Below are 72,089 nucleotides of genomic sequence, written 5' to 3' on the forward strand. Positions count from 1 at the left end.
TTTGAATTATTTTTGAAACCTTTTTAAAACTTTGAATAAATTTAATTCAAGTCCAAAAAAATTTTGCCTTAAATTTTTTATATCGAAACATAATTCAATATTATGAGCAAAGAATCAAATTTTAATCTTAAATTTTTTTGAGTATCAAGTAAATTAAATATTCTTTTAATTTTTCAAAAATTATAGATCTTTGGCAAGTGGTAAAATTAGACCTCTCATATTCCATACAATTACTTGATCTATTCTTGGTCCTTATCAAAACCAAATCCTGACATTACATTTATTTGAGCTGAAGTAATGTCTCTACCTGTTTTTGAGACACCAAATCCATATGTTTATTGTCTCAGGTAAAGCTGATTGGTTTCAAAAGTACCAAACCTGCATTTATATGTTAACCTTCTTGCAAGAAGAAATGAGATGAGGCATCATGAATAAACTTGTCAAAGAGAATCTCGAAGTAATTGGGGCATTTTCGAAACAAGAAGAAGAAGAAGTAGAGGGATTAATTTAGATAAATATATCATGCATTAATTACATTGTTTTCATGTAAATAAAAGTTAATCTTGAATATTTATCGCCTGAGATATCTATTTTCACAAAGATTTCTATGTATGAAATGATGAACGACATTATTTCATTTATCCCTTCGCAAAAGAAGAAATTATATCTTTTGTTATTCCCATTTTCAGCCTGAATGATTTTTCTTCTGATTCAATCCTAACGAAAGATCACCCTCCACATTGGGGGAAAGGTGAAGGATATTTGCTCACATGAATAAATATCGTCAATCCAGTTTTATTACGAAGACAAATCTCCAAGAAGTAAAGAGAGTTTTGAACTACAAGGTAGGTCAAATACAAAGTGCTTGAAGATTAAATCCAATCAAGAAAGAATTTCTGAAATGAAAGAGGAAAATGAGGTATAAGAAAATGGAGTCTTATATTCATCCATCAGAGAAAAAAAGAAAAAGAGAAAAAAGAGAAAAAAAGAAAAAAAAGAAAAAAAAGAAAAAAAAAGAAAAGAAAAGAAAAGAAATTGAATCAAGATGGGTGACTCATTGAGCCTCAAGTTACAAGGTTGATCAAGTGCAATTAGTTCAAAGATCCATATTCAACAATAAGCACAAGAAATGCTGGAGATATAAGAAAATGGAAACGAACCCAAAAATTGGCAGTCTAGAGGGATCCAGAAAAAAATGAGAGACAAGTAACAAAGCAGATCCAAGTCAAGCAAGGCAAGATTGAAGGTATCAGAATGAATTTCTTAGTAAAAGAGACTATCTTCAGACTTCGTTCCGCCTCTTAGGATTGATTTTTTATTTGTATTTTTTTTAAATCTTTATGCATGATATGAAAAATGATAAAAAAGGGGTTCAAGATATAAATTTTGAATAACATTTTGAAATCAAAGGAGGATTCAAGTTGAAAACCTGAAAAGGCAGCTCGAATATTGAATGGTGCAACAATGACATAAGAGACGATCTTAAGCTCTTGATGAAGCACCGCACATCCCAAAGATTGAGAGTCTGGAATCAAGAAGTATCTCTATGAGATGAGCATAACAACCATTTCTTCAAGTTAGTGGATACTCAAAGATACATATATGCTAGACCAACCTGAAAGAACTTAGCTTTCCAAAATTAACCTACACCTTAAATCAGTCAATAGTTTTGAAATTTGCCATAGGACTATGATTTTTGAATGATTTAAAAGAGTAGTTGATTTATTTGATATTCTTTGAACTCACGCTTATAATTTGATTCAATTGTGAACCTGTAAGGGGCGATATTTTTACAAAATTCTTCAATTCTTTGATAAAGAAAAGAGAAAAAACATTTTCAAACAGGATAACCTTAAAGGAGAAAAGTCTTTGCAGCAAGTTGTGCCTATTCTACCTCTATTGGAGAAAAAGAATAAGCAATGTCAGAATGATGAAACATTTCATAATTTTGAAAGTAAGTGGTCTGAGAGTCCTTAAACACTAAAGAGTTGAACTTGTAATACTCTCTAGTGACATTATCAACAACTCATCAAGAAGATGATCACCTTATTCGAAAAAAGGGGAACATATCTCAGTGGCTAGCAAAAAGGCAAAAATGCAACCAGTCAAACAGAAGATGACCACCTTATTCAAAAGAGGCACATATCTCACATTTCTGTCAGAAGGATTGATCACTTCTTAAGTTTATAATAACATGAAGATAATCCCTCAAGTTACTTGACAACATGGTTATTTATTGATACCCAAATGAGAACATTCAAGATTTAAGCACAAATAGAGCCACAAGTACCCACAATGGGGCATTATCAAAGTTGTACCTCATGGGAATCATGAGATTCAAATTCAGTGGACATTGAGAATGAACCTTTTGACTTGAAGGTTGGATATATTTTTGAAGGTCCATATTATCCATGTGGGTATCTTGAAGACTCACATCAGCATGAAAAGATAGAAGTTATCCATGTGGATATCTTGAAGGCTCACATCAGCATGAAAAGATATAAGTAATCTATGTAGTTATCTTGAAGGCTCACATCAACATGAAAAAGACAGAAGTAATCCACGTAGGTCATTTTAAAGACTCACATCATCATGAAAAAGACAGAAGTAATCTATGTGGGGCATCTTGAAGGCTCACACCAACATGAAAAGGTTGGGATATTTTGAAAGTCCATTTCAACCAGAAATAAAATGTTGGGATATTTTGAAGGCCCATTTTAGACAAAAATGATCCACATGGGGCATTTTGAAAGCTCATATCAACAAGAAACAAATGTTGGGGCATGTTAAAAACCCATTTCAATTAGAAATATGAATGTTGACCCATTTTGAATGTTCGTATCAGTAAATGTTGGGGCATGCTGAAGGTCCATATCATCCTGTGTCAAGATCATTGAATTGAGCAAATATTTCCAATGAGAAAAAAAGGTATGAAGAATGAAAATGGTGAAACAGTGACAGTGGAGCTGACTATACATAATTGCTTTCTTTATCAGGCATTTGCATTATTCTAGTGATTTGATGCTGGCAGTTAAAGTATTCCACTTGTAGTCTCACTGAGCTTTGTTCTTAAATGACATCATACAAAAGCTCTGAATATTATGCAAAGATCTTCACTGACAAGAAATCTGGGCAGAAGCCACATGAAAGGATGAATGTGTTGTCAAATGTTTTACGAACATCTGAGCAAAAGTCACAGAAAAAGATAAATGTGTTGACAAATGTTCTATGAACCAGTAATTATGGTGAACCAATGTTAAGATCATACGTTGTTTCCATTTATTGATCCGAGATGAAGTTTGACTTCTTACACCCCAAGGTTAGAAGTGAGATATGATGAAGATTTCTTTCCATGAGAAAGTACTCTGAAATTTTAACAACAAGAAACTAGTGGAGCCAACTAAGGTTGAACAATAGGTTGTTGTTAAGCATATCGACATGATATGGTCAGAATAGCTTTGTTCAAGATCCGATTAGATGTGGAGACATGAAAGGAATTAGGATAAATCCTCCTTGTGATGTGTTTCAAGAGTCAAATTAGAACATACATCGCTCTCCTAATTAATCTCTGTTGAGTTTGGCATAGTTATATCTACATTCTTCAAGATGATAAATTTTCTTTTCAAAGATGAAAATCTTTATTGGATTTCTACACATGTTCAGGCAAAGAAAGCCAGTTTTATCACAGACAAAAAGAAACAACAAGGAAGAAACAAGGAAGAAATATTTCTTCTGAGACTTTAATGCAAATTGAGACAAGGAAGAAACAAAGATACAAGTTGATTAGTTTTTCTTCATAAATGTAAGCCTGATAGCATTAGTTGCTACACTGATATTTGGAGGAAACCCTGAAAAAGGAATTATTAAGTGGAAGAAGATTTAATTCATCACTCTGAAGTCAAACGAAGATTGAATCGACATTTTGTTTTCATAAGAACATTATTTGCATAAAAGATCATGCATTACATTTGATTGCATTTGCATAAATACATTTTTCACATGAAGATGCAAGGACAAAATACCTTACAAATGTAAGGTATAATTCAAATCCCAAATACAAGAACATGTTAGGAGAGACAAACATCTGAAAAATATATGAACGCAATCCACAAATGAAGCATTATGTTGAATTAGGGCATGGTACCCAACCAACAAGTTTCTCATTTAATTTTTTTAGAAAATGAAATTCTTGAAAAGTAAGAAGTTTCTTACCCAGTAAAGTATTTCCCACAAATTTGTAAATCCTTCGGGTCATCTGTTAGTCTTTCGAGCATGATGCTTAAATCCTTCGGGTCATCTGTCAGTCTTTTGAGCAAGATGATAAGTCCTTAGGGCCATCCGTAAAGACTTTGGGTAGGATGTTCACATATGATTTTCGCAAGAAAATGAGATAGCGATTTTCAAAATTTCTCATTTAATGTTCTAGAAAATCAAAATTTTGAAAAGTAAGAAGTTTCTTACCTAGTAAAGTATTTCTCACAAATTTATAAATCATTCGGGTCATCTATTAGTCTTTCGAGCATGATGTTTAAAATCTTCGGGTCATCTGTCAGCCTTTCGAGCAAGATGATAAGTCCTTAAGGCCATCCGTAAAGCCTTTGGGTAGGATGATCACATATGATTTTCACATGAAAATGAGATAATGATTTTCAAAGTTTCTCATTTAATGTTCTAGAAAATCAAAATTTTGAAAAGTAAGAAGTTTCTTACCTAGTAAAGTATTTCCCACAAATTTGTGAAACCTCCGGTTCATCTGTAAGACCTCAAGGTAGGATGTTTTCGCATTAAAATGAGAAAGCAATTACCAAAGTTTCTCATTTAATGTTCTAGAAAATTAAAACCTCCGGGTCGTCTGTAAAACCTCCGAGTATGATGTTTTTACTTTTTCCTAAATATAAGTCAGTAGGATGAAAATTTCTAGTTTTTTTATCTTTCCTCTATTCTTGTTAACACAAAAATAAGCAAAGAGGGGCAGCTGTCGACAGTTATTTTCGTCCTAGTTTGCATATATTATTATTATTACTATATTATTATATTATTACTATTATTATTATATATATTTTATTATTACAAATAATACAACCCGAAGGCCCATTTTACAAAATCAACTCGATTCAGGCCCAGACCCGGTTCAGGCCCAAGAAGCCCAAGAAGCCCAGATCTAATCTAGCAGAAACTCTAGGGTTCACCAACCTTAGAGCTATTCCGGCCGTTGCCTCCGGGTTCTCCAACCAGATGCTGCCACGACGCCGCCGCCTCCAACAGAAGGATCCAGAAGAAGCGAGGATAGTCGTACACTTCATCAGCTATATGGTTAGTCACCATCGTAGATCCGGTGACTCACCGAACGAATAGTTATTTTGAGGGCTATAAAAAGCCTTGATTTCCCTGCAAAAAATATAACACAACGAAAAGAACGGGAAGAGAGCAAGCAACACCAACGAGTAACAAACAAATCGTAAGGAGAAGAAAGGAGAGGAGATCTTCGTCGGAAAAGTTGTTTTACCGAAGGTAAAATCTTAGATCTAGGTCGTTTTGAAGTTTTTTAGGAAAAAATGAGGGTGGTTTCGGCTTTAGGGTGTTTCGATCTACATTTAGAGCTATTTTTATTTTTTTCCGGCCATAAATAGTGATTGGAATAGTAACCGACATTGGTGAATAGTGACCGGCGATGGCCGAAATTGGCCATTTTTAGCCAAATTTAGGGTATTTATACACTCCTCAAAACTACTTCATTTTGGGGAGTGTGTGTGTGTGTGCAATTTTAGGATTGATAAATCATGTCCATGGTCCCTGTATTCTATAATCTTCTATTTTAGTCACCGAAATCATGTTTCTATATCTTTTAATTTTGTCTTCACATTTTATTTATTTTTATTTTAGTCACTACCCGTATATTTACATATATTTAAATAATATTTTAGGGTTATTTACACTTTTAATATATATATTTTATAATATTTCGAATATTGACCAATAATTTATATATATTTTTAATTTAATCCTATATTATTATTTTGGTTATTACTTAATTGCAACTTTATTTTATTTTTATTATTGCCTTTTATGTTTAAATATTTTAAATCTAATATTTATCTATTACTTTTTATTTTAGTCACATATGTATCCTAATAATATATATTAGTGTTTTAAATAAAATAAAATATTGAATAATTAAAATAATAACAAAGTAATACCATTATTAAAAGTAATAATAAAAAATTAGAAAGGTGAAGCATTATAATTATGGATGTTTCATTTTAAAATGTATTTACATGTCCACTAAGTTTTGTCCACAAAATTTTCCATATTTAAATAATCCTACGTTTTTTTATTTTAATTAATTATAATGCTTCATTTTTTTGTTTTACTTGAAATATGTATTTTATTCTCTTAATTTTAATATTTTTAATATTTTCATATTATTAGAGGATTATTTACAACTATAGTACTTTGCATATTAAGTTGTTATAATAGTAACCTTAATTTTTATATTTTCTTGATTAAATCATTAAAATTATTATATGTAATTGGGTTATATTATTTTATACAATAAGTCATAAAATATTTTTCTTAACTGATTAGGAAAGTATTTTAAATGATTTGTTGGTATAAAATAATATCCTTACTATTTTTATGGGATCATAAATTGAAATTAAATATAAATTTATTAATTTATTGCAAAGACATTAATTAATAAACAAATGTACCAATTTTGGGCGTTGTGTGGGTGTTAATCCTTTCCCACACGTAACCGACTCCTGAACTCATTTTCTGGTAAGCAGACCCTTTTTGTGTTATTTTAATATTATTTTTATAAATTTTATTAAAATAACATAGCATTTTTGGTGACCAATATTGGTGGCGACTCCACAAATTGTATTTATCTTATATCAGAAGAAAAACACTTACCTTTTCGAGATGAGATTTAGAAAGCAACGACACTAGTTTTCGCCGGGCGAAATACCATCTTGACATCGGTATCGGTCTTTCCTCGCCCTGGCAAAAAACGGTGTCGACATGTATCATAGATTACTTTTTTAATAAATATTACCTTGTAATCACACTAGACTATTAAAAAAGCTATAATAATATGTGTCACTCACACGAATGACTTAATGTAATTTATAGCACGAACTAACTTACCTCAATGGTTAAATAAATCATTGTTGTTCCTAGATGTTACAGGTTCGAGCACCAACGACTGCAGCAGGGTGATTAAGCTTCATTTTCAAATGATTGAGAGAATATTCAAAACAAATAATACTTTGTAAATACCTTAGCTTAATAATAAAAAAATAGTGTAAATTATAAAAGAATATTGAAAATTATAAAAATATTTAGATAAATATAAAAATGTAAAAGAATACATATTATTATAAAATATAAAAAATGATATTTCTTTTTTTTTAGAGAAAAAATGATATTTCTTTTATAACTCAATGGGTTGTTTTTTTTTTAACAATGGGAATTGAATTTCATTAATAAAAATGGATGAATCAAAATTACAACACATCTAAAAGAGAAAATTAGAGACATAATCACAAAAAAACTCATACATAAAATAAAAATTCTCTGTCTCTGTCGAACGAGACGCTTTACGATGTGATAAAGGATTTGTGAGCGAACCAAACAATTTGGTAGATTGCTTCGCTACACAATTCTGATTATATCGACAAATGACCATTTACAAAAGAGGGATTTGACAATACATGAGCAACGACAAGTCAATCAGAAAATAAATGTCGTGAGAATCTTTATGGAAGCACCAACACGACCGTAAAAGTATGCGAAAAACTTACCGAAAACTATAAGGAACGTGCCACAAGAGCAGAGATAAAGCATGCTACAAGAGCAGAGAAAAACCTGTCTCAAGGATAGAGAATCTTATTTAAAAATAAAAAATTAAAGAAAAAAAAACTAAAACATGATATGAAAAAGAATAAGAATAATAATAATTACCGTCAGACGACAACTAATATTAAGATTGGTATAATCGTCGGTTAAAAAAACAAAAGAAGAGAAGAAGACGGCATAAAAATTTTAGAGAAAAAATTAGGTTTAAATCCTGGGTTGTGTTTTAATTTTTTATATATAAAATTTAAGATTTATCAGTGAGTAATGTTTAGAAAATTAATTGTTGTCACTATTACGTTTAGTTACCAGCAATTATATATCGTTGAAAACAAATTGAGAGTAACTTTCAACTACGTTGACGAGTAAATTAAGCAATTTTAGTTTGTTTGATGAAAATTTGATCCCAATTTTTTTTTATTAAGTTTGGGTAGAGGCCAAAGGTCTTGATTGATTGCTTTGATGGAATAACTTAAGAAATAATGAATTATCGGATAAAATTCGACAAATAATATAGGTAGAATAATTAATTAGTAAAATAGGACACCTTCACATATATTTTGAGATTTAAGATATTTATTATAATTATTTAGAATTTGTAATGTGAAAATGACGAGTTTCAATAAAATATATTAGAGAAACATGACGAATTTTAATAAAATATTTTATATTATTATATTTTTAATTATATATATAATTGTTATAATTTTGATGTTCATGTAGTAAATATCATAAATTTCAAAATAAATTTCTACTAGCGATATATTTTAAAATATTTTTAACGTCATCATTATTGCGTTAATTTTACCGAAGTATTATTAATTCTTTTATTGTCTATTTTAAGTTTGAAGTATCATTTGTACAAATAAAAATCTAATATCTTGTAAGAAAATCTCATAAGTTGACAAACAAGCTAAGGATGGAAGACATTCATGTCCCAGTTTGAGAGGGAGTGTCAGAGATTAGCTTCCTGAATTCTGAAAATTATATAAGATCTTTGTAAATATATTATATTAGTTAGGATCCTTAACTTTAAGGGATTAGAATTACTCGTAGAATCAATTATTTACCTAACTTAGCAGTTTCCTAAGATAAGACAGTAGTGTGTATATTTAAATAGTGTATTTTTCTACATAAAGTAATATAATCGATGGAGAGATGAACCAGTTTTGACATTTACACTACTATGTCTATATCATTTAACAATCTGCATTTTCTGGCGTATTCTAATGGTAACTAAATTGTTCACGAAGCAACCATATCATTTTATTGATGCGATGATTGATGCATCGATTTACCTGGCAGAAATGCAGCAATCTACCCCTGCTAAAAGCATAATAAGGAGGTTTTACATGTGAAAATACTAAAATTCTTCTGCTAAAACAAGTCATACCAATGAAGCAAATATTTTAGACTCATAGTAATGTCTAACATCCTACATATGGGAAGATTACAGGAACTGGTGATAGTGTTTTCTTCTTATTTTTATTCCCTTTCTACGACCATGAAGTAAATAGCTTCAGGAGATGAGTCCCACTCCCTGTGCTAGCAAATTGCCTGCTAAGACTTCATTAGCTGCTTGAGAGGGATGGAATCCATCCCAAAATACATAAGATGTAGCATTGGAGCATGTCCCCAGTGCCCTGGCATTGCAAAGCAAGGAGGTCTCTAGAGTACCCGTTCCACAGCAAGCTCTTCTCGACTCAAAGAAACCTGCAACAATAATAATACCAATTACCAAATTCGCAGGGGAAAAATTATATTAATGAATAAGTCACTTCATTCAACTGGCAAATCATGCATGATGGAACTTTGAATAGAACATTGAAAGGAACTACATAATTTTGAAATTGATATACATGATCAGAGAATAATCCCAAAAGTTTACTAGTTTCATGTCACTAGTGTGAGTAAAACTTATCTTCTAGTACTAGGTTTTCCTTGGTTAAAGAATGAAATTTGGAAATTAAAAATTGCTTTCAAATATATGATCTTGTTGATTCTGTTCACTTAAAGTTAGCAGAGTAATATTTAAAGAAAATTAAATTATTCCTACTCATACGGCATGTTGATTCATTCATTGATTAACTAGTCTTTTGCACAATAGGTGGTTTACCATTGTCGCTGGGCTTTGTAACCATGTCCAAGAGAGGCTGGTATATATCGAAGACTACAAGTTTGAGACCAGGAAACTTGTTCTGTAGGCTTAGAGATGTGCTGTTCAGTTTATTGTTGAAGGCTATGGCATCTTGGTTTAACCTTGCAACACACCCATTACTTCCTCCACCAAATAGGGTGATTGCTGCAGGTAAACAACCTGTTGGTGGCAAGGATGTCACTCCAATCCTCCTTGCTCCCAGTCCATATAGATTCTGTTCAAACATGAAATAGTTGTGTGCTTTAAAGAAACCGGCATGTAAGAATCTCGCTTCTCATTTTTCTTTCATTTTCATTAAACATTGCTATTAGCTTCCATTACAAATGCATTTTTTTTACTATTAACTTTGTAATATTTCTAGTTACATAGTGTCTACTGTCCAGAATTAGGTTAGGGATACAAACATAATTCAAAACAGGCATTAATTTGTCATTTAAATGGTCCAGATATTGCTGAAGATAGCATAATAGCCCCTATAAGTGAAAGATAAATGATACCTGAATGTTATTCAAAAAAAAAAAAAAAAAAATGATACCTGAATGAAACTAGAGTAGGATCTCATGAGAATGTTAGAGAATTGATCCAGTGTATAGATTCGATTGAGTAGAGGATTGATGTAGTAGTTCTGAATATAATCACTACTTCCTGCACTCAAAAGATGTATGGCACCAGAGACAATGTCGTTAGCTTTAGCTTTTCCTACCATGTTCTCCACTTTTGTTTGATACTCCTTGTAGTAGTTTAACTGCTGGCTCAATGTTATGGCACTCTACAGGATTCAATAAAACGGTTCTTGTTAGATGAGCAGGCTTCATAGTCAGAATGATAGAGAAAAAGAGAGGGGTGAGGGGTTGAAATCTTAATTGTTTACATATAGGTTTGCAGTTCTGTCATATAAACCAGAGGCAGCGGAAGCAAAGTTCGCTCCGGTCAAGAGAGCATTTCCTCTGGCATCTTGACTAAGGTAAGCCGGTGGATAAGACGTGAACCCAAGGTACTCAGCTGTGCATGCAGGAATGAAAAAGGTCCATTAGAGAAGAGTGAAAGAACCTAAATGAATGGAGAGAGAGAAAAACACGTGTTCTCAAGAAAACATTACCGGTGAAGTCCGTGGCAAGTTTCCCATTACAGAATCTTCCGGTTGGCCTGTGAGTAACAAAATCTCTTCCATATGGTGGGAAGTTCGCCCTGATAGGTGTATTGAGATTGTTGTTATTCCCAACATCAACAACCGAGTCCCCAAAGATGATGAGTGCAGGAACAAGGGGGTCACCATTTGCCAATGATGAAACCAGTACAAGAACCAAGGTAGCCAAAAACTCACTTGAAACTCTCATTTTTCTTTTTCTCCTTTGCCCTTTGTTTCAACCGTGTTTGTATACCAGAGAGAAGAGGAGAGAGATGAATGGGGGGCAGGTGAAGGAGAATTTAAGGAGAAGGAGCCATGGGTGAGAGTTATGGTGAAACTGATACAAATGTCTTTAAGAGAATGGTTCCATTAAAGGTGCTTATTTATAGGAGAAGAGACATGTTTTAGCATTCCGTAAGGACCCATAATATCTGCCATTAGCCTTAACAAACAAACTGCAATCATTTTGTCCACGTCCTAACGTTTTTCTTCAGGTGACAATAGAATTGGTTAAAGCTTTGAGTGCTTTTTTGAAAAGAGTTTGGTTGCCGTTTCATCCACATTTTGCATAACGTCCGAGGGTTGGCGTGTCTTCAACAAATTTTCCAATTGCGTTGTACAAGCATGATCGCGTCATCCATCCCTAGCAATTTTTGAAGTTGTTTCTTCTCTTTTAATATCCAGTAGCTACCCATTATGTTGATTTCTTTTTAATTTTATTTCCCAAAGCTTAAAAAGCGTGAACGCGTGACATTTTTTTACTCAAATCCGGGTAATATGAGTTGCAACAAAAGAAAAAGGTTGATTTAATTGAAAAGTTTGGTCTGAAAATATTCTCCCAACAGTTTAAAGCATGCTCTCATTAATATTGGAAATTAACCTAAACCGACACTTGATATATGATGTTTTAGGAAGTGGATTTTTGAGACGAGGGTTATTATTGTCCCAAATGATATGGCCATTTCACTTGGATTCTTTGATGCACTTAAAAACAGAGGGATTCATGATTTTCCAAACATACCCATAGAAGAATTTCAGAAATTGAGCCTTTACCCACCTTGTTTCATTCATCATATTCCCAATTGATGTTGATTTCTTTTAGAGGAATGAGAGTTGTGAGTTCAAGGATCTCATATTGGAGCTTTGAAGTTTGGGGCGTCGAAATCATAAAATTGAAACTTCTTTGGTGTCTTTTGAATTATTTTTATAAGCCATGTCCTTTCACTGATTCAAACAGGTTAATAAACCTTCTCTTTATCATTGGGGTTTCCAAATAGATTTGTGCATAATCATTTATATTTGATTGCTGGGTGCGTCTATAAAACATGTGTGCAAAGATGTTCAGCAGCATGTGACACATCAGTATCAGTGGATTGTAAATAATACAAAATTTGTAGAATAAAAAATTATTTCTTTTTAAAACTTAAACATTCCGCTAATGTTCATGACTTAATTATTTATTTTATATTATTTTTACTGAATTATGATTTTTGGAACCAAAAATTTGCACGTCCCCATGTCAATTTTCCACTAGATGTGCAGAAAAAAATTATTTATTTTATATTATTTTTACTGAATTATGACTTTTGTCCGTATAATATTTTCAATTTGTGCATTTGATCAATGATGTAGTAATAGAAGGATCAAGTTCATGACTTAACGTTAAATTATGAGTTTGATTCTATAAAATCTCTTTCTCTGTTCATAAAAAAAATAAGCAATTGAAAATAATAAAGTATGGATAGATTGAGAGGGGGTTGAAACAGTGATCCCAAAAAATTCTAAATTCTCATATAATTTATATATTTTCTTTATTTATAATCTATTTTGGTCCCATAAAATTTTATAAGTTTGTCCATTAATATATAATCCTGCTCCTGCGGAATGTAATTTGGTACACCGTGTCATCTGTCCTGACACGTCCAAAAAGGTCTGTGTGTGAAACTGTGCTAATATTAAATTTTCTTCCTTTCAATGGAATGGTAAACTTTGTACAGTATCCAAGACTAGTGTCAGCAACAATGAAAACCCTCCAAGGACCACACTTCTTTCTTAAATGCTTCGACTTTAATCAACTGAGACATTCAAATTCAATGCCCCCAAACGAACAACACTTACTCTCTTCAATCCTCTGCCCAAAAGTGGAGCAAATCGAGGATAGAGCTTTTGAAATCAAACAAGTTGCTTACTTCACATGGTTCCAGAACAGAACACTAAAATGCAGAAACTGGGATTTAAATTTCAATAATTAAAGTCTTAATCCACAATTTTAAATATCTGGATGGTATTGAACATTTCATCTTCTCTCTTTAATGACCAAAGAAATATCCAATGAGTTTCACTCTTTTCTTTTACTCCTTGTACTGTCAATGGAACTGTCCTCCTTCCCTTACCATCAAAACACCTTAACTCTCCTCCACAACCCTTTCTTCTCACTTCCCTTTTCAGGTAAATCTTCTTGAAATAAGATGAATATGCATCATATTCAATTGTTCTTTACAATTGTTTGAATCTCAGGGAAGAGACTACCAAAGAGGAAACCATTTGTTTTGCTATGTGAAGGCACACTGTCATTTTCTGATGATAATAACTCAAAGCCTGCAATTCTTTGTTTGCAGCAGGAGGGGAAAAGGGCATTGCTTGCTTCTCTCCTCATAGCTGGTTAGCGATTTAATTTCAACTCTCATAATCAATTAACTTTCATGGTGTTTTGGTTTAAATGTTCTGATGAACTTTGTTTGACTGATTCAGTTGCTGCAATGTATGTCTCTGATGTGGCCGAGGTGGTTAGCACGAGTAGAAGAGCTGTAAATATCACCTTTTTAGTAATCTCTGGTCCTTGCAATGCATAATTCATGCAATTTTAATATTGATTCTTGCAGCTCAGAGGAGCTAAAATACCTGAGATTGAATTCACAACTCTTCCCAATGGGCTCAAGTTTGTGCCTCTTATACATCATACATTTACCTATTTATTTCTTTGGCTTATAGAAGAAAACAGTAAAAGAACATGTTGGATTTCCTTTGTATGTTCTACAATGGAAGTGATTATTCAAATTTTGACATTCAGGTACTATGATTTGAAGGTCGGCAGTGGACTTAAGGTTGTTAGGGGATCTCGAGTTGCAGTACCGTTGTGAATTAGTTAGTTTTCATTAGAATACTCTGTGATGTGTGCTTTATGATCTCAGTTTTCATTTTACTATCTACTGGAACGATGAACTGTGAATGCCGATTAGTTAATTATCATTAAAGTTGGTAAACTTCCACAAGGTTAGACCGGTGACGATCTGATGCTGTAAAGATCTTACTTAGTATTTGATGAAAGCTAAAGTGATAGAATCAGATAGGAGAGAATCTCAAATATACTTAAAACATAAATATCACCCTCGATAAATCTGAAAACGTTCTGTTAACTGTGTTTGATCGTCCCGTAAGTATGAATATAATCGATGCAGTATGGTTGTTTTTTTGTCGATTCACTATGTTGCCAAATGTACACAAGTCGACTAGCAGGTGTCGGAGGGGGGACGGTAAGAGCAAGATGTTTCATAGCCTTTCCCTTTCTCATACCTTATAACCAGAATTGTTGTAATATTCTATTGATCCGCTTGGAGACTGCCAGAAGATCAAACAGGGATTTTGTTTCTCAAGTCTGCATGATCCAATGTTTTGATTGCTAACCTGATGCACAAACTGTAACTCAATTTCAGAAATCCACACAGAGCTTTTAAGATTAAAGTTCTTAATGTTAAGCGATACATGGTCTGAATGAGGCTAAAGCTTTCTTCTACCGCAAACTCTGTCTCGCAGTGCAGTTAACACAACTGGTCAGACTGATATGTTTGAACTCATGCAGCCTTATGGATTTGATATCGGCCAATCTGAAAGAGGAAATGTGCTCAAGGGATTGGATCTTGGTGTCAAAGGAATGCGGGTCGGAGGGCAGGTGAGACCTGTTTATAGCATGGCATTTCCTCAATGTTTCTTGTGCGTGCATGCATGCAAACAATACACATACCATTTCCTCAATGTTTCTTGTGTATCCATACTCATATACATATACCATTTCCTCAGTGTTTAAGCAATATGTTGTTTGCAGCGACTGCTGATAGTTCCTCCAGAGCTAGCATATGGAAAAAAGGAGTCCAGGAAATCCCTCCAAATGCAGCAATTGAGTCAAAAGTCATCTGTTTCTGAAATATTAGTATTGTCCCCTCATTTTCTGCATCTTTCTCTAACCTGCAGTTGGATGCTGAGCTATTGTCCATCAAACAAGCCCCATTTGGATAAAGCAATTATGCATACTTTTGTAGCTTTTGTGTATGGCTGTTCGGTTTAAACCATGGATTTTTGGTGCAGAATTCCTGTTAAAGTTATTGAAGGTTGATTCAATGGAACAAAAGCAGAAATTTTTTGATAAGTAGAAAACTACTCTCAGCTTTAAATAAAATAACATTCATTTTATAATATTATTTTTTACTTGTTTATATAAAAAAAATAAAAGCATCTTTATAATAATATTAAATATCTTTTAAAGTATAAGTAATTTGATTAAGTCCTTGCTCAAACAGATGGCTCAATATATGCTCTGTGCTGCTTTGTTTTGTGCCACCTTCCTACACGTACAATTGCTTAAACAGCTTCCCTGTTGCCTGCTTAGAAAAATCTGAATTTTATATATTTTAAAATCAGGAGTTGCTTAAACTAGAAATCAACTTTCATCTTCCGACAATCCCATGGCCACACACGCTATTTCAACGAGGATTAAAACGCTATTAAGCCCATCTCCAATGTTTATCTCTACTCTAGCGCATCTCTACCTTTACTCTAGAGATGAAACAGTAATTCATCTCCAACAGTAATTCATCTCCAACATTATTTTTACATTGCCACAAACTCTATTTTATTATCAAAATTTAACTATTATAATATTAATTTTACAAATATAAAATAAAACATATACATTTCTAATAATATCTATTTGAATTTTAAAAAATCAGAAAAATACAAAAAATCAGAAAAAATAAAAAAAAAGAAAAATTACAAAAATAATTAGTATGTTTTTATATCTAATTTCAATGTATTTTTATCTATCTTTTAATTTAATTTATTTAAATTAAAAAAAAACGAAAATTGTAGCGCATGCTATAGTACCGCACCAGATGTGGCACGAACTTTAGCGCTTCTCCAGTGTAGAGATGAATATGGCGATGGGCTGGATGGGGTTTTTTCTCCACAGTGGAGATATTCTCCAATTGTGGAGAAGCATTGGAGATGCCCTAAACGGTTGTTTTAATATACGATTAAAAAAGATATTATCAAAAATATTATTATTTTTTAATATTTTTTATAAAACACTACTTAAAGCATTATTTTTTCTATTGAAAATGTTAATATTGACGTTACCTAAAATGCTTAACATTTCCTGTAAAGAGTTAACTAAACTATTATTTTTTTCTACCAGAAATGTTAATATTAAGTTTTACCAGAAATTAGTAATCGAAAATAAATTTTTCGTTAAAAAAATAATATTTTAAGTAACATTTTATCAAAAATATAAAAAAATAATAACATTTCAGTAAAATATTTTTTAACCAACATAACTATCCTATTTCAACGCATCATCATTTATGGCGTCCATCTTCAACAAACACATGCTTTCTCCCCTTTCTTTTGTCCTTTTTATTACATATTTTTTGTGCTGTCTATTCTACCTCTTTACCCTTAAACTGTATATTTGTCAACATAGCAGTAATTAAGTAATTGATACAGTAAAGGCGGATGTTAATTTTATTGCATGATTTTCCAGTGGAGCTAGTAAGCATAGTGAGGCCATTATAATTTGTTGGGGGGGGGGGGGGCTCCAAACAAAAGTTACAGCTAAATACCCCCGGCCCCAATGAGGTGGGTTCGGTTCAATCGGATGGAAAGGGTTGCTTTTGATGTGATAAAAGGGTCCAATTGAGTCCCATCATTTCCAAGATGTGAACTACAATGTTGGTTTCTCAGACTAACTAATTATTACTGTCAACTCAATAGTTAGACTGTACATGTCCAGTCATCATATAGACATATTATATATGCTTTCCAACAATACTTTTTTATACTAAACCACATCTATATTCATCAAACTATTATCCCTTTTTTTTTATTTTTGTCACCAACTTTTTTTTAACAAAAGTGTTAGTAACATTATTTTTTCTTAAGTCTCATATGCTATTATTAATGAATATCACTATCTTATTGGTGGAACAAAATTAAAAAGAAATAGCCATAGCTGCTGTGTAATAGAATCTAACCTTAGACCCTTGCAAGATGTAATAGCACTTAACCATTGAATTAGGGTAGAAATTTGTTAAAATATCATTAAAAGTTATATTTAAGCTATATTACGTGACCATCAAAAAAACCTAAAACTTTATTAGAATCCTGCCAAAACTAATATCTAAGTTAAAATATTTGATATCTGGCTGCTTAGTGATATCATATACTATTGCTATTTATCACTTGATTGTTAGGTGATACCATGTAATGTATTTGTTGTTGATATGATTGTGTGGATAGAGTCATTAATTAACTAGATTTATGATTGAAAATACTCTTGAGTAGTTTGCTAAATGAACGAGGATAAGCATGATATTTGTGGAGCGGTGATGACATAAGTTTAGACCAATTAGTTTTTGTTTGCACGTGCTATAAGAGTAGATAAAATAATCCATAATTTTATATGAAAATGAGAAGATTAATTAATTAAAAAATAATATAATTCAAATTACAAAGAAATGGGGAAGAGAAGGAAAAGTTAGTGGTCGACGAATAATTCAAGATTAGTATCGTTACCGGTGATGAAAAAATATAAAAAAAAAGAAAGAAGTGTCACAAAAGAGAGAGAGAGAGAGAGAGAACAACTAGGGTTTAGTATTTACAATAATCCCAAAGTGTAACAGTTTAGTAAAGTAATGCCTCAGATGTAAAAGAGCCAAATTCAAAACTAAAACCCCACTATGCCTCTTAAAAAATATCTCATTAGATCCTGATTCTTGACAAAACCAAAATTTATAACAAAAGTGATCGATATATATAAGAAACAAAATAAGTGGTAGATGTCAAAGTCCAAAGAGAACATAACAAAAAATCAATACTTGATTGATATAATTGTCAAATTCAGATAACCAAAGGCGAAAATGAACCAATAAATTAAACAAAATGATAGAACAAAATATGAACTTCTAAATAACATTAAAAAATGGTTCTTTTTCATGGTTTTCTTAAAATGGTTCCAATTTCCAAGTGGTCCTCTAAACTATCACAAGTTAAGATAAATTTATTAATCATATGAAAATATAATAAATTTTAGGGTAAATTTCATATTTAGTCATCCAATTATTTGTGCAATCCTGTTTTAGCCACCAAAATTAATTAAAATCATCCTTATAATTACAATTTAATTAATAAGTTCTGAATGTATAATACCCCAAATTTTGATTAGTGAACCAAATTTAAGTTTTGAAAGTTTAGTAGCCAAATTATAAAATTGGGAAACGTTCATGGACCTAAATGGTAATTTTCCCAAAATAATTTATATTCCATAAATAGATAGTTTACTTTTGAGAGTGAGATTTTTATTGAAATCAGATTCTTGATCCAGAATTTATGTTGAAAACTAGAAAGGGTTAAGGTCCAATAAGAAATCGGTAAATCGGATCGGATAGAAATTTCGGGAAAAATTGAAAGATGATAAATTAGGATTAAAAATAGTATTTACACATGTTAAAATAATGGAAAACAATATGGATCATGGGATTTGAAGATTTATTTCCATGTTTAATTTGGACCACTAGATCAAAGTGGCAAGATTGTAATTTTTGGAAAGTTTTTGGTAAAATTGGAAAAGGGTAAAATATTTTATTCATATTTGAATTTGGAGAGATGATAAGGTTATGTGGCTTGGTATTATTTTAAATATAAAGTTTCATTAATGATTAAATGAATTTTTAATTCATTTAAGCTTAATATAAGGTAAATTAACATGAAATTCATGAGAAATTTCATGAAACTTGGGCCATTTTTCAGCAACCGAGCCGTGTACCCCTAGCAAGGTAATAGAAAATTTCTTTCTCATTTTTGAGCAATTTCCTTTGGATTTTGGATAATGTTGTGAAATAGAAAATTGTTCTATTCGAAAAACGCTATCATTCGGTACCATTATTGCTTGCTAATTTGGCTTATGTTGAAAGATCCCAAATTTTAGGGTTTGTGATCACATTAGGGTTTATGGAATTAATGAAGGATTTTTATGTGTTTGAGGCTGTAGAATCAATTCCAAGCATGATTTATGATTAAATCAACTATACATGCCTATATAAGCTATGGGTGATTTCAGCTTAACCCTAATCTTGGAGGAAGTTTATGTTATGATGAAATTTTATTAGGGCTTTAATTGTAGAGATTGTATAAGGTTGAATTGAGGTTGATTTCATGCTTGAATCGAATCAAAATCGAGAAAAATCATGAAAATCTTAGTCTTGGGTACATAAACCATTCGGCCTTGAGGAAGATGATGGGATTTTTTTTGAAAATTTTCATATGGCTTAGAAATGATATTAGAAAGGTTCTACAAGTCTTAGAATTTTTTTTCGATCAATATGTAATTTTGTGAAAGTTAGGGAACCAAATCGATAATTATGAAAAAAGTTGTGGGTTTTTGTATAATTATTATACTATGCTAGAAATTACTATTTGGGGACTGAAATTGAAGTTAGAATGTGAAATTTAGCCATTTGGAAAGTTGACAAAGTTTGAGTGCTAAATGGTAAACATTAAGAAAGTAGTGGATTAAATGGTAAATATGGCATTGTTGAGGTATTTGGGCTGAAAGTTTACTACTGGAAAATTATTGGGCTTATTTGGGCCTTGAATTGAAGAATTAATGACAAGAGCCCAATATGAATAAAAAGGAAAAGTTAAGATGAATTTTAGAAGAATTCGAAAATAATAGTACTTTTGGAGCATTATTATTAAGTATAAAATTTTAGTAAGAATATTAACATGTATTTTATATTTTTATATGCTTTGTATGGATGCTCGTTTAGATCGTGATCGAACTCGTGATACGAGCAAAGTAAAAGGCAAAGAAAAAATTCAAGAATAATCGGATTCAATAGTAAGGCATAATAGTGAGGCATGCCAGGTGAGTGCATTTATTATGTACTTATATGATATGAGGAAGACTTGCGATGAGTCAACATCGAGTATTTTTAATTTAAATATGTTTTAACACATTTTGAAATATTTTCATAAAGTTTATGAAAATGATTTTACGAATGCTTTTAGGGTATGACTACCCTAAAACGAATGGATGTGTTTCACAAAAATTATTATTTATTGATGGTTTGAAATAAATGTTTAACTTGCGAATTGGATTTTAAAGCCTATTGTATGTACATGGAGAGTCATAGGTGCAATAGTAATACCATAAATAAGGTGGTATTGTAGTAGTACTTTGTGCACTATAGCACTATGTATGTAATTGGCATACATGGTGTGTGATAGATATATATCGATTTTGTTTAATGCATTATTGCATTTTCGTACAAGTACTTTGTGTACTTGGAGTAGTACTTTGTGTACTATGACACTTTGTGTGCAAGGATGGTAATAGTATAGGATTACTAGTTCGGAAATGGTTAGTATAGTGTTGTTGTGTACCACAGTACCTATATGTTATTGCGACACTTAGGTGCTTATTGTGTATCATGCATTCTCATTTGACATATATTGGGATGTGATTGGATATTTTGGAATATATTGATTGATAAGTTTTGAGTTAATCGATCGACAAATATGGCCAAGAGGGGGCTGAATTGGCAATTAAAATTTCGGTGGAAGCTTTTGCAGAAAATTGAAAAAGATTGCACATCGATTTATAGTGGTTCGACTTTCTCAACCAAAGTCTACGTCCACTACGTTAGCTATCCACACTAAGGATTTTCCACAAATTCACTAATTTGTCTTTCTTTTGAGGACAAAGAGTAACCTTACAAGTCCCTCAAGAATTATACCCCAAATTCTTGAGAACACTCTCTCCCAAAGAGAACAATACAAATTTTGCAAACTTACAAGAAAATCCTCACAAGGCAAGATGTTTGCACAATTCTAGAACAGAGAAAGAACACTCAAGAATAATACAATTGAGCACAATAAGTGTTCTTGAAAGCAATAGATGAATAATGAAATTTTGTCTTGAAATTGCTCAAACTTGAGGTTTGATGCTTTCTCTTTGATTCTCTCTTGATTCTTATTGATTGTTGTTTTCTTGTTGTTGATCAATGGCTTCTAAGCTTGTTTAAATACTCCTTCAATTGATTCTGAACGTTGGGGATGATTAGTGGAGTCAATGGAGCTGTTTAAGTGTGAAAACAATTAATAAAACAGTTGGGAGCGTCTGATGCATCGATGCATAAGGCTAGTGCATTGGTACACTATGTGTAAAATTCAAATATTTCGACCGTTAGACCCTTAGTGCATCGGTGCACTAAGAGTGCAACGGTGCATAAAATGCATTCAATGTTTTCATAAAACCTGAGTGCATTGATGCCTGGTAGTGCATTGATGCATAAAATGCATTCAATATGGTGAGTGCATTGATGCATCAATGAGTGCATCCGTGCATCCCTTCTTAATTTTGATTTTTGGCTCGTTTTTTGTTCGAAATACTTTGTGAAAATTGTTTCAAAAATATCGTAAGTATAAAACACCATTTTACACATTAGTAAGGATTGAAATTGAACTTTAAAAGACTTGGAGTAATATTTTGATATTCGAGTAATTAAATCGAATATACTTAGAAAATCATTTGTAAAATCTTAAAATTCATTTAACTTAATTTGTTATATCGACACATCAAAATGTTTTCAACAATCTCCCTCTTTTTGATATAACAAAACATTTTAGTAATTTTAAGATTTTCTAATAAATTTTGAAATCAAGTTTGAAAAATTACTCCCCCTTACTTTAACACTTCTCCCCTTTTTGTTAAATCAAAAAGACTTTAAAACGCTGTAAATATGGTTTTGAAAAAACATAGCCAATTGATTATAAATAAATATATCTTAAGCTGCTAAGATCAAAGATTAAGAGAAAGGTTAGCCATTAGTTTCATAATTCAATATTCATAATCAAATGTGAAATGACATAATTGGTCATAATGCAACTAATATGTAAATGATGCAAAAATTAATAAACATTAAGCTAAAAAAGAAAGTTAAAAATAAACCAAATATATATATATAACAAGTTCAAACATCCAATCATCCAAATCATAAATCTAAACAAATTAAAACATTGAACAACCAAAGTAAAACAATCCAAAAGCATTTCAAATGTTTAAAACAATAAGATCTAAGTTTTTTATCCAATAAAGCTAAGCAAGAAACAAGATCTAATCATCCATCGATGGATCAGGAGGAGATAAATGTGTCCAAATATTGGTCAGATCACGTGAAAGAGTATCGACCCTCTCGTCCAAAGTGTCGAAACGACGGTTCATCGTCTCATTGGTAGCAGTCAGATTAGAATCGATGGATGCGAGCCTCATATCAAGATTCTCCATAAATGATCGGAAGTAGGGAGGCATTTGATCTTCTTGCTGTGCTGGTTCTGGAGCAGGCTCATCGTCTGGTACGTGATCGTCAATATCTTGCATAAGCTGTTGAAGCTCGGGATCGTCGTCAGCAGTCGGTGCCGGAGGAGGAGGAGGAGGAGCACAAGAAGAGCTAGGAGTTGCTCATGAAGAACTGGCTCCCAGAGTTTGCTTATTGGGTCGAAAGACCCATTGACCAGTTTCCTCATCCTGTTTCCAATCAGCTTTCTTCAAGGAAGTGGGATTGATTTGATTTTGAAGAGGGATTGGATTGTTGGTAGAAACTCTAAGACCAAGTTTGATAAAAATATTACTAAGTAGACATCCATAAACTAAAGTTTCGACATGTTTAGAAGGGACAATATTTATGGTATCTACTAGTTCACTAAAAATGATTTGTGGTAAATTTATCTTTCTATTATGTTGGATACAATGCAACCACCATAAATCCCTGACACGAAGAGTGGAGTACCTACATCCGGATGGTTGAAACCACCAAGAGATCATTAAATGTAGAAAATGATCGTGATGTGTACGTAAGGTACTAACACTAGCATTAGGAAGATAGGGATATGCCACAGTTTCTTTCTCATTGTATAAACCATTGTTATCTAGCCCAAATTGTTTAGCTATAGTCTTGGAGTCAATATAAATATATTGTCCTAAAAGGTAGGATCTAATTCCTATAGTCCTACATTGACTCTCGTTTTGAATACATGCTGCATTAGAGTAAAAAATGCGGACCAGCTGATAATAGACAATAGGTTTAAGGTGAAACAGTTTATCAAACTTCCAGGACTTGAGAGTTGGTAGGTATTGAAAGTTGATATTTACCATGGCTTGAATAGAGGGAAACATTCTTCCCAGATTTAGTAATATTGGAAGGAATCCATGTACCTATGGTAGAGTTCTTCTCTACGACGCTCAGGCATATTAAAACATGAGTTTAGAATGGTCATATTGGGATCGTTTGAATTTGGAGCTTGAGGAGGAATAGGATTAAGAGGTCGGTTAGAACGACTAGAAGAAGTCCTAGGGTGTTTAAGGTTTGACATGGTTTAAGAAATCAGAATTAGGAATGTAACCTGCAATTTTGAAACACATGTATGCACAATAATCAATCCCAAAACTCATTTGAGTCCCCAATAATTCAAGGTTCTCTAAATCAAATTCTAATGGGCATGTTTTTGAAAACTATTTGAAAATAACATTGGATTATCATAATACATATAGTTTTCATGAAAACAATACAATTAAATAAAAAACATCAATAATTTTCAAAAATAATTTTTTTTATATTATTTCAAAAATTCAAAAAAAATAATGTTGAAAAATTGTTTGTTTTTGACGAAATTGATTGTAAAATCTAGTTTAAAATCATACTATAATCAATGCTTGATATAATATTCATCCTAGAACTAATCTAAACTAGTTATACAATCAAAATAGAGGTTTTTGGAAAAATACCTTGAAAAATTCGGATTTAGTGGAATGCTATGATGTTTTGCACGATTTAATGATGTCAGCAGGATTTAGAGATGTAGTATGAATGATTTTCGATCAAAAACGAAGGTTTTAGAGAAATTTTTGAGAGTGAGGAGAGGGAAAGGAGCGGCAGCCGTGAGAGAGTTTAAGAGAGTTTTGAGAAAATGAAGAAAAGCAGGGTTTTTATCCAAAAACCCGACGGATGCATCGATGCACATTCAAGGCGTGCATCAGTGCATCTTCATGATGTATCGATGCACATTCAAAGGGATGCATCGATGCACTTTCATAGTGTATCGATGCATTATGCACAAAAATGTCAACAATCTGTTTTAAACACTCAAAATGCTAAATTAATTAACTCTAGTGGTATTGGCAACTCATATATTGAAAATTAATCATGTTCAATCAATCAATTTTACCCTTATACTACATTTGAACATAAAATTAATTTTCACTAAGAATCATAAACTCCCCCTAACTAATAGCAAAGAATGCAATAAAAAATTATTATTATTATAAGCATTTTTCATTTATTCTTAAAAGTGCTAAAAATAATTTAAACACTAAGTGAAGATAGGTCGGTTAAACCTAATTCTCTCCTAAGTGTCCAAAATATCTTTTTGTCTAAAATTTTTGTAAAGATATCCGCTAATTTGTGCAAAGTATCAACAAATTCTAGAACTACATCTTCCTTAGTGACATGGTCTCTAATGAAGTGATGTCTAATTTAAATGTGTTTAGTTCTAGTGTGTTGGATGGGATTTTTAGTGAGACAAATAGCACTAGTATTGTCACACTTGATAAGAATGGTACATACTTCAATTCCATAATCAAAAAGTTGTTGTTTCATCCATAAAACTTGTGCACAACAACTATCGGCTGAAATGTATTCCGCTTCATTGGTAGATAATGCAACACAATTTTGTTTCTTTGAAAACCAAGAAATCAACATATTTCCAAGGAATTGGAAAGTACCAGAGGTGCTTTTCCTATCTAATTTTCATCCTCTGTAATCCGCATCAGAAAAAGCATGCAAGCTAAAGCTAAAGTCTTTAGGATACCAAAGTCCTAAACTAGGAGTGTCCTTAAGGTATCTAAAGATTCTCTTAATAGCTAGTAAATGTGATTCCTTAGGACATGATTGAAATCTAGCAAATAAGCAAACACTAAACATAATGTCCGGTCCTACTTGCGTTAAATAAAGCAAAGAGTCAATCATTGACCTATGTAGTTTAACATCCACACATTTACCTTCTTCATCTTTGTCAAGCTTTGTAAATGAGCTCATTGAAGTGTCATGAAGTTTCCCATTTTCCAGTCCAAACTTCTTGAGCATATCTTTGACGTACTTAGCTTGATTGATGAAGATGTCATCTTTTCTTTGCTTGATTTGGAGTCCCAAGAAAAATGAGAGCTCCCCCATCATGCTCATCTCAAATTCACTTTGCATTAGCTTAGAAAATTCTTGGAAAAGAACATCATTAGTAGAACCAAATATTATATCATCAACATAAATTTGAACTACTAATAAATATTTACCTTTATGCTTTAAAAACAATGTAGTGTCAACCTCCCCTTTTGAAAAACCTTTTTCAATTAAAAAGTTTGACAATCTTTCATACCAAGCTCTAGGAGCTTGTTTTAAACCATAAAGTGCTTTTGTCAATTTAAGAACATGATTTGGAAATTTTGAATCTTCAAAACCAGGAGGTTGTTCCACATACACTTCTTCTTTTATAAAACCATTTAAAAATGTACTTTTAACATCCATTTGATATAGTTTAAATTCATTGAAACATGCAAATGCTAATAACATTCTAATTGTTTTCATCCTAGCTACGGTAGCGTATGTTTCATCATAGTCTATGCCCTCTTCTTGAGTGTACCCTTAAGCAACAAGTCTAGTCTTGTTTCTCACTATATTGCCACTTTCATCAAGCTTATTTCTAAATACCCATCTAGTACCTACAGTAGATTTATTACTAGGCCTTTCAACTAATGTCCACACTTTACTTCTCTCAAATTGATTTAACTCTTATTGCATAGCCATAATCCATTGTTCATTATTTAATGATTCTTTAATATTTTTAGGCTTTATGCATGAGATAAATGCAACATAATTACAAATATTTCTAAGAGAAGATCGAGTTGTTACCCCTTTGGATGGATCACCTATTATTTCACCATTCTTGATATAGTTATACTTTCTTGGGTAAGATAATTCCCTTTCTTCAATGGTTGGATTCTCGAGGGGATCATGAATTTCTTTATCTTTTGTTTCTTCTTTTGATGATGGTTCTCCAACATCATTTCTAACGTCATTTTCTTATATAATACCTACATCATCATCAACACAAGAATCCTTCATCAGAAGAGGATTATCATCGAAAACAACATGTATATACTCTTCTACAACTAAAGTTCTTTTATTAAATACTCGATAAGCTTTAGAATTTAAGGAATAACCCATAAAAATTCCTTCATCACTTTTCCGTTGTTTAAAATAAAACATTTACATCCGCCCAAAAATTTTCTTTACCGTTGTTTAAAATAAAACATTTACATCCAAACGGATGAAAATAGCTAATGTTTGGATTTTTATTTTTAAAAAGTTCATATGGAGTTTTCTTCAAAATAGGCCTAATCAGTACTCGATTAATAACATAACAAGCGGTATTGCTGGCTTCCGTCCAAAAATATTTTGGCAAATTGTTTTCACAAAGCATGGTTCTAGCCATTTCTTCTAAAGTTTGATTTTTCCTCTCAACAACTCCATTTTATTGAGGGGTTCTAGATGCTAAAAAATTATGGCTAATACCATTAGAATTAAAAAATTCAGTAAATCCAAGATTTTCAAATTCAGTTCCATGATCATTCCTAACACTAGTTATAGAGTAACATTTTTCCTTTTGGATTACTTTTGAAAATGTGATGAATTTTTCAAATGCTTCATCTTTAGTACTTAAGAATAGAACCTAAGTATATCTAGAATAGTTATCTACCAATACAAATGCATATTGTTTTTCACCCAAGCTAGTAGTTCTAGATGGCCCAAAAAGATCTAAATGGATTAATTGTAATACTCTACTAGTGGATACATCATTAATGGATTTAAAAGAAATTCTCTTTTGTTTTCCTTTAGCACAAGCATCACATATTTTTTCATTATCAAATTTAAGCTTAGACAACCCTCGAACTAAATCTCCTCGAATTAGTCGTTGCAAAACACTCATACTAGCATGTCCTAGTCTCCTATGCCATAACCAACTATCATGCTCATCCTTAGCAACTAGGCATAAATAAGTCATATCTATGGAATCTAAATGCACCATGTAAATGTTTCATATTCTATGACCAACAAGCATAATCTGATTAGATGCAATGTCAATAACTTTACAACCATTAGTTTAAAACATGACATTGAATCCCTTATCACATAATTGACTAATACTCAAAAGATTATGCTTTAATCCATTCACATATAAAACATTTTTAATTTGTATGGAAGAGGTATTACCTATTATACATATACCTTCAATATGATCTTTTGAATTATCACCAAAAGTCACTTCTCCTCCATTTTTGGTGTTAAGCTCTATGAACAGGCTTTTGTCTCCAGTCATGTGTCTTGAGCATCCACTATCAAGGTACCATGAGTTTGAATTTGTTTCTCGTGCCTTGTAGCAATGCTCTTTTCCCTACAAACATAGATTAATTTTTTATTTTTGGTACCCAAATTCTTTTGGGTCCATATTCATTAGTTTCCAAAATCCTAGTTCCCTTAGGTATCCATTTGTGTAGGATATCCTTATCTTTAGTAGTAATGAGTTCTTTAGGAATCCATATACTTCTAATTATTTTTCCATTAGAGGTTTTTTGGGGACCTCTATGATTGTTGTTTTTAAAACTTTTTCTAACAAAGTTGATTTTTGAATTTTCTCCATTTTTAAAACGTTTTGTTCCAACTTTATCAAAAGAAACTTTAAGATCATCAATTTTCTTTTGATGATCATCATTGACCTTTGAAAATAAATTATGCAAATCATAGTTTTTCTTTTCAAACTCTTCTAGTTTGATTTGCAAATTTTTTATTTTACTTTCAAGATCATTGTTGGTCTTGGATATGAGATTATTTTCATTTTTCAATTTTGAAATATCATTTTTATATTTTAAAAACAATTTCTCATAATCCAAAGCCAACCCATTATATTCCTCTAATATCTCATCATAAGTTTAATCATCTAAATCAAATGAGATAGAGGTTACCTGAGAATCTTCCTCGAATGCCATCAAGAACAAGTTTGTTACTTCTTGTTCCTTTTCATCGGAACATTCTTCATCGCTCCATGTAGCCATGTGAGCCTTGTGCTTATTCTTTGATTGACCCTTTCTCTTCAATTGTGGGCAATCATATTTGACATGCCCCGGTTTCTTACATTCATAGTAAATGATCGGGTCATTCTCTTTTGGTTAATTTTTGAAGCCTTCATTTCGTTTGAATTTTCTTTCTCGGTTAGGCCTCATCATTTTTTTGAACCGTTTGGAAAACAATGCCATTTCCCCGTCATCGTCATCATCATCCAAATCACTCTTATCTTTTGTTGATTTGAGAGCAACTCCCACATTCTTCTTCTTCTCCGTCACATTCTTTGGCTCATCTTTTTTCTCAAGGTCTTCCTCTTCTTTAAGCATCATTTCATGTGTGAGGAGAGAGCCAATAAGTTCATCGAGGGTCAAGGATTTTAAGTTCTTAGCCTCGATGATCGTCATCTTCTTTGATTGCCAAGCTTTTGGAAGAGAGTAAACTAACTTCCTTACAAGCTTGTCATTTGGAATAATTTCTCCATATAATTTGAGACTATTCATAATTGTGGAGAATCTATCTGTCATAGCTTTGACATCTTCATTTGGTTTCATCTTGAAATTTTCATAGCTATGAGTTAGAAGACTAATTTTAGATTCTTTTACCTCGTTTGTTCCTTCATGAGTGACTTGTAGTTTTTCCCATATCTCCTTGGCGGTTGTGCAAGATGAAACTCTCCCGTATTCATCCAGTCCAAGAGCACAAAAGATAATATGGATAGCTTTGGAGTTGAGCTGGAACATTCTTGTCTCTCATTCACTCCATAATCTTGGATGAGTGGAAGGTTTGATGTATCAGTCTTCTATGATATTCCATGCTCCCATGTCACTTGCTTGAATGAAATACATTATTCTATTCTTCCAATAGGCATAATTAGCTCCATTGAAGAAATGAGGCTTATTGACGGGCAGTGAATCAAGACCGAAGTCGGAGTTTGAAGTAAAGGCCATTGATGACTTGATTATCGATGTAACTCTTCCCGAATCAACTCAAGAGGTGATTAAACCTTCAAATGAGTGAGGCTCTGATACCAATTATTCAGTTAATCGATCGACGAATATGGCCAAGAGGGGGTAAATTGGCAATTAAAATTTCGGTGGAAGCTTTTGCAGAAAATTGAAAAAGATTGCACATTAATTTATAGTGGTTCGACTTTCTCAACCAAAGTCTACGTCCACTACCTTAGCTATCCACACTAAGGATTTTCCACAAATTCACTAATTTGTATTTCTTTTGAGGACAAAGAGTAACCTTACAAATCCCTCAAGAATTATACCCCAAATTCTTGAGAACACTCTCTCCCAAAGAGAAAAATACAAATTTTGCAAACTTACAAGAAAATTCTCATAAGGCAAGATGTTTGCACAATTCTAGAACAAAGAAAGAACACTCAAGAATAATACAATTGAACAAAATAAGTTTTCTTGAAAGTAATAGATGAATAATGAAATTTTGGCTTGAAATTGCTCAAACTTTAGGTTTGATGCTTTCTCTTTGATTCTCTCTTGATTCTTATTGATTGTTGTTTTCTTGTTGTTGATAAATGGCTTCTAAGCTTGTTTAAATACTCCTTCAATTTATTCTAAACGTTGGGAATGATTAGTGGAGTCAATGGAGCCGTTTAAGTGTGAAAATAATTAATAAAACAGTTGGGAGCGTCTAGTGCATCGATGCATAAGGCTAGTGCATCAGTACACTATGTGTAAAATTCAAATATTTCGACCATTGGACCCTTAGTGCATCGGTGCACTAAGAGTGAATTGATGCATAAAATGAATTCGATGTTTTTAAAAAGCCTGAGTGCATCGATGCATAAAATGCATTCGATGTTTTTAAACAGGCCTGAGTGCATCGATGCATAAAATGCATTCGATGTTTTCATAAAACATGAGTGCATCGATGCATGGTAGTGCATCGATGCATAAAATGTATTCGATGTTTTTAAACAGGCCTGAGTGCATCGATGAATGGTCTGTGTATCGATGCATAAAATGCATTCTATGTTTTCATAAAACCTGAGTGCATCGATGCATGGTAGTGTATCGATGCATAAAATGCATTCGATATGGTGAGTGCATCTATGCATCAATGAGTGCATCGGTGCATCCCTTCTCAATTTTGATTTTTACCTCGTTTTTGGTTCGAAATATTTTGTGAAAATTGTTTCAAAAATATTTTAAGTATAAAACACCATTTTAAACATTAGTAAGGATTGAAATTGAACTTTGAAAGACTTGGAGTAATATTTTGATATTCGAGTAATTAAATCGAATATACTTAAAAAATCATTTGTAAAATCTTAAAATTCATTTAACTTAATTTGTTATATCGAAACATCCAAATTTTTTCAACAATAAGTATGCTAGGCATACGAAATACTGTTTCGCAGGCTATTTGATAGAAACTTGACTTGTCAAGTCAGTTTTGAGTGTTTATATATTATATGGTTTCAAATCGTATTTGATCTTTATCGATATACCTATGTTTTTAATTTACTTACTTACTTTATTATGCCTCACTAAGTGAATACTTGGCATGTGATGATTTTCACGCGTAGGTAATAGTGTACGACCGGAGTGAGGAGTGCAGCTGATATCATATGTCAAGAATTGCCTCATCAGTAACAATATAACATCTCTAGATGTTTATTTTGATATTACTAGTCGACATGTATTTAGATATGTTGTGATGCTCTGATAAGATACTTGGTATTTGGTTGTAGTATTATATTATGTTTGAACTTAAACTATTGTTTGATGGATTTTAAATGTTATTTTATATATATATATATATATTTGAAGAACGTTTTATAAACTATATTATTAAACTATTGATTTAAATAAACAAAATTTTACTAGTTTTGAATACGAAAATATTTTAAAAGTCATGTGATATATGTGACTCGTGTACGAGGACGTACACGAGAAATGAGTGTTACAGAATGCATATCCCCTTCCTCGAACGGAGGTTTCTTTTAGTAAAGAAAAGTTATATGACTTATATTTCTACTTTTTTTCGTATTTTGTTACAAATTGGAAGAAGATGATAAAATATGGACCCACAATTTTGATGAATGGGACATTACTTTATATACGTGATAGACTAATAGTAGAAGATGGCAAACAAAACGCCTTTCATTTCTTTACATCTATCTAAGCTACTAGAAACTAGAAAGTTAACAAATTATTATAAAAAGACATCTATTATTTAACTTTAATTTATTATAAACACAATATAGTCAAGGACGGCTCAAAGATTTAAGATATTTTATGTATTTTATTAAGATGAGATTCTTAATTTGTAATTTTAAAAATATATAAACTTTTTAGGGTAATCTATGTCAAATACCACTCATCTTTATACTCGGGATCGAAAATGCCACTGACGTTTCAATTTTTCCAATTTTAGCACGGACGTTTATGTTTCACTTCAATTTTGCCACTCCACCGTTAATCCGTTAACGACACGATGACATGGCATGGACGGGCCATGACGGTGATGACGTGGATGCCTTACCAAAACGACGTTGTTTCAACACAACTATTTTGATGCTCAATAAAGACAAAACGACGTCGTTTTGCTTGAAAAAAATTATTGAAATACTATGCAACTAGAGGGCTTTAAACCCCAAACACCTTGAAATTAAACTGAATGCTTAACCATTGAACTACATTATATTTTTCTGTTATGTTTTCTATAAAAGTTTTAAAATTTTAAAACTACAATTAACAAAGTTTGAACCCCAAACAAATTATTACTTAACCCCTGGCATCGAGATCTAGTACCCTTTATCTCCATCTATATTCTCTTGTTTTCATCACCATATTCTCAAAGTTGTTGCTTTTAGTAAATTTAAGAACACACCCAGCAGATGTACAAGTTCTCAAATATCTAAAAAATGGTGTGTACCCTCCTTCCATTGCTCCTGATCTTGATAGAGCTCCTGGGATTTCTCCATTGACCCATGCGACAACATCTTCACTGACCACTTCACTTGCGGCCTCAGGTGTGATACACTCCTCTCTGGTTTGCTTCGAGTTCCTGATCGTTCTCCAATTTAACACGCTTGGGTCGACTAGGTCTCTCCGGGAACTCAGTCACTGTTGAAATACCCGCTGTTCTTGGCTCACTCCCTCACCTTAAAGAACTCTACCTTGACAACAACCATATTCATGGACCAATTCCTTCAATCTTTAACAACCTAACACGCTTCAAACGACTTGAAATCCAACGAAACTACATTTTCGATGAGTTTCCTGATCTGGGTTCACTCAGAAAGATTTACTTTCTTGACGCTAGCGATAACAGCGTATTCGGCCAAGTCCCATCAATGTTTCCAGTATCTCTCATCGACTCTCAATAAGGAACAATATCCTGGACAACATCGACAATATTAGGTTCTTATAAGTTCTAGATCTCAGTCACAACATCTTATATGGTGCAATATCATCAGTTTTTTCAAGCATCGTTAAAAAATAGCAGCGAATTTCTGGGGAGATATGCCGGAGGAAGAGTATTACATGTCGCAGGGCATTCGTAACACCAAGTCTTACTTCGAGACGCCCAACGACAAACTCTTCACTCAGAGCTTCCTCCATTTGTAAAAAAAAGTGAAGGCCTCCGTCTACATGACCCACGACTACGGCTCCGACACCTCCTGGCTCTTTCAGAAGATTTGCATCAGTTTTTCCACTTGGGGTTATGCTATTTTCGCCGCCAATCTCTTCGGTCATGGAAGATTCAATGGTCTCCGTTGCTACTTAGGTACTTTCCACTGGAGTGGCCGTATTGAATCATCACCGCCATCGACATTGGAGTTCCATTGGGAAAAAGAAGACATATGTCACGTTATAGCGAAAGTTTACGACAATAACAAATGCCCCCGTCATAAATTCTAGAATACCTTTGAAAACGATGAAGATTTAACTCCACCTCCAGTTCCTCCTAACACATTAAAGAAAAAACGACGATGCAGAAAAAGGAAAACGACGCCGAAAAATTGGATGAGCACCTCGTCGGTCGAGAGCGGATTCTTTACCAGCGGAAGCTTTGAAGACTTTGGTATTAACGACAGAGAAACGGAAACCCTTGTTTCATCTTCGAGGAGCTTCTCTAATGATTCCCCCTCAGAGATGTTCAACACCAACTTAAAAATTATACTGAAAACAAAGCCTACGAGGCAAAGCAAGAAGAAACCTAAGAAAATTAAGAAGACAAGAAGGTACGCTATAAGATTTTCGTTATCGGAGAGCGAATCGCCAGCAAGGTTGTCGAGCTTCTTGCAATGGATGATACTGTGCACGGTGGATGGCAGAGTGAGGGAGAGTTTTGTGGTGGTGAAGAAATGAGAGTTTTGTGGTGGCGAATCTCTAACTTTTCTCAGGTAATACAGATGCTACGTGGATTAAATAACTTTAAAAAAGCCGTCCATGTCATCGCTGTCACGGTATTAGCATGCCATGTCATCGTGCCGTTAACGGATTAACGGCGGAGTGGAAAAATTGAAGTGAAACATAAACGTCCGTGCTAAAATTGGCAAAATTGAAACGTTAGTGGCATTTTCGATCCGAAGCATAAAGATGATTGGTATTTGACATAGATTACCCAACGTTTTAATAAACATCTTAATATAAAAATATTGTTAGATTATTCTTTTTTTATTTATTAATATGGGGTAAGTACAAGACATTATATGTTTAAAGATAACTCCAACCTTTTGACATTAAACGCTCAACACCTCCGGCATCTATGGTGTTAGAACTCAGGTCCTCAAGAAATAATAGCAATTACTTTTTTACAGAAGTCACTTGATTCATGCATTATTATATTATTTTTAAAACAATAAAATAAATTTAGAAACAATTTCTTTTTGAAAATGATGTAATATAAAATATTCTTCCAAATTGATGACATGGAATTTAAAATTAACAATCTTATACGGTCAGTCATATTATACATGTTCAAAACCGCCCTTAAATATTTCAAAGAGATAACTCATACAATATCTCCACTTGCAATAATAATAATAAAACGATTGAGACATACAAATGAGAGCGAGGTAACTTAAATTAAAAGGAATTGTCACATCCAATTTTAATTGAAAGATTAAATTATGAAATACTAAACTAATATGGTTGGTTAAGTGCTAAGCAACTTGATATTTCTTTAGCAAGGTCTCGAGCGTACGTATAAAATCTTTGTTGGGAGACTCACCCATCAAAGTTAGGTATGCGACACAGATCGATCCGAATTAGTAAAGGCAAAACCTTAGAACCAAGAGATCAATAAAAAACATTTCATTCAAAATTTAAAGGAGAGTTATGGAAATTAAGGACTTGTTTGAATTTAGAGTAAGCTTTAGAGTTTAAACTCTATGGAGATCGATGACTTTAAGCGTAATCAACCCTTTATTTTCGTATGGCTTTAAAAAGGAAAAAATAGGGTTTAAGAACCCAAATCATATAAAAGAATGATTACTTATGCCTTATTATTTAGGCTAGGGTACTATTGAGTTTTATATTATAAAACTTGACATTTATATTGGTGTTGAATCAAATTCACACTCCAAAAAAAATATCAACTTCCCTTTCATTTCAAACCAAGCCACCATAAAACTTTTTAAGCTTCATGTCATCGTCAAACTCTAATCATCTGCCACCATTCGATGGCCATAAAGTGCACCGCCCCTATCAATATGTTTGTCGCCATCTCGTGAACCTCACCAGTTGTCGTAGAGATCACTGAAAATTTACGTCGAAAAACTATAGATCCTCATTGATTTTTCAATGATTTGTTGTCATTCGATCATCCATGAGCAACACGACCAGTACCGATACATTCCCCATCATCCTCCCTGTCGATCGATGTCAAGATCATCGCCATCATCATCGATGTGTTGGGAGGTAAAGCGACCCAGGTTTCGACCGTTAAAAAATTGTATCTCTAGTGCTCTCCATCGCAAAACAAGACGTGCATTAGAATCCTGAGTTATCGATCTACAAATCTGGAAAGTTTGGTCGTTTGACCACCGTAGCTGCCACACGCTCCCCATACACCGCCCCTGTGCATGGGCATCATCTGCAAGCTTTGGGAGTCTACGAAATGGGTTGGATTGGTTTGAATCAAACCATGATCGAGTCATGCTCGAGTTGTGAATGAGTTATGCCCGAGTCGTGAGTCAAGTAGCTAGCTGAGCCGTTGACCGACTGTTGATCAAGCATTGATTTTTTCTAAAACCATTTATCTTGATATTTTTGACGTTCTGAGTTCATTTTTTGGGTTTGTTTTGCCAAATTCGAACTCAGTAAGATGTATTTCAATGTTTTATCTTCTAATTTGATTTGTTTTTCTAGATTAAATTTTGTTTCTGATGGAATTAATTTTTCCATGTATCCAAGATATTATGGGATATTGAATACAAGTTTGAGAGAGATAAATGATTGACCAATGTATCTCAAAAACCAAGGTAATACTTTACTACCCTATCCATGCTTTACATTACATGTTAGTAAGATTGATGCATGAATGTAATAATTTGGTTATGTATATCTTGATTATTATTCTAAACTCATAATGAATATTAAAAGGATAATGATTGCTTACGACTTGTTCAAATCGTATAAGAAATTGAAAGTTTTTTAAGAAATAAATTCAAGGTTGGTGATTAATCGATAAAGGAATTAACCTTAGAATCCTTAAATTCTGAATATTCTCGTTAAAAGTTTTAATTTTAGAAATACTTGAATAGGAAATTACGAAAAGACCCTTAATAAGTAAAAGTGGGCCTGAATTGATATGGATAGTAGAATTGACCTCAGAATTTGTTATTGACTTGATATAACTACAAATTCACTAATTGATCTTTTGATTTGTTTAGAAAGTCTTGATAATTGATTCCTAACCTTCGAGACCATAATATATTCGGATATTCTGATTTCTAAATAAGTATCTAAAGATCAATCTATCGGAAGTATTCTCTATATATATGAACTGGTTAAAATGACCTAAATACCCTCGTAACCTAGAATTAAGTAAATGTCATGGGATAAATTCTAGAAACACCGATAAATCTAAATGTTTTACTGCCCTAAAGGTTATGGAGTACGACCTAAGCCATTAGTAATTCTTGATACTATTGTAATAAAAAAAATAAATACCACTGGAATACTTGTTCATCTCCTCTAGATACGTTCAATGATGATTTTAAAGGACATCAGTTCAAACAATGCAATCATAATTAAGAAGTGAATATTTGTGAAGTATCTCGGTCCGAATGAGTGATAGGTATAACAATATTGAGACATGTTTAGTACAATTTGATATAATCTTGAATATCACAAATAATCGTTCTACCCTTATTTGGTTAAATTACTAATAATTCTTTGGGAATCAAAATATTTAAAATACTCTTGATATCTTGAGAAATGGAATCGCTCATGTTGTATCCAAATCTCAAATAATTTTGATTTAAAGATTCCTGAATACGTTCTTGATGCACCCGAATCCTAAATGGTTTTGAAGTACCAATTTCTAAATGCTTGATTAAATCTGCTAGTAATCGAACCCTTTTAATAAGGTGAAAATCATCAAATTAGCCAAATAAAAATAATTCTTAGTTCTCAAATAAATAAATAAATAAAGTAATATAGAGAAGTAGGGTCGATCCGCAGAGACTAAGGAAGTTGGATAATGTTGTTCCTCAGATTGAATCAACTACAAGAAAATAAAAAAGGGGATTTAAAATTAATGAAAATAAATGAATAAAATGAATAAATAATTAAATTTTGAATAAAAATTAATAATGAGAAAATAAATAAATTATAAAATTCAATAAAGAAGATGCAGCCTCAGGTTTTGCTTAACCTCAATTTCGATCGATCATTGAAATAAAATTTTCCCTTCGTGATGTATGTTGGTTATAATAAAAAAGGCCCAACCCCTTCAACTAACTATTCTCTCTGGTTAATCAAAATTTCCATGTCTATCTCTGAAATCCGATCTTTGTTAGTCTAGCCACGTCCATCTCTGTTAGATCCAAAATAATTTTAAATTCTGGAAAAGTCTGACTCGAGTTATAGAGTCTTAGCGAGAATCGAACTCGATCTTGATTCCCCTTAACGGATCGCTACTAAGTTTGTTCACAAGAAGTTAAATTATGACCAATCAATTCGACTTCCAAACTTCAAGCAAAACAACCTTCAAATCAACGTGCACCTTTAGAGTTGAAGATGTAATAAATTTTAAGAGAATGACCGATTGACACTCCCAGTTTCTAGAGAATCAATAATATGATCTGAATGTATAAAGATCAAGATTAAATTCTCATGAATGGAATTGATTTTCACAAAAAACTTTGGCTAAGTAGAAGTTTAGCCAAGCATGGATTGGATCATGCTAAGAACTGTTAAAATAAAATAATGAAAGATAATAAAGAAAAAGGATGAAGATGAAAGAAAAGTAACACTTCAATAAATAACCAAGGAAAATAAATTCCAATCTAAGTTTCAACTATTGAACCTAAGGTGTATTTATAACCTAATAGTTCTAAGTAAATTAAATAACTAATTCCTAAAATAATCAAATTAAAAAAATCCTAATGAGTTATAATAAAATAACTAATTCTTAAATAAAATAAGAATAGAACAATCAAACTAAAAATCCCAAATTAAAAAGGTCTATCACAAAAGATAAATATTTAGGTCTTCTGATTGGAATCTTCTTCATCTTCTCGATAAACTTGTACCATGTCAATTCCAAATTAAAATTCAATGAAGTTATGCTTGTCTTCTATAAGATGTTAAATGGACCGTTGAAATCTACTAGTTTTTAGGCTAATTAATCCAATGAGGTTCATGTCCTAAATAAACTCAAAATAAAGATAAATCAGTAATATCCATGTGATAAATGAGAGGTAATAATAATAAAAATATTTAATATTAAACACTCAACAAATTCCCTATCACTTATTCAATGCTTGTCCTCAAGCTTACATAAATTCCAATTTCCATAATTCTCCAAATATTCACTCGAAAGTTTATGTGAAATCCCAAGTATATGCATGGATTGAAGAAGTCAGGCAAGATAATCAAACAAAAGTGACAAGATAATCCAATAAACAACAACTAATCAAATGAATAAGAGGTAGATATGCAGATCTTTTGTTATTTGCTTGTGAGACAAAATCAAACCAAGTTTAGTTTCCTCCTGATAAGCGATTGGCAGAGTGTGAATTTTATTTTCCCTCTTTTGCATCACTCACTCTTTTTTCAAGCGCTTATTTTTTTCGCTCATTTTTTTTTTGTTTTTTTACTTCTTCTTTTTTGTTGTTGAAATTTCTTACTTTTTGCATTTTTTAACTCTGTAGTCTCGACTCGTCATCGAATCTTTAAACTGAAAATGAGAATAAAACCCAATTACCTCATCTCTGTTCTCTAATCCAATCACATTCAAACTATCTACCACTTACAATTGGCTCACAAAGTTACACACCTGAAGATAACATCAATCACTAGCAAAACTAGGACAAGCTCATATTTAAGCAACACTAACAATTATATCACAACGTTAAAAGTTTTCATCAAATTATTTCCTCAACTCAAATCAATTATTCATGCATAACAAGATCAACTCAAGCTTGAAAACAAGGGATAAATGACAAAACTAACAAGTCAACCAAGGCAATCAATAGTCATAAGAATCGAGATATCTCATCAAACAAACATGAATAAATAAAGTGAAATTCTCACTCTACCCCTCACTTAAAGAGTATTGTCCAAATACAAAATAAATAAAGTAAAGTAAAAGGGATAGAAATACTCCCCATGTCTAGCGTCGGTGGGCTGTTTGGTGATATAGGAACATTGGCCTTTATTCGAATCAACGTCGCGTCCACAATTTTGATCTCAGTTAGAAAATACCTAGTGTTTCTAAAAAAATATAAAGAAAAATAAATACCAAAATTTAAAATTAAAATAAATAATAAAATGTGTTACTTCCCATTAGAGTGCTTTTGTTTAACGACGTTAACTCGACGACTTGGTTCAGACTACAAGTTCTTCTTAAATGATTTCTTCGATCACACAAACTTGATGATTCTCATGGAAAGGCTTCAACAAATGACCATTAACCTTGAAACAAGTTCCCGATTCATCTTGAATTTCAACTGCGCCATGTGGAAAAACTTGAGTCACAACAAAAGGTCATAGCCACTTCGTTTGTAATTTTCCTACAAAAGGTCCTGCGATATGGAGACATGCCAATGGGACCTTTATAAGCAATGCGATATGCCCATAAGGCATCATTTAATTTCAAGCGACAATCCTTTTGATTTGGTTTCACAATTTTATCAAGGATTGACTTGATTTCTTGATTCGAAACTTTCGCTTGTCCATTCGTCTACGGATTGTAAGTCATAGTAATTCTATGAGTTACGTCATATTTCTTCATGAGTGCTTCAATAATTCAGTTAATAAAATGTGTCCCACGATCACTAATTATTTCCCTCGGTATGTCAAACCTAAAAAAATAAAATCTTTTAGAAAATCGATAGTGGTTTTAGCATCATTATTATGAGTAGCTCTAGCTTCTACCCATTTAGACACATAATCAATAGCAAGAACAATGTAACAATTCCCAAAAGATGAAACGAAAGGTCCCATATAATCAATTCCTCACACATAAAAAAATTCACAAACATGAATTGAGTTAAGGGGCATTTCATTTCTTCGACTTAAATTACCTGCATGTTGACACTTTTCACAAGATTTAAAAAAACATAAGTGTCACAAAAAATAGTCGGCCAGAAAAATCCATATTCCAATACCTTATGTGTAATTCGCTTCGGACCAAAATGGCCTCCACAGGAATAAGAAATGCATCTCACTTTTTGCTACACATCATCAAATTACCTGATCGAAACGACGTTTCCATAGGTATGGATCATCCCATATATAAAACTAGGATTCACGTTTAATTCGACTTGCCTCAGAACGTGATATATCTGAAGTTAATATTCTTGTGACCTAGAAATTTACCATATCTACATACCATGGGAGTACACGTTGTGCCAAATACAAATGCTCTTAAGATAATTCATCTTTTATCGACGGATCATCTACCATGATGAGTAATCGGCTAAGGTGATCAACAACTAAATACTCGCAGTCCTTCTTGTCTTTAATTTCCAAATTAAACTAGTGAATGAGTAAAATCCATCGAATTAAGTGTGGTTTCACCTCAATATTAATCAACAAATATTTCAAAGATGTATGATAAGAAAAACAATAATTTTAATTCCTAAAAGATAAGAGAAATTTTTTTATAAAGCGAAAACAATAGAAAAAAGTTCTTTTTATGTTTTAAAATATTTTTGTTGAGCCGTATCCAAAGTTTTCGATGCGTAGGCGATGACGTGCTGTTCTTTTCTGATCTTTTATCCCTAAACAACTCCTACGCTCCCATATCTCACGTCACACATGATTTTGAAAGAGTAATCCCAATTAGGTGGTTGAACTATGGGAGCTAAAATCAACATTTCCTTAAGAAAATCGAAGGCCTTTTTGCATTATGAATCGAAGTCAAATATCTTATCCTTTTGTAATAAATTACAAAGCAAAAAGTCTTTGATAAATCTCCGGTAGAAACCTGCATGACCAAGAAATGAATTAATCTCCCTCACAATCGTGGGGTATGAAAGTGGGTGAATAATGTCAATTTTAGTTTTATTAACTGCAATCCCATTAGAAGAAATGGTATTGCCTAAAATTAATCCTTTATCAATAATAAAATGACATTTTTCATAATTCAAAACAATATTGAATTCAAGGCATCGCTTCAGGATTTTCGTCAAATTTGACAAACACTCACCAAAAGAATTACCGTAAATTATGAAATCATCCATAAACACTTCCATCAATTTTTTTGACATAATCAGAAAATATACTTACCATGTACCTTTGGAAAGTGACTGGTGCATTACAAAGTTCGAATGGCATCTTACTATAAGGAAAAGTGTCGAACGAACAAGTAAAGGTGGTATTTTCTCGATCTTCTGGTCTTAAAATGATTTGAAAGAAACCTGAAAACCATGAAGACAACAGTAGTGAGACTTTCTGGCTAAACGTTCAATCATTTGATCAATAAATGGAAGCAGAAAATGATCTTTATAATTAAAGCATTCAATTTCTTGTAATCGATACAAACTCTGATTTTCTTAGGGTCCATATGGACTGGATTTACCCAATTAATATAAGAAATTGGATAAATCATATCAGTGTCGAGAAGCTTCTGGATCTCTTTTTTAACCACCTCAATCATGTGAGGGTTTAGATGCCGCTGTCCTTCACGAGAAGGCTTAGTATTTTCTTTGACTTTGATTTTAAGCATGCAAGTCAAAGGTCTGAGTCATCTGATGTTAGTGATTGTCAATCTAATCGCTTTTTTATGCTTTTTTATGACTCGAAGAAAATCCTCATCTTCATCAATGGAAAGTTTGTTTGAGATAATAATTGACAAAGTTGCTCAATCTCCAAAAAAATACTTTAAGTAATCCGGTAATTATTTTAGTTCGATTTCTGGTGCCTGTAAAATACAAGGTAATATCTTAGTTTTTGAGGGAGTAAGACATAAATCATAATAAACAAAGGAAATATTTTCCAACTCCCTTATTTCATCATCAATTTCCTCTAATTCCCTGCATAATTCATCAAAAAAATTAGTCTCCGAAAATTCATTGATGATTGGTTCTAAAACATCAACAAAAATAATATTATCCATTGATTCAGGATATTTTATCGCCTTATAAACATCAAATTTGACAACTTCACCATCAAATTCATTGTTAGAATCCTGCTTCTAACGTCGATTTTAGTATGAGTTGTGCTTAAGAATGGTCTACCAAGTAGGATTTTGGATGAAGTATTTGAATAATCATTTTTCATGTCAATGATGTAAAAATCTACAGGAAATACCAAGTCATTTACGTTATCCAATATGTTCTCAAGAACTCCTTCAGGATACACCATAGATCTATCAGCAAGCTATATTGTTACACATATTTCTTTCAAGGGCTCAATACTAAGTAAGTTGTATATCGAAAGAGGCATAACATTTATTGAAGTACCCAAATCACATGTAGCTTGTTTTATACCTACCTTACAAATTTTACAAGGTATAGGAAACATATATTGATCCTTGTACTTAGGTGGAATTTTATGTTGAAAGATAATAGAAATATTTTCACCCAAGTTTACCATTTCATTTTTTGGTAAGCATCATTTTATTTGTACTAAGATCCTTTAAAAATATGGCATACCGTGAAAGTTTTTTTATGACATCAAGGAGGGGTATATTAATATGGACCTTTCGAAAAAAATCAAGTATCTCTTTATCCTCAGCTTGTTTGTCCCGCTTAACTAGTCCCGAAAAAAGAAGGAGGTGGAACAACATAGGGAGATGGTGCAGAAGATGACGCAGGGGATAATGTAGAAGATGGACTCTTTCTTCTTCTCATGGGTTCTTGCGTCAACTGCTTTGGGTGGTTCAGTTTCAACAACATTGTCACTTAAAAGGGTCATGGCATTGGCATTTTTCCTTAGATTAGGCCTTGTCTGTGATGGTAACTTCCCTTGAGACTTTAATTTCCTCACAGTTTGAGCCAGTTGACCCATCCGTTTTTTCAAATCTTGTAAGTGTGCTTCGGTTTGATTATGAAACTTCTCATGAGAAATCATTGATCGCTTCATATTCGATTCTAATGATGACTTTGGCGGCTGGTATTGCCGAAGTGGAGGTGGCCTCGGTTGATAACCTTGATTTGGTCTCAGATTCTTCCCATGGTTAAAATTCTACCCATAATCGATTCTAATGATAACATTGATAGGTGTTGGCGTGAGGATTTTGAGGTATCTGGGGAAGTCCTAGAAAATTCCCCACTGTATCTACATGAGCTGTAGTATCTCCTTGAAGCAATGGACAACATTTTGTGGGATGATCTACCATCGTGTAGATTCCACATAACCTTGTTGGTCTTGTTTTACCTGTAATGAGAGATTAAACCACATTAGTTAACTTATCAATTTTATCTTCTAGAGAAGCAGTACTTATCTCTTAAACCTGTTGTGAGGGTTCACTAGATGGCCAAAATTGTTTAGAGTTGGCAACCATAGTAGAACACAAATTTTTGGTCGCGGAAGGAGTCATGTTGACGAGAGCTCCTCCACTTGATGCGTCAATCATCTTCATCTCCATAGAAAGTAAGCCTTCATAGAAGTATTGGAGAAGAGTTTGTTCAATCAATCCGTGCTACGGGCAGCTAACGCATAGCTTCTTGAATTGTTCCCAATAATCATAGAGTGACTCGTTATCTTTCTGGCGAACTCCTAAGATGATTCTCCTTAATTCTCTTACTTTCACCACAGGAAAGAACCTATCAAGAAAAAGTCGAGTCATATCAGTCCATGTAGTAAAAAAATTTGGTGGTAAATAAAATAAACAATCCTTAGCTAAATCAACCAAAGAAAATTGGAATGTACGAAGTTTAATCTGATCCTCATATACTACATATGGTTTTATGCTAGAGCAAACCATGTGAAATTCAGTGAGATGCTTATGTGGATTTTCACTTGGTAATCTGTGGAAGATAGGGAAAAGATGAATTAACCCCGTTTTGAGCTCAAACGGTGTTTCTCCATGAGGGAATGTGATGCATAATGGTGTTGGTTCAGCAGGTGCCACAACTAATTCTCATATTATCTGTTGATTCATTGGAATTGGTTCTTCGAAGTCTTATTCTATGTTAGAAAAGGTTTCTGCGTCAAATGGTATCTCCGGATTAAGTTCAGATTGTTGTGATTGTTTTTGTTATTACCTTTCTCGTAGTGTGCGTGCGTGTATTCTTCGGGCCAGTGCTTCAATCTCAGGTACCCAACTGCTATTTCATTTGGATTTTTTGCTCGTCATAAATCAAAACAAGAAACAATATTAGTAAATTATTCGAAGTCCCCGACAACGACGCCAATTTGACAAGCGTCAAATTTGATAAATAAATATAATTCTTAATTATCAAATAAATATATAAATAAATAAAGTAATATAGAAAAGTAGGGTCGATCCACAGAGACTAAGGAAGTTTGATAGTGTTGTTTCTCGGGTTAAAACAAATGCAAGAAAATAAAAAGGGAGATTTAAAATTAATGAAAATAAATGAATAAATAAAGAAATATTGAATAAAAATAATAATGAGAAAATAAATAAAGTAGAAGAATTCAATCAAGATGATTCAGCCTCAGGTTTTACTTAGCCTCAATTTCGATAGATTATCGAAATAAAAAATTTCCCTTTGTGATGTATGTCGGTTACATTCAACAAGGCTCAACCCCTGCAGCTAACTCTTCTCTATGGTTAATTGAAATTTCCAAGATTATCTCTGAAATATGATCTTTGTTGGTCTAGCCACGTCTATCACCGTTAAATCCAAAATAACTTTAAATTCTGGAAAAGCCCGACTCGAATTATAACGTCTCAGCGAGAATCAAACTTGATCTTGATTCCCCTTAACAGACCATCGCTAAGTTTCTTCACAAGAATTTGAATTACGATCAATCGATCCGACTTCCAAACTTTAAGCAAAACAATCTTCAAATCAACTTGAACCTTTTGAGTTGAAGATGTAATAACTTTTAATAGAATGACTGATTGTCACTCGCAATTTCCAGAGAATCAAGAATATGATATGAAGGTATGAAAATCAAGATTCAATTCTCACGAATGGAATTGAGTTTTGCAAAAACCGTTGGCTAAGTAGAAGTTTAGCCAAGCATGGACTGGATCATGCTTAGCATTGTGAAAAGAAAATAATGAAAGAAAATAAATAAAGAAAATATGGAGATAAAAGAAAAATAGAACTTCAATAAATAACCAAGGAAAATAATTTTCAATATGAGTTTCAACTGTTGGACCTAAGGGTATTTATAACCCAATAGTTCTAAGTAAATAAAATAACTAATTACTAAAAAATAATCAAATTAAAAATCCTAAATTAAAAAGGTTTATCAGAAAAGATGAACATTTAAGTATTCTGGTTGAAATCTTCTTTATCTTCTAGATAACATTGTCCCATGTAAATTCCAAATTTAAATATTCAAGGAAGTTTTGCTTGTCTTCTATAAGATGCTACATAGACCATCGAAATCTACTTTTTTAGGCTAATTAATCCAATGAAGTTCTTGTCCAAAATAAACTCAAAATAATAATAAAAATATGTAATATTAAACTTTCATCATAAGGGGTCTCGTATATGAAATCTGATCAATCTATAGAAGTTTCATGTTTTCCCTTCTTGATAACTATCAAGTGTAACTGAAAATAATTGGATCCTCTAGTGTGTTCCTTAAGTGCTATATGATTGTTTGATATGCTTTGGAAAAAAATGACCAGCTTTTCTGTTTTGATTTATGAATAAATTATCTTATTGAAATCTTGATTTCTAATTTACGAATTATAAATTATGATTATTTGATACATGCTCTCTAGTTACATGTTTTTACTGAAAATATAAATATGCTTGATTTATGGAATCTTGATACCACTGTTTATTATCTGAAAATTATTTTATTGAGATTCTTTTGGGATGTATTATGGAGTTATGGGGTTTAGCTCTGATCAAGTTGATAATTTCTTATGGACATAAGGTGACCCTTGGGTAGCCCCATAGGCCCCAAGGTACTCCCTTAGGTTGGCTCCTATACCCAATTAGTATAGGGTAAGTCCTTATGGATGCAATTTTAGGGGATTGTATTTCAATGTATGGGTGGAGGGCAGTTGTGTGATTTAAATAAATATCAATGGTCACAATATTTTACTGGATTACGATTTTGATATTATAATTTACTATTTAATCTGATTTATATTGGGTACTATCTCATATCTATCATAGAGTCTCTGCATGTTCAGCTCGATTAAGCTGGCAATTTCTTATGGACCTAAAGAGACCCTTGGACAGTCCCATAGGCCCCAAGGTATACCTTTAGGTTAGCTCATACGCACAATGGGCCTAGGGTAAGTCCCTATGGATGCAGTTTTGGGGAATTACATATTGGTGTTCGGTTGAAGGGTATTACTGTAATTTTAAAATCCATTTCTCTAAAATAAACTACTACTATTTTAAACTATAAGTACACTTATTTATGGTTTTATGGGAACACATTAGACACCTCAATTCAATCTCATTAATCTTTCTCTCTGAATACTTCCTCTAAAATATAGGTTTCCTGATTGTCACCTGAAGAATAAATTAATAAACCACAAGTCATCACTAGAACTTATATATGATTGGATCAATAAGGAAGTTTTATGTGTTGCATATATCTATTTTTCCTTTAGCATCATCTGGTAGTTCTGTATTACTTAGCTTTCCCATAACTCACTCTGTTACATACTATTTCAGGTTAAAGGAATTGATCCTATGGAGTATCAATATCAGTTTTAGGAGTTCCTTTGGCATTACTTGTGGGTATGTTACCTGTGTAATTAGAGGGCATGTAGGTCAAAATATGTTTTTATATCACTATCTGAAACTTGTTTTGATGTTATATATTATTGAATTCTATTTTAACATCAGAATGATTCTTGAACTTATGATTTTATGTATAAATTGTTTTACGATTTTAAGTAGTTTAATAAAAAATTATTTTCCTTGAATTTTTAGTGGGGGTCGTTTTGGTGGCCCTAATGTGACACCTTGGATTATATTGGGTCACTTATATCGATTTGAGGGTGTTACAGGAATGGTGGACCTTTTGTCTTAGTGGTTTCTTATTTCATTTGTATTAAATTCAAATAAAAAAATTATTAGTAACAAGTGATTACAATATTATATATGTTCACAATTTTTTTAGTTATTCAAGAATAAATGTTCATAATCTATAAATATATCTGTTTGAACCCGAGACTTTTAAAGAGGACAACATTTTTTACTACCAAGGTCGCTCAATAAATTTCAAATAAATATTTTTATTTTGCAAAAATTATGGATTCCAATGAAAATCATAATAGTTTCAAAATATTTGTTGGATAATCATTTTATCTTTTATTTTTTATATCTAAATTAAGCATACTTGTTTAATTTTTAAAATTAAAATATATTCAAATATATAAATTATTAAATATTAAATTGATAATAATACCAACTAAATTAATGGTTTATCAATAAAATTTTATGACGTTTATCTTTAAATGGTCATGCAATATGTCACGGACCGCGAGCCAATGACCGAGGTCACAATGAAAGAATGAGCCCATGACAACCGAGGTGGCTTTTTGGGCCTTGCCAGACCCTTCCAGACTGGCCCATTTGGTGGAGATAAAGAGCCTTACACAATTATTGAAGGAGAATCACTTGGTTAATGCAAGATTATCTTTTGGTTTTTCCATAATCTTCGTAATCTTCTTTTTAAGGCAAGTTATCAAGGCCATTATATAGTTTCCCTAGTTAGAGAGATCTTTTAATTATGATTTCTTTGATTGGGGGAATATTTTCGATCTGGTCCGTTGATGTACTTAGATCTTAGTCGTTCATTTAGGGAAACCTCCACTATAAATTGAGGCCCCTCCTCCTCATTTGTACTCACTTCTTCATTTTGAGAAATCATAGAGCATTCTCTCAAATTCTCTTGTCTTGTTCTTATGCTTGCTTTCCCTTTCAAAGTTCTTTTGCTTCCATTGCTAATCTAAGCATCTCTGCTTGGATTGTTTTTAGGTTGACTTAGCTGCATTCCTTGAAGAAGCCACTAAGGTCATTCATTTTAGGAATTTGAAGTTCTAAGGTTGTAACAAGTGGTAATAGATCCAAGATTTTCTTAGGAGATGGCACCACAAAAACCAACATAAAGTCCCCGTTGTTGTTGACGGTGTTGAGACACGTGTAGTTATAGTGAAGAAGTGATCTAGTTCAAAGGATATGGTGGATTTCTTTGAGTGAAGGGTTGGTAGGCTTGAAGATCTTTACAATGAGATCAAAGTGATCCAGGATTCAAACGAATCCCGCATGGATGAACTGGAACCTGATGAGGGAGTTAAGGGTTTCCAGGAGCAAATCAATGATTTGTCCAAGGATTTGGACAAGTTGACTAGTGGACTGAAAAGCTTGTATCATATGATGAGGGCAAAGCTGATGAACGAGTTGAGGGAGGTCAAGAGTGAGTTGTTAGTCTACAAGACTGTCTTCTAGAATAGGGCGCTAGGGGAAGCATTTAGGCCCAAGATTGACTCCCCTAAGCCAAAGATGTTTAATGGGAGTCAAGTTGCTCAGGATTTTAAATTTTTTTTGTTTGGACCATGGAGCAGTTCTTCCGAGGTAGTGGCATCGAGGATGAGACCACCAAGGTAAATATTACTTCCAATTATCTTACTAATGTTACTAATTTATGGTGGTGACGTAAGTGTTCCAAGGTGAAAGATAAGGCACTTTCGGTCAGGATATGGAAGGAGATCGTGGGAGAACTGAAGGAGCATTTCTACCCAGGGAATGCTCAGCTCGAGGCTCAAGCAAAGTTGAAACAGTTAAAGCATGACCGTTCTCTCTTGGAGTACATCAAGAACTTCACTGATATCTGATTGTAGATTTCGGAATTGGGCGATTCACTTCACTGATATCTGATTGCAGATTTTGGACTTGGGCGATTCAGAGGACTATTTTGCCTTCATTGATGGGTTACAACAATGGGTAAAGTTTGAGATTCAATAAAGAGGAGTGAAGAAATTGTCTGAGGCTATGGATGTTGTCGAGTCTCTAGACCCGTTTGAAGATAACCAACTCTTCCAAACCAAAACTAAGAATCAAGGGCAACGGTGGGAGAGAGAAGGCTAAAGGAGGATTTAACAAGCCATCGGGAAGTAATAGGAGAGCAAACGACCAAGCCAAGAAGGGTAACAAGTCGGGTGACTTTTCGTGCTTCAATTGTATAGGAAATCACATGAAGAATGATTGTCCTCAACATGTGAAGATAGATTCCATCAAGAATGATGATAAGGAAGAGAATGAGACCTTGAATCTTGGCTCTATTCTAAGTTCCATGGAAGTCAAGAAGGGTCATGGAAAGAAGCGGCTGATGTTTGTAGATATCTCTGTGGCCGACTATAAGATGAGTGCATTAGTTGATATGGTGCCTCATAGTTTTTCATGTCCGAACAGGCCACCAAAAAATTGAACTTCTAGTAGAGAAGACAAGTGGGTTTATCAAGACTGTCAATTCCAAGAAAGCTCCAATTGCGGCAATAACAAAATGAGTAGAGCTCGACATTGGAGGTTAGACCGGTAAAGAAAACATCAAGGTAATCCAACTCGATGACTTTGAATTTCTGCTTGGGATTAGTTTCCTTCATCGGATTAGTGCATTTGTGGTACCCTTTGTAAATTATTTGTGCATTATTGACCCGAAGCACCAATGCATTGTTCTTGTGAACCAAGAGGCTTAAGTTGAGGCTAAGATGTTATTAACGATTCAGTTTTCAAAGGGGGTATGTAGGGAGGAACCCATGTACTTGGCGATGTTGGTGGGAGATGAGCTCTCAATGTCCGAAGAAGTCCCGAAACAAGTGGTACAAATGTTGTTGGAGTTTATGGATGTTATGCCAACAAAGTTATTGAAGCATTTGCCACCTAAGAGGAAGGTGTATCATAAGATTGAGCTTGTACTGGATGTGGAGTCGTTCGCTAAGGAACCTTACCGCATGGCTAGACCTGAGTTAGAGGAGTTACGTAGACAGTTAAAAGAACACTTGGATGCGGGGTATATCTAACTGTCTAAGTCACCTTTTGGTGTGTCGGTGTTGTTCCAAAAGAAGTATGATGGCTCTCTTAGGATGTGTATCGCTTATCAGGATTTGAATAATCTCACTATGAAGAACAAATATTCGATCCGTTGATAGCAGACTTGTTTGATAAACTTGGTGGTGTAAGGTGGTTCACCAAGTTGGATTACGGTATGTATATTACTAAGTCAGGATAGTCAAGGGTGATGAACCGAAGACAACTTGTTTGACGCGCTACGGTTCGTATGAGTTCCATGAAATGCCCTTTGGCCTCACAAATTCCTCCGCTACATTTTGCACATTGATAAATAATGTACTACAACCCTTTCTTGATCAGTTCATTATAGTTTACCTTGATGGCATCGTGGTGTATAGTAAGACTCTCGAGGAACATGTTAGCATTTGAGGAATGTGTTCCAAGTTTTACGTGAGAATGATCTCTATGTCAAGGAGGAGAAGTGCTTATTCGCCCAAAATGATGTCATTTTCCTTGGTCATATTGTAGAAGGAGGTAAACTTTGCTTGGATGAGGACAAGGTTCAGGCCATTGATGAGTGGAAGGTACCCACCAAGGTGTCCAAGTTGAGAGCATTCTTGGGACTAGCCAACTATTATCGAAGGTTCATGAAGGGATATTCCAAGATATCCACACCTTTGACCGAGTTTCTCAAGAAGGACAAGGTGTGGGAATGGTGTTATAAGTTCCAAAAGGCTTTCGAGAAGATCAATGAGGCCATGATGAGTGAACCAGTGTTGATGTTGTTAGATTGCACCAAGATATTTATTGTTTTCATCGGTGCATCCGACGTTGCCATTGGTGGGGTCCTTATGCAAGAGGGACATCTGGTTGTATATGAAAGTCAGAAGCTCAATGAGACTAAGAGGAGGTACTCTGTTCATGAGAAGGAGATGATCGTGGTGGTATATTGTTTGCGCACTTAACGACACTATTTTCTTAGTTCCAAGTTTGTTCTCTATATCGACAACGTGGTAAATAATTTTCTCACCCAAAAGAAGCTTTCTCCTAAGCATGCTTGATGGCAAAAGTTCATTGTTGAGTTTGACATTTTCATTGAGTACAAGCCCGAAAAGGTGAAATGTGTTGCGGATGGCTTAAGTCGGAGGTATGCCATTAAGATTGCGAAGTGACCTTTGCTCAAAAGGATCAAGAAGGTTTACCTCATGACCATATGGCCAAGACTTTGATGGAAGGTGTCGAAATAGTTTTTTTCTGAAGGGGAAAAGGGGGTCTTGTTTCGAAATAATTTTTTTGGTGACCAGTTAATGATAAAACATGGTTCGAGGTATTGCCACCAATATTTGATTAGGGTGTGATTGGACACCCAAAAATGTATTTGGCATTTTAATAAAATATTAATTTTAATAAAATAATAAACTTGTGGTCTACATTACCAAAATTCGAGTTCGGGAGTCAGTTACGTGTGGGGAAGGATTAACACCCCCACAACGTCCTAAATCGGTACCTAGTCGGTTAATTAATTGTCTTTGCAATAAAATTTACAAGTTTGAGTCTATTTAATTTAAGATCACCTAAAATAACGTTCTTTGAATTTTTGGATGAAACATAATAATATTTAACTATTTCCTATCAAGAAGAATCGACCTCTTATACCTTGAAGCAATCGATTCTTACTCTGATTGAAATAAAGAAATATTAAAATTTTATTCTAAATTTCACTATCAATTTCAAAATAATAACACCCAAAATAATTTTAAGAGTGAAAACGATAATATCTAATTATTTCCAATCGAGAATAAATGACCTTTTGTGCATTAAAACAATCATTTATTCCCCAATTGAAATAAATAGATATTGTTATTTTGTCTTAAAATCACATAGACGATTCGAATGAAAATGATAATATCTAATGATTTCCATTTGGGAATAAATGACCTCTCATGCCTTAAAGTAGTCATTTATCACTCTGACCGAAACGAAAAGATATTACTATTCTCAATGTCGATCTAAATATTATTTTTTTTGAAAATCTACCAGAAAACACATGTAAAAATAAAACAAATAAAAAGCGTAACAAACAAGTAATTAATTATTTGTTTTACCGATATTTAATGAGAATAAGGATGCTCAATTATTTAAATACCTCGAGACGAGACCTTAGATTCGATCTAACAGTCTTTTCTCGATGAATTTAATTAAAAGAACAATATTAAAATGAATTCGATTTAATTCGTGTAACTAAATGGGATAAACTTTCATTCTAAAATTGTCGAAAGTAACTTTCTTATACGTTAAGACAGTCAATTTACAACAATATTAAAATGATCGAATATTACCCTTAGTCAATTTATTTCGAATCGAGTAAAGTGATACTCATGAGAGTATCATACAAAATTAATTAGGACTAAAATGAATTAATATGCAAGCAACATGCAAAAATTAAAATAAAAGTAAAAGTAGGACTAAAACATAAATAATCAAACTATCATTCCGAAATTAGAACAAAATAAAGTATACAAATGACTAAAATGAACATTTTCAATATTAAATGCTAAAATTACAAGGAATGGGAAATAAATAAAACATGGGGCTAAATTAAAATAAATTAAAATTATATGGCTGAAATAAAATAAAAATATATATTTGAGGTTCAAAATATACACATACAGAAACTTCAGGCACTATTTCCTAAATATTCCATTTATTTTAGTCCAAAGTATACATTTGAAATAAAAAATGGTAAATTACTAAATCATTCCCTGAGAATTTTTTATAAAAATAAAATAGCCACTATACAAGACTAAATGAAAAAACACGCTAAACATATAGGGACTAAAAATATTCCTAAAGATAAATATCAGGCATAAAAAAAGTAAATTACAAATATATTCCCTGAAGGTGACTAACATGCAAAAACACGCTAAAAGTAGGGGGACTAAACAAAAATTATAACAAAAACTATAAAGTATGGACAACAAAGGGTAAATTATTAAACATGTCCCTTTTAATGACCATTTTGCAAAAAGGCGCTAAACTTTGGGGGACTTATGTGCAATTTCCCCTAAAATTTCCTTTATAAATACAACTTAAATGTTTTTTTTTCATTTAAAACTGATTTCTAAACAAAATTATTTTCTCACAAATTTCCTCAACCGACCCACTGTTAGCCCCTCGAATTGCCCCCGGCCGCCGCTTCAACCGTAATCCACACCCTTATACCTAGATCCACACCCTTAGACCACTAATCTAGGCTAAAACCCACCTAAAACCCTAAAAGACTCCCAAAACAACTCAACCGTTTGGCTCCTTCTAACTCCGACGACGACGAACCGATCCCGGCTCGAACTCTTCCTAATATAATAGATCTAACCCCTTTCCCCTATTTTGATTACATGTAAGTTTCGGTTTTTATTTTATTTATTTATTTTTTATTCAAAATCTACCGAAAATAAAAAGAAAAGACATCGAAAAAACCCTCAAAATTTATTGTTTTTTCTCTGGAAAATCGAAAAGGGACCAGATAGGGGACGCTTGTTACATTTCTTGTTAGGGACTTTATAAGCCTCGATTTATAAAGATTTTGCTTGCCTGGTAAAATAAATTATTACAAAAGTAAATCATTGTTGTTATTGCATGTGGATCTGTTGTTTGACTTGCTTGTTGATATGCTCTGGGTTTCTGACATAGCAGGGCTCGATTGGTGGTAGTAACGGTGACCAGGGAGTGGGTGAAATGGACGACAACTGAGACTCGATCTGGACCATTGCATGGGTCTAGATCCGACGGATGAGATGAGTGGTGGCTGAGGAGAAAACACAAAACCCTAGTTGGCCTCTGATATGGACAGTTGGGTTAGTAGGGCACTTTAGACGGTATGTTAAGGGTTTTTCGCGGTAGTTGCTTTGTTAACTAAATTTTTGCAATATGATGTTAAGTTTGAATGAACAAGTGAAAGGCAGAATAATTTTGAGTTGTTAAAGTTAGCTTTGATAGAGGCTCCGATGTTAGTTCAATTGGTGTTGGGAATGGATTTTATGGTTTACAATGATATGTCAATTGTGGGTCTTGGGTGCGTGCTGATGCAAGAGGAAAAGGTAGTTGCTTATGCGTTGAGACAATTAAAGCCACATGAGCGTAACTATCATACGCATGATTTAGAGTTGGCCACAATAGTGTTTGCTTTGAAGATTTGGCGACACTACTTGTTTGGCGAGATATGTATTCTTTAAAGGGAGCGTTGAACATCAGAGTTGATCCTAACATAACCTCAATATCAAATTTTAGTTCTCTATCAGGAGACAATAACGGTAATTCCTCTAAAAATACATTGGGAAAATCTCCCACCACGTAGATACCCTCGAGTTTCAAACTCAAAGCACGAGTGTCTACCACGTGAGCTAAGAACATCTCTCAACCCTAACTTATAAACTTATGGGCCTTTACAATCGATACAATCTTAGAGGTACAACTAGGCTCCTCATTTGCTACCACAATTTTGGTACCATTTACTTTATGAAGTTTTAGTTGTCTAACCCTATATCTGAGACTTACATTATGCTTGAATAGCTAATACATTCCTAAGATCACATCGAATTTCCTAGAATGATAACTTCATCAAGTCAACTAGAGAAGTCTGCACTTAGATCTCTACCGGACATATACAATACTGTAGTAAACCTTGTACACTATCATTTCTAGTCCTAAGGGGCTCGAGACTTGAACCTAAACCTCTAAGTTCTCAACCAAAATATCCCTCTCTTGGATAAGTTCACTACAGATATAGGAATTGGTAGGCTTTGGATATACGAAAGCAGTAAAAGACATGTTAAAAACAATAAAGTTACATGAAATGACGTTGGTTCCTTGTAATCCTCTTGGGCTCTGACCACGTACTCCCTCGAGGTAACCATAGTCTCAGAAATAGTTAAGGATTTGGTAGTACCCTACTCTATTGCACAGAAGTCATACCACTATCTCTCTGGAAGGATCCTCGACCCCTATGAATAAATTGAGTCGATTTTTATGAAATCAGTAGTGTCGCATTCCCAGCCTCATGACAGTCTTCAATAAAGTTCTCAATCGACCCATATCTATAACATGCTTGGGAGGTCTGATGGCACTCTCCTGAATACCTTCAGCCTTAGTGCCTACACATCGAGGTTTGTATAGTCCAGGATGACCCATCGGTGCTCGCTATCGAGGTTAAAGATAACAACCTCTTATGATCTTCTAATTCTTACCTACACACTAAACCTTATCCCAATCTACGATATTGCAATAGTAGAGACCTCATCAATCCTCGAAAGTCTCTAACCTCTTGGATGAAGATTAAAAAGGCCATCAAAATTAGATGCTTAAGGGCTCTACCCCATAGTTTTACTCATAAATTTGGCCCTCATATTCTAGACTTACTCTATCATCTTTGCCTGATGGGCCAATCTAAAAAGAGTATAGGTGGGAAGGTCTCCAAATGGGTGAGGATATCCAGATAGATGCCTTTCCTGAACCTCCTGCAATGGGGGTACTATGTTTCTACAAGCTCTAACGTATAATGAACCAGGTGTCAAAATTCTCACTCATACTTGTAGATGAATCGATCACCTTAAAATAGGTGCAATAATTGTTCTCTCAAATCATCGATGTGGGCCTCACCAATGTACTTCAGCCTAAACTCTAATAGAAAAAACTTCTACATCAGTCGTTTTGGCTCCAGTGTCATCTCTACGATCTCTCACCAATCTATCACATCAACCTTCAACAAGACGGTGATACACTCTAACTTACCCTTATAGGTAAAATATAACTATCAAAGGGTGCAAATGGTCATTCAAAACCACTAGTTGGTTGCTACAGGATCATCGTCTCTTAAACCAAAGAAATTATGGTCTTATATCAATAGAGCTTCTCGATCAATGACTTTTGAGGGTTTACTAGAGGTGAAACTAGTGGGGCATAGGCAGCGAGTGTCCTAGGGATGGCTCTAACTATATGTCTCAGTGCATGCGTGATGTCTCTAAAGAATTTAGCCCTATCAATCCAAACGTCCCCCTAAATAACCATATACTTAGAGTCAAGAACGAACTCATCTCTCGTGTCTTCGACTAATGAGGCACGACTCTCATCACGACCCTCTTGACTATGGGTGGAACTGTCAACCATACCTATTAGTTTCCAAAGAAATGAGAAGTGTCAGCATCGTCAGTTCTAAACATTTAAGTACACTTGACACTATAAAGGCATGTATATCATTGACACTTATCAACTTTAACCGTATATCCTAAGAAAAACTGAACCTGACGCTCTAGTACCACTAAATATAATACCCTAATCTAAACCAACCTAAAATCTGAATGATTAGAATGTCACACGGAATCATGAAAGTGGCTAACCATTTTTTAGAACATTCATCATATCCTTAGAAATTTAAATCATAATTAAACTGTAGTGAAATCCAATAAAATAAGTTCACAAAAATATTAAGAGCTCTCGACGATACATCCCAAAATAAATAGTCATATAAGTAGATTTTATGACTCAAATACATAAGGTTTATGACAGTACATGCCCACTATAAATACTCGAGACGTACTCTGATAGTCGACCTAGTTTGAAATCTACAATTGGTGATGAGCTCTTTGAACCGGCACCTAAGAACATGCATATGGAAACACATTCCGAATGCTAAGCTCATAAGCTCAGTGCCACACAAATAACACTACTATACTAAATGCATTCAACAAATGATTATGCTACAAGTATAGTTATGAAACAAATGATTATGCTACAAGTACCTAAGACGAGGTTGGGGTCATATATCATCGACAACTTTCCCGACTAGTATACTCCTCTAGAGTTCTCAGAACGTGTCTGGGTCACGTAGCATAAGTATAATGTTCAACTAGCACTTTAAGCACCTATGCACTAGATTGAATTTATCTAGATAATCACTTACTCAACTAGACGATCGTCGCACAAAAGTAACCTGAATATCCTTATTGTTCTCCGAGCATCAAACAAGGCATAAGTCGTATGGAATTTTACTTCATGATGACCTTATGTTATCACACAAATTAATGTTTCCACTTGCAAGCTTTTAATAGGGTATTCTCATTGATCCTAACTCCTTCCCGAGTCCCTTAAAAAAATAAAGTTTATAGCCCTTGTTGCCACCATGGTACCGATACTCAGTTGTATGGTATCAATACTAGACTGAGTATCTATATCGATTTTGCGTACTAGAATTTGAGATATATCTTAGTATCGATACTTCTAACTAGAGTATTGATACCATCTTGCATTTGATGTCGTAAAAATACTCGGGTATTGATACCCTTACTTGGAGTATGGGTACCACCCTCTATGGTACCGGTAATTCCCTAGGTACTGGTACCAATTTAGCTCATGGAATTGGAATTAATCTCCTAGTATCGATGCTAAGCCCCAAGTATCGATACCTTGTGAAAAATATCAATATCCCAAGAATAAAGTACTGATACCACTTTTATAAAACCCTCTGATTTTAGCCTTACAAGACGAATAGTATCGGTACTGTTCATACAATACTGATACCCTAAACCTAGAAAGCCTTCTTTTCCACAAGTGAAACTCACTTAATCACTCCTAAGACACTCCCAAGATCCCTAAATGTTATTTAAAGCTTATATATGACTAAAGGATCATAAAATTGAACAACATTGAATACCCCTATAACACCCCCAACCTGTATCCGACCCGGATCCGAGTCCGAAGTGTCACATTGACTTTTCAAAACCTTTACTTGTATAAAATAGTGAGTAATTTAAAATTTATAATTACATATAACTTATTCAAAACCTTTACCGAACTATTCAGAGATTATACAATATATTATTTTGAATACATGCCAACTAGAACTTTATATATTAAAATACATATTATTCACCTTTCTTCTGATCTGACCTTTGGTAAGGAGAACTGACCTGTCTTGCTCCACATTGCTCTTTACTCTTCTCACTTCGGTAACCTACGTGTGAAACAATCACACGCTAAGTATATGACTTAGTGAGGCAATAAACATAAAATATAAAATATAGCCTATAATCATGCATGAACAATTACTACTATCACTCATACCCTTATTCATGTAACAAATCCCTATAACACATATGCAATATATCATTACATATAAGAACATATACACACATATATTCATCACTCATCATTTCCATCATTAGCCTTATTTCATTATCAATATTATTATTGTTTATATCACTTAATACATATCCTCTTATACCTAGCATTTTAACCAACATTTGACTCATTTAATCATACAATCCACATATCATCATATAAATATATTTTGTTGTTATTTCTTTATTAGCCCATGTACACATGTGAGAACTATAGATATGTGAGTCTATAGAGGTTGTGCACTAATTTTGTCACCATAACTCGTATAAATGCACCAAAGTGTCATGTAGAATTGCACCGTAGTGCCGCGTAGAAATGAACCGAAGTTCCATATAAGGTTGTCCCTAAGGACCACATAGAAACTTCCTTAAGAATCATATACATATGCCAAGGATCAAGTATGTGTCTCAAAAGACCTCACACATGTTCCAAAGAATACATATATGTCCCGAACGACCGTGTAGACCCTTGACTCTTGGCATGCCAACTATACCCTAGCTCTCATGACACATAACATGGGCATCATCATTTATGTCATTTCACATTTTCACATACACGGTAGTTCACTTTCACATAGAACGTAGATTATGTCACATAAGTTGAATCACATATGTATAAACACATAAATCACTTTCACATATCACGTAGCTCATATCCACTTTTCATACTATTTCACATTTCTTGTCACATTGCTTATATCCTATTTTTTATGTCTTATCATATATATATATAAATATATATCTAGATATTCACATGTTCATATAATCCATCATTTCATCATCTAAATGTGTATTCATATAATTCATCTTCATATATATATATATATATATATATATATATTTTCTTATACTTGTATTCACATCATTTATATTCTCCTTCTCATAATCTCATATGTCCTGATTAATAGCTAATATCATATATGTATAAAATAACTTATATCATATCATATAGCTTATACCTCATTCTATGATATTCACCTAGATCATATCACCTCTGTCATACTCATAAACATATATCACTTCTATCATTTCATTTATATACTAATCTAATCTATTTACCTAATTCAATTCATATAGTACCTATAACTTTCTAATATGACTACGTTGATTTACATCATACAACCCATATATCATAATTTTATTTAAGCATATGTATCTTTCCCATCTAACTCATCTTATATGTTCTTATTATCACTTATGTTCAAGTCTCCTATTTGATCTACTATTCTCATACCATTATATAGGTCAATATATCTATCTTGTTTCAATTCTCCTTCAATGATATAATTCTATTTTACTATTTCACATAAATGTTCATACCACTATTCACTTACCCAACTCACATTCTTATTGTTTATATAACCTTTACACTTGATTACTTCATTCCTATCATTTCTTCTAAACTCGCTTTTACCATATTCCCATATTATTACCTAATTTATCTCATATCATGTATTCGCGTAATCTTATATTCCATTTCTATATATCTCAAAGATCTCATCACTTAACTTCTCTTTTATATTCATATTATTTCTTATCATATCATATAGTTTATATCATCATAAGATAGCATATATTCACATCAACCATGAAATACATATACAATAACATGTCAACACATACCATAACATATAACTTAGACACTCATAACAAACACATGTTCATGTTCATGCTTCATGCACAATACTATAGAAAATAGACTTGTCGCAAGTCTTATTTCCCATTAAACATCATATATAAAATAATGCACACTCACCTTGGCCTCACTAAGTTCCAATCCATTTTTATAATTTCCTCTCTTGCGTTCGAATCATAACTTGATAATCGTTCCGGGACTTGTTCGTACTCGATATCTATATAATCATACATTGATACATATTAGTATCCAATTGATATACACTAATCTATCATTTCTTAGACCAAAAGAAAATATAGTTCTATTTCCCTTGAAGTGCATCGATGCACTACCCATGCATCGATACACAAATCACCTTCGATGTTTTCATTTTAAGGGGGTGCATCGATGCACTCCTTATGCATCGATGCACTAATTGCATTCTATGTTTCCATTTTTAATGGGTGCATCAATGCACTTCCTGTGCATCGATACACACTGAACAATTTCTGGAAATTTACCCTTGATGCATCGGTGCACATTGAATGTGTATCGATGCACGTAGCCCAGAATTCATTTTTAAGCCCGAAAATCTACTCAAATCAACTCAAATGCTTCATCTTTCATCCCCTTTCATGTTCTCAACTCATATACACATGCTTAAACCAATTTATATCCATATAAACCATCCTTAACTTCAAAATTATATTCCTCATATGTAACTCAAGAATGAAACCAACTTTGCAATATGTTTTAATTCCAATTCTATGGCTTCTAACTTCTTAATTAGACCCTTGACAAGTCAAATTTAACTTCCAACTCTAGTTATGAACTCTATTTCAAGATTTCACCCAAGAACCTCAAATCTTTAATCCCTCCTAACTCCATCATACTTTGATTTTAAGATAACTTAAGTTTTCCTTAAGCTTAGTTATCATCTAATAATCAAAGCCTAACCTTAAAATCAACAATTAATCCATAAACAAAGAAACTAACCTTTGAGCTTGGAGATACGGGAAGAGGAAGAAGAAGAAAGAAAACTCTGGATAATTCTCTCCTTTCCCACGTGGTTCCTCTTCTTATAAAAGGAATATAAAAATCTTACTTGTCAATTTACCATTTTACCCTTTAATTCATTCAATAATTACTAAATAACCTTCATCATATTTCCAATAAATTATTGAACTATTCAATTATCCTACTTTAATCACCAATTTCTGAAACTTTACAATTTGGTCACTAACTCGGTATTGAGGATGTTACAGACCTCCCCTCTTTTAAAGAAAATTCGTCCTCGAATTTTCACTGAAAAAATCAATAAGAACATATCTTCTATTGTTCTCATGTTACCTCATTTCTTAATCTTTCCTTCCTTTATTTCTTCAACTATTCTTTTTCCTTTATACATTTATCTACTGTCACTGATCATATAAACAATAACTAGTAACTTTAATCCCTTTCTGTCTTTTCTCTCCTTCCATTATGCATTTTCCTTTGACCATTTCTACGACTTCATATAATATCACTAATCATGTAGACAATAACATCCATTTTCATCACTTAACCTCATAAATCCCTCTTTAATTATCTTATAACAATAACCAACTCATTTTCCAACATCATTTGACCGAGAACACAACATTAGATTTTCTTTAAATATAATTAACACACACTTTTAAAGAATCTTTTCACATCACCTTGCAGACTTTTCTTACTTCTATATCAAAATTGTCATCTACACTTCCATATAACCTTATCGTATCTGATCCTTTAACTCATCACTTTCATTTCTTTATTCCATTATTCCTTTATTTATTCCTTATACCCAAATCATATCTTTCCTTTCATGTTCACATACTCTTGTCTTATCATCTATACTCATCTCTATGTACCAATCTTCATGGCATCCTCATAACTTTGATAACCCATATACTTATACAAAACTTCATTCTTTATCATTTCTTATACTTGTATTTTCCTTCCTTAAGGTTCCATGCAAATACTTATCTTCTTTTCTACATCATAGCTATCTGATCAGAATACACAACTATATTCAGTTTCACATCATAATTGATTAACTCAACTCTATCTTTTCCTCCAATTTTATAACTCTATCACCTTTACTCTGACAACTAGTCAATAACATCTGTCCAATCTAGGGCACAAGCCCTAGTCAACCAATCATATACATTCTTTCCAATCAAAATTATCTCAAAATTAGTTTATTTAACTTATCAATTTTACCTCTATTCTCATACATCCTGTAATTTTCGTTGCTCAAACTCAACATTTTGACTTCCTTTGTCTTATAATCTGATCATCGATATACTCATTCTTAAACTCTTCTTATCAATCCTCAAATTTACTCAAATATGCTAATCCTTACTTTCTTAATACCACTTTACTATGATCCAAATATACAACTGTATCCAGATCCATTTCATATTTGGTTATCATATCCTGACAATATCTTATAATCTTATAATTCCAGTACATTTTATCACGTACTCTGGTTAGCCAACTCTAACTCTTTCTGTCTTAACTGCAAACCCTTATCATATAAACACTCTTGCTTATACATAATACTATCCCTTTGTTTCGAACTCATAAGCTCTGAATTTATACATTTTATACGCTTGTCACTGATACACTTATTCTTGAACTCTTCTACCAATTCTCACTGCATTATTTGATCTTTTAACGCTCTTATGGTGACACTTGTTCACTTATTTTATCTTATCCACGAAATAATAAAACTACTCCCTATCATTTTTTCGATTCAAAACAATGAAAACATATCACTATTCTAATATGATTTCAACTTTCTGAAATCAATGTTTGATCTTATGAGGCATTTCCTGATGTGTCCGCTCTTCATCCTGTCTGGCCAAGGCAGGTGAATTGCTTTTACAATCAGATTTGCCTCTCACTTCATTTCGTAACTATTGCAATCAGATTTCTACAATATAATACTATTCTTATTCTAATAGCAATATAGTATACTCCTTACACTTATCAGATCAGAAATTATTGACTTTGTGTTGGCATGTACAGATTTTAAATCTCATTTAACTTCGGTTTAAGCCTAGAATCGGCTAAACCTTAGCTCTTATACCATTAAATGTAACAACCCCGAACCAGATCCGAGTCTGAAGTGTCACATTGACTTTTTAAAACCTTTACTTGTATAAAATAGTGAGTAATTTAAAATTTATTATTACATATAACTTATTCAAAACCTTTACCAAACTATTCAGAGCTTATACAATATATTATTTTGAATACATTCCAACTAGAACTTTATATATTAAAATAAATATTATTCACCTTTCTTCTGATCTGACCTTTGGTAAGGAGAACTGACATGTCTTGCTCTACATTGCTCTTTACTCTTCTCACTTCGGTAACCTACTTGTGAAATAATCACACGCTAAGTCTATAACTTAGTGAGGCAGTAAACATAAAATATAAACTATAGCCTGTAATCATGCATGAACAATTACTACTATCACTCATACCCTTATTCATATAACAAATCCCTATAACACATATGCAATATATCATTACATATAAGAACATATACACACATATATTCATCACTCATCATTTCTATCATTAGCCTTATTTCATTATCAATATTATTATCGTTTATAGCACTTAATACATATCCTCCTATACCTAGCATTTTAACCAACATTTGACTCATTTAATCATACAATCCACATATCATCATATAAATCATATAACACCATTCATAGCACAAAAGCATACATGTCACATGTAATATATTTGTTGTTATTTCTTTATTAGCCCATGTACACATGTGAGAACTATAGATATGCGAGTCTATAGAGGTTGTGCACTAATGTTGTCACCACAGCTCGTACAAATGCACCGAAGTGCCACGTAGAATTGCACCGTAGTGCCGCGTAGAAATGCACCGAAGTTCCATATAAGGTTGTCCCTAAGAACCACGTAGAAAATTCCTTAAGAATCATATACATATGCCAAGGATCAAGTATGTGTCTTAAAAGACCTCACACATGTTCCAAAGAATACATATATATCCCGAATGACCGCGTAGACCCTCAACTTTGGCATGCCAACTATACTCTAGCTCTCATGACACATAACATGGGCATCATCATTTATGTCATTTCACATTTTCACATAAACACGTAGTTCACTTTCACATAGCACGTAGATTATGTCACATAAGTTGAATCACATATACGTATAAACACGTAAATCACTTTCACATATCACATAGCTCATATCCACTTTTCATACTATTTCACATTTCTTGTCACATTGCTTATATCTTATTTTTTATGTCTTATCATATATATATATATATATATATATATATATAGATATTCACCTGTTCATATAAGCCATCATTTCATCATCTAAATGTGTATTCATATAATTCATCTTCCTATATATATATATATATATATATATATATATTATTTTTCATATACTTGTATTCACATCATTTATATTCTCCTTCTCATAATCTCATATGTCCTGATTAATAGCTTATATCATATATGTATAAAGTAACTTATATCATATCATATAGCGTATACATCATTCTATGATATTCACCTAGATCATATCACCTCTGTCATAATCATAAACATATATCACTTCTATTATTTCATTTATATACTAATATAATCTATTTACCTAATTTAATTCATATAGTACCTATAACTTTCTAATATGACTACGTAGATTTCCATCATACAACCCATATATCATAATTTTATTTAAGTATATGTATCTTTCCCATCTAACTCATCTAATATGTTCCTATTATCACTTATGTTCAAGTCTCCTATTTGATCTACTATTCTCATATCATCATATATGTCAATATTATCTATCTTGTTTCAATTCTCCTTCAATGATATAATTCTATTTTACTATTTCACATAAATGTTCATACCACTATTCACTTACCCAACTCACATTCTTATTGTTTATATAACCTTTACACTTGATTACTTCATTCCTATCATTTCTTCTAAACTCGCTTTTTACCATATTCCCATATTATTACCTAATTTATCCCATATCATGTATTCGTGTAATCTTATATTCCATTTCTATATATCTCAAAGATCTTATCACTTAACTTCTCTTTTATATTCATATAATTTCTTATCATTTCATATAGTTTATATCATCATAACATAGCATATATTTACATCAACCATGAAATACATATACAATAACATGTCAACACATACCATAACATATAACTTAGACACTCATAACAAACACATGTTCATGTTCATGCTTCATGCACAATACTATAGAAAATAGACTTGTCGCAAGTCTTATTTCCCATTAAACATCATATATAAAATAATGCGCACTCACCTTGGCCTCACTAAGTTCCAATCCATTTTTATAATTTCCTCTCTTGCGATCGAATCATAACTTGATAATCGTTCCGGGACTTGTTCGTGTTCGATATCTATATAATCATACATTGATACATATTAGTATCCAATTGATATACACTAATCTATCATTTCTTAGACCAAAAGAAAAGTATAATTCTATTTCCCTTGAAGTGCATCGATGCACTACCCATGCATCGATACACAAATCACCTTCGATGTTTTCATTTTAAGGGGGTGCATCGATGCACTCCTTATGCATCGATGCACTAATTGCATTCGATGTTTCCATTTTTAATGGGTGCATCGATGCACTTCCTGTGCATCGATACACACTGAATAATTTCTAGAAATTTACCCTTGATGCATCGGTGCACATTGAATATGCATCGATGCATATATCCAAAAATTCATTTTTAAGCCCGAAAATCTACTCAAATCAACTCAAATGCTTCATCTTTCATCCCCTTTCATGTTCTCAACTCATATACACATGCTTAAACCAATTTATATCCATATAAACCATCTTTAATTTCAAAATTATATTCCTTATATGTAACTCAAGAATTAAACCAGCTTTGTAATATGTTTTAATTCCAATTCTATGGCTTCTAACTTCTTAATTAGACCCTTGACAAGTCAAATTTAACTTCCAACTCTAGTTATGAACTCTATTTCAAGATTTCACCCAAGAACCTCAAATCTTTAATCCCTCCTAACTCCATCATACTTTGATTTTAAGATAACTTAAGCTTTCCTTAAGCTTAGTTATCATCTAATAATCAAAACCCAACCTTAAAATCAACAATTAATTCATAAAAAAAGAAACTCACCTTTGAGCTTGGAGATACGGAAGGAGGAAGAAGAAGAAAGAAAACTCTGGATAATTCTCTCCTTTCCCACGTGGTTCCTTTTCTTATAAAAGGATATAAAAATCTTACTTGTCAATTTACCATTTTACCCTTTAATTCATTCAATAATTACTAAATAACCTTCATCATATTTCCAATAAATCATTGAACTATTCAATTATCCTACTTTAATCACCAATTTCTGAAACTTTACAATTTGGTCACTAAACCAATATTGAGGATGTTACAAATATATCATACTATAAATCCAAATACACCCAAAATGCTCCATTAGCTCATACAAGCAAACACACTGCACATGATGATCTACAAGTGTTATAGAGGTGTTATGAGTGTGTTACCTTGCTACAAAAAAATTGAAGAATCAACTTCAAGTTTACCCAAACATCACATTCTATTTGCCCTTGACCTTAGAGCTTTCTCTCACTTCTTTGATTAAGCAAGGATCCTTGATTAACCAAGTTATCACCTTTGTTCATTTTAGAGAAGTGAAGAGAAGAAGATAAGCTTTTGAAAAGAGGATAAAGACAAAGATGGAGGGAGTGATTCCAACGTGTGCCATAATCCCATTTAATGGAAATCGACCTTTGCACAACTTTATGGGTTAATTATAGCTTTAGTCCTTTCTTGATATACCTAAATTCAAATATCCCCTTTTAATCACTAATTAGTCTCAACTCAAGCCGAATTCATTCCACACTTGGAATAAGGATTCCTACAAGCCTATTGGGCTTATTTAAAATCTTATCAAATTAGTCCGAAACTTAGCTCGAAGATCGGGGCATTACACTAATTTTTTAGAGCGTATGTGTATCCATGGAAACCTTATTCTTATATTAGTCTTGATAATGAATTTGTAATCAATATTAAGTTATTTTGTTCAAACTGTATTTTATGTCGGAGCTACATAACTCGTATTAAATATTTTACTTGGCATATTTTATGAATTATATTTTATCTTGGGTTTCAAACTTGGTTGAATTGTTAAAAGAATTATATGATTTATTTGTTGGGTTACTCAAAGGATAAAAGTGTGATTTCGTAAGCTTATCATATATAGTGGGTAGGATATACGGTGGTACAATTCCTTCCGTGTTGGATTTTTAATCAGTTGATTTAAAGTTTAAAATTAAACTATTTAAAAAAAATAGGATAAAAAATTAATTAACTTATTACTTTTATTTTTCAACAGTAACGCCCAATGCATCCAAAGACGAGTACCAAATCCACTACACTACTTTATTCCTAGTTGTCATTCATCCTTTTTGAACAATATTTTATAACTAATTAAGGAAAGTCATAATTTGTTGCTTAAAATATAAAGATGGTTGTTGACCAGCAAAATAATTTATCTTTTTTTCCTAGTTTCTTTCTACCATTCCTTTATATTATTCGCACTCCTTATTCTTTAATAGATTTTAACTAATGCTTAATTTTTTAATATAAAAAAATAAATGAAACTATTTTTATATAATATTTAGAGTACTATAATTATTTCAACCCTTAAATTAAAGGTTAATAAACACTCAAATACGAAGGGATTCATTATCTTTAAGATATTTCAATAATAATGATATCAATGGAACAAAAGTTTAATCAATGATAAATAATATAAATATTATATTAATTGTATTCAATCTAAAAACTTATAATCAATAAAAAAGATTTTCACTTATGAAATTAAAATATTCTACTTTAATTATATCAAATATGTAGTTTTAATAAGAAAATATTGGTTAATTAGTTAATCTCATGACAACTTAATTAAATAAAATATAACATATAAAAATAAATGTTTTGTTAAGCAAATTAATGGGTCGTGTGGAGGATGAATCGCAAAGAGCATCCCTAATTGGCTAATTTGGATTACATCAGCTTTCCATCTATTAATTCAATGATAATATAAAAAAAATAATCCAATGATAATTGTTCTTTTCTTATTTATAATTATAGTTGGCAGCCCTAATATTCAATTATTTCCCCTACAATCTAGTGTTAGGTTTATGAAGGAGAAAGATTAAGAAATATATTCTTACACTAATGGTGTATGTTTAAGAATATATTACTAATAAAGTTCAAGAAAACAAAAAGATAATAATAATAATAATAGTTTTTATATAATTTAAAATTTTTAATATGAGAAAAACCCTCTCTATTTTCTCTCTTTTTCTCTTGCATCGGTTTCTTTAGTTTTTTTAACGTATTTTCATCATTATTTATCTTTCACTATCTATAATAATATTTATTATTTATTGAGTTATTTGATTGGTTTTAATCATTTTTTGTATGTTGTTATTTTTTTAATAATATAAGATAATTATATGATCATATATATATATTAATTTTTTTTAACATATTGATAAAGAAAGCACACCACCCTACATATACGATTGCTTGAACTTTGATCTTATACATATCACAATATTCTTTTTTACCACTGATGTCAGGGTCGTGGCTAGGTTGCTGGAGGCCCTGTGCAAATTCTTGTAAAGGGGCGCTTAGATCTCGAACTTATTTTTCTGAAATAATAAATGACTAATTTCATTAACTTAAAAAACTGATAGATACACTCTATTTTGGGGGTCTGTGCAAATTTGAACTTGTTTCTCCCAAAAATAAATTTGCTTGTTAATGAGATTCGAACTTAAGATCAACAAAGTCATGGGCCCAATGATCTAACCACTACTCTATATCTATTTTTCTTCTTCTTAATGACAACAACCGATAACTATACTCTATTTCGTGACTCCTGTTTTTTGAGGCCCTATGCCATCGCGCACTATGTGCTTGCTCAGCCACGCCCCTGACTGATGTAACTCAATGAATGCATTCTTTTTCTATTATTAAAGGCCAGTTTATGCACTTTGATGATTTTAATAGATATTTTTTACAAATATTAAGGCATAATGTCAGAACTAACTCCAACATTTATCTAATCAAGTAATGTCATTTTGACCCATATTTGTTTTGAGCATTTAGGCCCCAAATAAGGGGGAAATTCAACCTATGGATGGAAAATGTTAGTTAATATACAGTTAACACTCCAAAATATGTGCATATTTAATCGAAATGAAATGTTGAGGCCAAAATACTCCAAGAGAAAAAAGAAGAAGATCCAAACTGATTATTTGGTCAAATTTTAAGTCTTTTTGTTCTAAAATGAAACATTGGGACCAAAATGTTCTAAGAAAAAATATGAGCAAAATGATCATTTTGACATTATAACTATTATTAGTCTATCCTTATTTTTACATATTATCCTTCTGTTTTTAAATTTTTTTCTTTATTTAATAAAACTAATAATTATTATTAAATTAAAAATAATTTTTGATAAAATAGAAACAACTAATTTTGTTAAAATAGAAAATATTAAAAATTACAATAAAAGTTTATAACTACAATTATAAACTAAAACACATAATAACAATATTTCTCTATAATCATTGACAAAAGAAACTAGACACTTAATGTCATACAAGGACTATAAAAGGAAAAGGTTAAAAACCTAACCAAATTAACTCGAATAAAAGGTGTAGACACTAATTTTTCATTCTATTATTTTTATTATTATTATTATTATTAAATAAAATATATTATTATTATTATTATTATTATTCTATATTATTATTATTATTATTAAATAAAAAATTACAAACCCAAATATATTACAAATCCCGAAGCCCAGTTACAATTTCAGACCCAACTTGTTCAGGCCCAAATATCAAACCCGGAGTCCAGTAGCCCAAAGCCCAGATGGCCCAGCAAGACTCAAAACCCATTTAGGGTTACTGCTAGGGTTTCTAAACCCTAGCTCCTAGCCGCCTCAATCTTCCAGAAGGCCAGCCGTCACCTCTGCTCAGCCGCCACCTCCACGTTGACGCTTCAGCTGCTGCCACGCCGCCGTCAGTTCCACGCCACCTCGCCGAGCTTTCTAGAAGGCCAGCTACCCCTCCCCACGTTGAAGCCCTATGGTGAGTCACCACCATAGTCCGGTGACTCACCTAGGGTCACCATTTGGGACCGGTCCGAGATCCACACCGTCGATGGCTATAAAAGCCATTGACCACCTGCAAAGACAGAGACAGAGAGGAGAAAAACCACAACGAACAGAGGCAAGAGAGCAAGACAACAAGCCAAATACCACACCAACAAACAACCATTCAAAAAGAAAAAGAAAAACAAAGAGGAGGAGAGAAAGCCACGATAGAAGACAAGTAGAGATAACAGAGAGCAACCAAGAGAACGAACAACCACCACGAAGCAAAAGACAACTCACAAAAAAAAAAAAAAGGAAAAAGAGTTGCGTACCTTCGGAGAACCCAAATGCCTCCGGAAAACCTTACATAAACCGAGGTAAATCCTTCAGTTATATCTTAGATCTATCGATTTTGAGAGGGTTTTAGGCTTAAAAGAGGTTAGATCTAGGTTCTGGTGGAAAAAGAGAGAAATTTTGGGGTGATTTTAAATTTTTCGGCCACCGTGAATGGTGGCCGGAGGTGGTGTTAGCGGCGGGCGGCCGGAGGCTTTAAGAGAGAAAACATAAAGAAAAAAAAATTCTCTCTCAGTTAAAGAGAGAAAGAAAAGAAGCAAATGAGAAGCTTTGGCCCTTAGGGGCCGGTTATAGGGCATTTATACCCAACATGAAACGACGTCGTTTCATGATGGAACTGTGCGTTTTGGCTAAAAGGGTAAATTTCGTCTGCAGTTCTCCAAGTTTGTATCTTTGCAATTTAGTCACTGAAATCATAACTTGGGGACTTTTAATTCGGCTTCTTATTTTTAATTTTATTTATTTTAGTCCTTTATATAAAATAATATACATTTTAGGTAAATAACAGATTTAGTCTTCTAATTTTAATAATTAATATTTTAATCAAGAACAACATGTTTTAATTTATTTTAATTTAATATTTGAATTTGATATATATTTATTTTAGTCCCTAAATTAATAAATTGGTAAAATAACTTGTTTAGCCAATATATTTTTAAATGGCTAAATTAGGGTATTTTAATTTTAATATGTTATAATTTAGTCACTAATTTCAATACTTTCATTTATTTTACAAGTTTTATTACCTTTTTTTATTTATTTTAGTCATTGTTTATTTATATTTATATTTATATTTTATATGTTTATATATTTAATTATTATTGTTATTCTTATTATGTAGTCATATAAATATATATAATAAATAATATTATATATATATATATATATTAAATAAAAATCATGTTTATAAATTTTATATAAATTACTTTTAAGGAAAATAATCATATTTTAATATTTATTTATTTTTTAATATTAAGAAATGGGATGTCTTAAAGCACCTAGAAGTCCTTTTCTGATATTCTTAAATAAATAAATATCCTATTTTTATAATTTATATATATTAATTATTTTTATAGAAATGTTTTATTAATATTTATTTATTTTTTAATATTAAGAAATGGGATGTCTTAAAGCACCTAGAAGTCCTTTTCCGATATTCTTAAATAAATAAATATCCTATTTTTATAATTTATATATATTAATTATTTTTATAGAAATATTTTATTAATATTTATTTATTTTTTAAGATTAAGAAATGGACTGTCTT

At 32.5% G+C, this 72,089-nt stretch overlaps 4 protein-coding genes across 4 annotated transcripts; 3 read left to right on the top strand and 1 right to left on the bottom strand.

Annotated features, from left to right (window-relative positions):
- Nucleotides 1-9,143: 9,143 nt before the first annotated feature.
- LOC120192927 (GDSL esterase/lipase At5g03810-like) lies at nucleotides 9,144-11,364 on the bottom strand. Its single transcript, XM_039195602.1, has 5 exons — nucleotides 11,112-11,364; nucleotides 10,884-11,014; nucleotides 10,548-10,781; nucleotides 9,971-10,226; nucleotides 9,144-9,567 (listed from the first exon to the last, which is right to left on the bottom strand). The coding sequence occupies exons 1-5, from the start codon at nucleotides 11,347-11,349 to the stop codon at nucleotides 9,374-9,376; spliced, it is 1,053 nt and encodes a 350-aa protein (XP_039051533.1). The 5' UTR covers nucleotides 11,350-11,364; the 3' UTR covers nucleotides 9,144-9,373.
- A 2,136-nt stretch (nucleotides 11,365-13,500) lies between these two features.
- On the top strand, nucleotides 13,501-14,281 carry LOC120192902 (peptidyl-prolyl cis-trans isomerase FKBP16-4, chloroplastic-like). Its single transcript, XM_039195589.1, has 5 exons — nucleotides 13,501-13,589; nucleotides 13,659-13,802; nucleotides 13,893-13,948; nucleotides 14,024-14,079; nucleotides 14,212-14,281. Exons 1-5 carry the CDS (start codon nucleotides 13,511-13,513, stop codon nucleotides 14,279-14,281), a joined length of 405 nt encoding a protein of 134 aa, XP_039051520.1. The 5' UTR covers nucleotides 13,501-13,510.
- A 17,828-nt stretch (nucleotides 14,282-32,109) lies between these two features.
- LOC120192903 (receptor-like protein 19) lies at nucleotides 32,110-32,999 on the top strand. The gene is made up of 3 exons (XM_039195590.1): nucleotides 32,110-32,131; nucleotides 32,484-32,642; nucleotides 32,716-32,999. Exons 1-3 carry the CDS (start codon nucleotides 32,110-32,112, stop codon nucleotides 32,997-32,999), a joined length of 465 nt encoding a protein of 154 aa, XP_039051521.1.
- A 265-nt stretch (nucleotides 33,000-33,264) lies between these two features.
- On the top strand, nucleotides 33,265-33,984 carry LOC120192906. The gene is made up of 2 exons (XM_039195591.1): nucleotides 33,265-33,483; nucleotides 33,535-33,984. The coding sequence occupies exons 1-2, from the start codon at nucleotides 33,265-33,267 to the stop codon at nucleotides 33,982-33,984; spliced, it is 669 nt and encodes a 222-aa protein (XP_039051522.1).
- Nucleotides 33,985-72,089: the final 38,105 nt, after the last annotated feature.

The sequence above is a fragment of the Hibiscus syriacus genome, unplaced genomic scaffold (genome assembly GCF_006381635.1).
Source record: "Hibiscus syriacus cultivar Baekdansim isolate YM2019G1 unplaced genomic scaffold, ASM638163v2 tig00116983_pilon, whole genome shotgun sequence".
Taxonomy (NCBI): Eukaryota; Viridiplantae; Streptophyta; class Magnoliopsida; order Malvales; family Malvaceae; genus Hibiscus; species Hibiscus syriacus.

Coding starts and splice junctions, on each gene's coding strand:
- LOC120192902 (XM_039195589.1), top strand. CDS start 13,511: ATGGAACTGTCCTCCTTCCCTTACCATCAAAACACCTTAACTCTCCTC. Junction 13,803..13,892: donor TGCTTCTCTCCTCATAGCTG/GTTAGCGATTTA, acceptor TGACTGATTCAG/TTGCTGCAATGTATGTCTCT. Junction 14,080..14,211: donor ACTCTTCCCAATGGGCTCAA/GTTTGTGCCTCT, acceptor TTTGACATTCAG/GTACTATGATTTGAAGGTCG.
- LOC120192903 (XM_039195590.1), top strand. CDS start 32,110: ATGGCATGGACGGGCCATGACG. Junction 32,132..32,483: donor GGCATGGACGGGCCATGACG/GTGATGACGTGG, acceptor TGTTGCTTTTAG/TAAATTTAAGAACACACCCA. Junction 32,643..32,715: donor CACTTCACTTGCGGCCTCAG/GTGTGATACACT, acceptor TGGGTCGACTAG/GTCTCTCCGGGAACTCAGTC.
- LOC120192927 (XM_039195602.1), bottom strand. CDS start 11,349: ATGAGAGTTTCAAGTGAGTTTTTGGCTACCTTGGTTCTTGTACTGGTT. Junction 11,015..11,111: donor ACTTGCCACGGACTTCACCG/GTAATGTTTTCT, acceptor CTGCATGCACAG/CTGAGTACCTTGGGTTCACG. Junction 9,568..9,970: donor TACAAAGCCCAGCGACAATG/GTAAACCACCTA, acceptor TTATTGTTGCAG/GTTTCTTTGAGTCGAGAAGA.
- LOC120192906 (XM_039195591.1), top strand. CDS start 33,265: ATGACCCACGACTACGGCTCCGACACCTCCTGGCTCTTTCAGAAGATT. Junction 33,484..33,534: donor AAAAAGAAGACATATGTCAC/GTTATAGCGAAA, acceptor CATAAATTCTAG/AATACCTTTGAAAACGATGA.